At 35.5% G+C, this 72089-nt stretch overlaps 1 protein-coding gene across 1 annotated transcript; it reads left to right on the top strand.

Annotated features, from left to right (window-relative positions):
- The first annotated feature begins 14399 nt into the window (after positions 1-14399).
- LOC126807725 (von Willebrand factor A domain-containing protein 8) lies at positions 14400-52108 on the top strand. Its single transcript, XM_050532501.2, has 15 exons — positions 14400-14419; positions 16195-16259; positions 16767-16918; positions 17883-18084; positions 18797-18878; positions 19994-20198; positions 20704-20818; positions 32351-32460; positions 33154-33200; positions 37138-37246; positions 38664-38789; positions 39164-39322; positions 42398-42496; positions 42909-43147; positions 43917-52108. Exons 3-15 carry the CDS (start codon positions 16793-16795, stop codon positions 44020-44022), a joined length of 1725 nt encoding a protein of 574 aa, XP_050388458.1. The 5' UTR covers positions 14400-14419; positions 16195-16259; positions 16767-16792; the 3' UTR covers positions 44023-52108.
- The last annotated feature ends 19981 nt before the right edge of the window (positions 52109-72089 follow it).

Here is a 72089-nt window from a genome sequence, read left to right as displayed (position 1 = left end):
AGATTTATTACTACATCGGTACGTTACATTAAATACAGGAATGAACGTTACATCAGGTTTACATTATTCGTTAATAATAACACACACACGTTATACGTTAAAAATAACACACAGGTTACACGTTAAGCTTAATCAATACACCTTCCAAAACTAAGTGAAAGTAAACAGTCCAACAAACGAACATGGTTTCAACAAATGAACGAGGTTTCACTGAAATTATAAAAATAACAGTGAATTACAATACTATTACAATGAACAATGTAAATCAAAGCTTTTGGCCTAATGAAATATGAAATTACATTATCCTAACATTATCAAAACCCTGCGTCTGCCTCATTTGGCAAGTTGCCAAATCTTACAGAAAACCATGTGGGGAAATAGACCTGACTTTAAATGACTAAAACATCATATATTTATGTTATCAATAGATGAATTTGACACAAAAATGATCTACAACTTCTTATAACATATTCACAACAATGTAAAATCCAATTACAATTTGTGAGGGGACTTAGGGACGTTAATTCAACGTTGCGCTTTCTTTTTCTGCTCTAGCGGCAGCCATTATGCATTGGTACATGGTTACACATAGTACAAATTATGCACTAGGATTCTGCAGCATCTAATTTGTGGAAACAGATCAAATATTTAAGCAAATATGGACTTCTGCCGTAACAATAACAACCTTTATGGACTGCTCAGAGGACATTGTTGCTATGAGTGAAAGTTTTGTTGTCTGGCAACCTTTTTTTCCATACCAAAAATTTTAATGTTTATGAACGTTGACATAAACAGATTGTCTATATATCTACTTCTATGAATAATTTATGATATCCAAATATGCCATAGATTAAAAAAAGATATGTCAGGGCCTTTGGGAATTTTGGTAGATTTTTATCAATTTTAGTGTTTAAAACACAATTAGAAAGATGGTTTTTTTTTCACCTATTAGACCAGTGGATTAAAGAGTTTAATGTCGACTAGGTAGGATACCCTGCTTCGATCAGGGCCCAAACTGAATCGAATCATGATCTAAAACATTCACTGGATCATGTTGATACCATATATGTGGGAGTGGATCACTGTGGCAAAGCATGATGGGCAAACATACACATCTATGATTTTTATACGCCCACATTGAAAAGTGGACGTATATTGCTGTCGGTCTGTCTGTCCGTCCGTCCATCGTCCACAATTTCTTGTGAACGCTCTAACGCCAAAAGTTATCATCCAATTGTTTTAAAATTGATATATGTTGTTTACATTAGTGAGATGAAGAAGCCTATTTAATTTCAATAATTACCGTTTATTACGTCTTAGAGTTATGGCCCTTGTTTCACTTTGTTGAACCTTGTGAACGCTCTAATGCCAAAAGTTAACATCTGATCTTTGTGAAATTTATATGCAATATTTAAGTTAGTGAAACGAAAAAGCCTATTGAATTTCAACAATTTCTGTTTATTACGTCTAGAGTTATGGCCCTTGTTTCACTTTATTGAACCTTGTGAACGCTCTAACTCCAAAAGTTATCATCTGATCTTTCTAATATTTATATGCATTATTTAAACTGGTGAAATGAAGAAGCCTATTGAATTTTAGCAATTTCAGTTGACTACATCTAGAGTTATGGCCCTTGTTTCACTTTACTGCAAAAGTTATCACCCAATCTTTCTGAAATTTATATGCATTATTTAGATCACTGAAACGAAGAAGCCTATTGAATTTCAGCAATTTCCGTTTATGACGTCAGAGTTATGGCCCTTGTTTCACTTTATTGATCCTTGTGAACGCTCTATTGCCAAAAGTTATCACCCGATCTTTGTGAAATTTATATGCACGATTTAAATTAGTGAAACGAAAAAGCCTTTTGAATTTCAGCAATTTACAATAATTACTTCTAGAGTTATTGCCCTTGTTTCACTTTGTTAAACCTTGTTAATGCTCGATTTATGAAAGTTATCATCCGATATGTATTAAATTTATATGCATCATTTAAATTTGTGAAACAGGCCTATTGGATTTCAGCAATTTAGTCAATAATTTCTAGAGTTCTGGCGATTGTGAACGTTTAGATGACAAAAGTGATCATGTGATCTGTATGAAATTTATATGCATTATTTAAATTAGTAAAACGAAAAAGCCTGTCAAATTTCAACAATTTCTGTAGATGACTTCCAGAGTTGAGACCCTTGTTTCAGTTTGTAGGACCTTGTAAACCCTCAAACGACAAAATTGATAATCTGATCTGCATGGAATTGTCTTGTAAAGGCCCCCAATTACCTACAAAGGAATAAATATGCGACAACCCTTGTCGACCGCTCGGACGATTTAGCTGCAGTGGGCGTATGTTTTGTTGCCTGGCAACCTATCTTATACAGATCACAGTGCTCTTATTTCAACATTTTGCCACTCATTATTTAGATATATTAACATAATCAACTCTTTGAAGCATCTGATGGCTTAGATGTTGAATGGATTAGAACAACCTCGCTATTTGATAATTTAATGATAAATTGGCTGATTTATTTTTCCGTTCACATTTCTACTTTTAAAGTTTATGAACATGATACTTGGCATGTTTGATTATTGAACTAAAGGAAGAATATCTTGGCAGCTTTCATAAAAATTGACCTAACAGGTCTTAAAGCCCACTCAATGGTCATCCATTATCATTTATTTTATGCTTGATTTATAAATGGAATGTATATATCTATGGTATGACATTGTCTACACATACATACTTGCCGCTCAACCCAAAATCAGACTCGATAACATTATATATATTTATACGATGCACAATTTGCTATCATGTTGGATGAGATGTGACAGGATAAAGTTTTGATAAACAAAGATTTATTAGGAGTAGGTTTATAACTTGAAGCAACATTTCCATTTGTAATCAATGACGCAGAGATACTCAGAAGTACAGACTAAGTATTTTAATCCTATAATGCATAGGTTCATTATAATATATTTTGAATATTAATAAGAAAGAAGCAGAATAGAGATATTTTTTGAAGTTAATGGGTTGTTCAACTGTATTTCAGGGTCCAGTTCAGATGTATTTAGAAACGAAGAATTTAGACAGAATGGAAACCAGATCTACGATGTTTACAGAGCAAGAAGCTTTTTGGAGAATACCTATGGAAGAAGTTAACATGATTTGTGATGTAGCTGTTTCAAAAGGTCAGGTTTTATTTTAAACAATTGATTTTGAATTCGGAATGCATGTATTAAAGCACCGTACATACATGTATTTGATCATCACTGGCTCGAAAATTACCAGATTTCTTAGCCAGACATCTGGAACGACTATGAAAATGACACCAAAATAGATCTATAACTTGTGTCCCTTTAACAAGGCACATGCAAGACTTACATAAATATAAATCAGACATTTTCCTATACAGATCTATTCAAGTTCTATATGGAGGTTTATTTGTAGGCTACATGTAGGGCTGGATTTCTAATGGACAAATCCATTATAAGTGTAATAATTATGAAATTAATTTGACTAAAAAAGTTAACAAAGTGTGGGTGTATGTTAGGGGGGGTTGAGCATCAGAAAGACATGGGGAGTCACCAAAAATACAGTGAATATAATTGAGAAAAATGAGATTGGACGTCTTCTTCGGAACCCGACTTCTATTTTTTTCAAACAAAGGCCCTGATCGAGAATATGTGGTCTCCTCTGATGACACAATATCCTTTGCAGTTAATGGTTCGGTAAACTGACATTTGAGTTATATTTAGTGTCATGTTAAGAAGTCATTATATCCTGTTAATTTTAAATCTCACTCTCTATGTACAGTGCACTCTGTCACATACGACATCATACGGGATCGTTACAATATGTCGGATTACACAGAGTGTCGGAATACCCAGTTTTCTCAAAACTGGAAATATTGTATTGAAAACCGGAAGTATTATTATAATGTAGCTTCGAACATAGAACTTCGAATCACCAGAATGTTATTCCCTTTAAAAATGATAAACCTTTCTGTACATTCAAAATTTTATTACATTAATATTTATTTCATTTAACATGCGTAGGCATTTTGAATAGGTCAAGTCTGTCATTAATTTATCTTCTTCGCCGTCTTGAGTTGACCGCACTTTCGTCTTTGCTATCACGTGTTCATTGATTGAACATTCCAGAATAGAATTCTCTCAATCCCAAAAATAGTGACAATCGAGTGAAAATGGGTACTTCGGGCTACAACGCATGCGTCGACTGGATATATAAATATCTCATCCAACCATGCAGCCGAAATCTGTTTGTCGTGTTTAATTATGTCACAATTCTACTCACACCACTTCCGTTGTCCGGCGTCGGGACTGACAGAACTGTGACAGGACTGAATTTGCGTCACTCGATTGCAATTCTGTCAATTCGGGACATTCCGGCCTGCGAATCGAGCATCCCCAGGTCATTGTCACATGGTTCGGAGAGATCCGTAGGGTGACCAAACTTATAGGTTATTCAGGTTCAGTTGGCATGCACAACGAATGTTTCCAACAGGTGCTAGAAATATTTTTACGACTGTGAATTCGGGGGAAAATTTGTGGATATTCTTGAGTATTTGTCACAACTGTCATACAAGAGATTAAAATTATCAAAGTAATCAACAAAGACCCACGGTAGCGAGTTTAAATCTCACAGATAATTGATTAGTGATTGCTTGTTAATCTTTTGGGGATTCACACCCATCCAGTTTTAATCTCACGGATAATTGATCGGCAAGTGTTTGCTTCACACCCACCGATTGAAGGCCGGATTATACGGTGTCGATTAAATGGAAATCGTATGACGGGACGGCTGATTGATGTCGTAATCCGGAACGTACAGAGGTCAAATTACCTAGATATTTTTTGGCTGAAGTAATAAGGAAATAAATCGGGACATGAAAATGGTGTCAAATGTAACATAGTGCCTGAGTGATCAGAGGTCGGATGTGACAGAGTGCACTGTAGTTCAAAAAAAGTTTTGATGTCATAAAATCTTTAAAATTTATGTTGTTACATACTACATGCTTTCAATTTTATTGAGGTCATATTTTGTTATCAACCTGTTTGTCTGTCTGTCTGTCTGTCCAACTATGAGTCTAGATCTATGATTCACATTTCTTGGCAACATCATATAGTCTAAAAATACAATAATATAGATCTTTTTAAAATTTTAATTAAAATAGTTTTCTGTCTAAAGTAGGGGGTGGTGTTAAATATGTATTTTTCGGGGCCCCCTCCAAAAGTTGTAGTTACACAACCCATGTACGAACATTTTTTTTTTTTTTTTCTGACCCCCCTGTACACACCCCCTGGAGATAGTGGGGGTTAAACTGAGGGCAATAATTTAGATTTCATTAAAAATCTTCATTATTTTTCCCCTGTATAAACCTCATCTTGACTCTATATTAGGTTTTTTTGGGTCGCTGAGTTCTTTGGTGATGTTAAATTTAAGATTTGAAAATCCAAAATAGCGTAAATCCAAGATGGCTTCAATATTTCAACAAATTTCATACAAGTTGATATTTTTTCAGTTGTTAGCAACCTGTCTAACACTTACCGTTACATTTTCTTGTCTATAAATCATTTTATGTGTACATATCTACATACTCATATTTGTCTCTATACTCACCTGGGTTTGTCTATATTCACACATATTTGTGCTTATTGTGTGCTTGCAAAGTAAAGTAATACCGTAATGACCTCGCCAAAACCTAAAGAAACCATCTCTTTGGTGTGAAAACAGTTACCGGAGGAATTGTATATAGAAACAGTTAGATTTGCTAGTGGACTCTTACCTTTCGAAAAAGATATCATAACTAATATGATGTATAAATAAAATAAAACCAAGTACGAACAATTCAAACCATTAGACAAAATTTGAAGTCCTAAAAAACGGTATAGGCAAAATAGTGTAATAAGGCAAAATAGGGTAATCAGCATATGGACTGTTCACGGTGTACAAAATACACGACAAACAGTGGTAACAGGTGTCCAGAAGAGTAAGCTTACCCTGCCTGGTGCCACACCCGCCATAGCTGCATCGAAACTATTAGATCTGATGAGACCAACTAGGGCTGGTCAAAGTGGACGTTCTAAAAATAATGCAGCTCTAGTTTTGACATATGTGCTTTCAGAACACTGAGTTTTTTTCTAAGCGCTTTCTAACCTCTGCATCGTCACAATAGACATCAAACAGTTGAGAATATTCAGTGTTAAATAGTTTAACATCCTCTTTATATTTTTCATTTTACCTTGCCTGGCGCGTTTGGATGAGATTTTGGAATCTTGTGTAGAGAGTTAGTAAATTCGTTTTGATATGTTTGGTAGTGATAGTACATCTATATGATGCAAAATAACCAGTGATCTGAAAGCACATATACCAAAACTAGAGCTGCATTATTTTTAGAACGTCCACTTTGACCAGCCCTAGTTGGTCTCATCAGATACATCATATTAGTTATGATATCTTTTTTGAAAGGTACGAGTCCACTGGCAAATCCAGTTGTTTCTATATACAATTCCTCCCCTAACTGTTTTCGCACCAAAGAGCGAGTTGCTTTAGGTTTTGGCGAGGTCATTACGGTATTACTTTAGTCTGCAAGCACACAATAAGCACAAACATAGCTGAGTATATAGAAAAATATAGATAAGTATACATAAAAAGTTTTATAGACAAGAAAATGTAACAGTAAAATGTTAGACAGGTCCTTAAACACTGAGAAAATATCAACACATATGGAATTTGTGGAAATATTACTGCCATCTTGGATTTCCGCCATTTTGGATTTTCAAATCTTAAATTTAACATCACCAATGGACTCAGCGACCATGAAAACCCTAATATAGAGTCAAGATGAGGTTTATACAGGGAAAAATAATGAAGATTTTTACTGAAATCTAAATTGTCACCCTCAGTTTAACCCCTACTATCTTCAGGGGGTGTGTACAGGGGGGTTAGGGGGTCAGAAAGAAATAAAAAAAGATATGTTCATACATGGGTAGGGTAACTACAACTTTTTAAGGAGGCCCCGAATTTGAACATCAACATTTGTAAAATAACACCACCCCCTATCTAAAGCATTGAAATGAAAATTCCTATTATAAGCAAGCTTACTTTGTGGGTGTATTTGTTAAGATTTTATTTTTGCAGACTTGTTTTCATCGTTCAGCTACTCGAAAGTAGGACAATCATGGTGCATCGATTTTATGTGGAGTTATTTCCCCCCCCCCCCCCCCCCACCCCCGGCAATAAAACCTTGTACAGGCCCGATTGTTTTTTGTTTTATTTAAAAATTACTGGGATTATTCAACTAGTCCTGAGGAATCATACTGATTTGCAGATTTCCATTGAATTTCAGAGTCACCCATCAATTTTATGCTTAGCTATTGCCACAAGCACTGAAAAATTAAAAACCATCATTCAAAATGCTGTTTTCCGGCGTGGTTTCCCCTTGTCAGTGATGCAGGACCGAGGTCACGTGTACATATTGGCATGCAGGTAAAAGATCTCTGGCAGTTGGAATTCGATATAAGAGTAGGCCGTAGCGCCGCTGCCCGGGCAAAATTTCCCTCATAGCACACTGTATGGCGTATGCCCGTCTTCATTAGCCCAGTTTAGGAGCAGAACAGTAGGACGTTAAACCCCATTTCATTTCATTTCATTTCAAAATGCTGTTGGTGTGTATAGGCTATATTCATTGCCTGGCAACTCTATTTTTTGGTTTTTACAGCTGTCCTCAGAAGTCCAGGGAGAAATAAAACTGATGTAATATATGCTGCCTCTGCTAATCCCATCACAGTGTATTCAATGAATATTAAAACTGGTGCTTTAAATAGCTTAGATCTATATGATGTTTTTCCATCAACTGTTGGAACATATAAACCTAAAGTGAAATTAGCAACTTTATCAGCTCCTTTAGATGATTGTCTTATATTACATGAAGAAGTAGTAAGCATAACTTAATGTAAAACAATATTTATTTTATTGATTGGTCTCAAACCTTCTGACAATTAGCTCAAATACCCCATTTTGGTTGTTTCTGTTATTAGGAGAAGAAAGAGAGAGAGGGGGGGAGGGAGAGTTTAACATCAACTCAATACAAACTACATGTAGTTCATTTCAAGACTAAGTTGTAGTTAGTGATGTATGTTACACATGGTTGACATTCAGAATTCCCACTAAAGTTATAGCTATATAAAGTTGACATTAATTGGTATCTGACAAAAATATAGTTATTTTACATCTGCTGTCTTTTTAATTTCAATTAGCCCATTTTTCATGAAAGTATTTCAATTTCATAAGAACAATAGTCTTTACATTTGAATAGTTCTTATTTGTGACTTATAAAATACCAGCAGCTGCCAGGCAGAATACGCCCACATTTTGCAAGAGATGGATAGAGAACAAGCTAAAAACAAAAGCAATTTTTCATACAATTTTTTCAAACAATCAGGGGCCATAATCCAGAAAGTTATCGTCTTAAATGCGTAAATATCAAAAGAGACTGAGATCTTTAGGATATAAAGATATAGTTTAAGTTTCATCAAAATCGGATAAAAATTGTGACCGCTAGAGGGTCCACAACCTTCGTATTACATACTTTTACACAATTTGCATACAAAGAGCGGCCATTTTGTCGTGCAGTTTCCTTTCGATTTTCCCGAAATATGAAGTCAACCTTCATTATGGTGGAATGGTGATATATTTAAACGGTTTTTAAAATGGGATAAAAAAAACTGTGACCTCTAGAGAATCCACAAGCTAAAAATACGATTTTTCGTACAATCGGGGGCCATAATTCAGAAGGTTACGATCCGATATGTGTGAATATCGAAAGAAACCAGGTTCCATCAAAATTGAATCAAAATTTTGACCTCTAGAGTGTCAACCTTGATATACCAGATGTTTACACTATTAGCGTCCGATAGTTTTGGTCAGATTTTCACGAAATTCAAACTCAACTAACATTATGGTGTAACAGTGATATATTCAAATGTTTTTTTTAAATCGGATAATAAGTGTGACGTCTAGAGGGACCACAAGCTAAAAACTTGATTTTTCGTACAATGAGGGGCCATAATTCAGACAGTTACGATTCGATATGCGCAAATATTGAAAGGAACCAAGATCTTTGGGTTATAAACATGCATTTCAAGCTTCATCAAAATCGGTTCAAAATTGTGACCTCTAGAGGGTTCACAAGCTAAAAATTTGATTTTTTGTACAATTAATTGCTATAATCCATGCAGTTTCGATCCGATACACGCCAATATCTAAAGCAATCGAGAGCATTTGGAGATAAACCTATATTTCAAGTTTCGTCAAAATCAGATAAGAATTGTGACCCGTAGAGTGTCCACAAACAATTGTGGACAGACGTCCGGATGGACGGTGCGACATGTACATGTCCACATGAAAATGTGGGCGTATAATAATGGGATCAATCTTGTTGTTTCTTATGCCTTTTAACAAAGCTTACACTAACCCAGGTATCATTTAATCTTGGATATTATAGTGTATTTTAGACGATTTTATATATAAATGAATTAGGGCTAAATGATACCTGAGTTATAGTGTTATGTTAGAAAATAATTTTAAGGCTTGTTATCTATATGTATATTGTGGTATAATTGTCAAAATATTTGGTAATATTTATTTATGGTAGGGCACCCTATCATTGTGTTAAATGGCAACATATAGTTGCCCACAATTTAATATGAGCATTTAGTAACTTTCATCTTGAAAAATAATAAACATAAACCAAATTATTATATGTTGTATATGTGTATATTATTTGCAGACAAATGTTGTTTTAAATGTGAATATGGAAGTTGGACAGATAACAAGACTAATATGTTCAGGTTTACCAGAAACACCAATAGAAAAGCGATGTTTCCCTACTTCATCTCCTAAACCCAGTGTTAGTATATCATTTTACATCATGGTAGCCATTTTATTTACAATAAATTTAATGGTGCTAATTATTTTGTATTTGATGCAGTATTTAATGATGAAAATGACACTTAATGATGATTTTTTTATTAATTAAGAATGTTAAAAAAAATGGAGATAAAATGTAACAGTGCAGTGCAGGGCAACAGCTAGATATAGTCATTAACATTTTGTTCTTTTAGAATAGATTTAAGATGTGCTGCAAGCCTAGTACAGATATGTATGGTAATATTGTATTTTATAAAGAAGATGGGTAAGATATTACTCTATATACAGTAATTTTGCATTAAAATTGTGCAATTTATTATGAGTCTTGAGTATCAAGAAGGACTGTGATATCTGCTACAAATTAGACCAAAATAACTACTTTATTAGTGGTAAAACTGGCAAGAAATATTTTTGCCGCACGGGCTATAATTGTTTAAGTAGAAATATAGACTACCTATTAACATGCTCCTCCAAAAAACGATACGTAGCCTACGTAGGAGAAAGCAAACGTGTCTTTTCAAAACGAATAAAAGAACACTATGTAGATATTAGACACAACAGGCCAAAGCCGGTCGCACTACACTTCAACTTAGATAGACATATGAGTAGAAATGTTATGATTAAAATTATAGAGCTTTTTAAGACTGACCCAGATAACGGCAAAAACGATGCCGTAAGGAAAGCCAATGAATTCAAATGGATTCACACTTTAAGAACATTTGCACCGGATGGCATTAACGATAAGATGTAGTCCCGAGGGGTCCCCCACTTTATTGTTTACTCTTTAAGAATATTGCCAAATTTAATAGTCCTAATTTTATATATGTTTATTACAGATCCTGTATAGAGATATTGAATGTTTTAGAAGGTATATCTCACACAATCTCTACACCTATAAATATAGCCACCATGTTATCAGTATCAGATAGTCAGTGGATGTTGACAGAAACTAAATCTACACGGTAGGTTTAAATATAGTCACCATGTTGTCAGTGTGAGATAGTCAGTGGTTGTTGACAGTATGAGATAGTCAGTGGTTGTGGACAGTGTCAGATAGTCCATGGGTGTTGGCAGATAATAATTCTTCATTGTGGGTATAAAAATACACTAGAGCTTGGGTATCGTGTAGTTGTGCTTCAAGGACTGCCTGAAGAGTTTTAAGCTGAAAAGAAAAGATCGGTTGGGTTGAAGCAAACTTTTGCCACAAACAAGTACAATCATTGAATAAATCATAGTGTAACAGGACGGGTTGTACCCGATTTACACTTGAGTGTCGGGAGTGACCGGCTCTTATGCAAACCGGAAGTTCGGGTTCGTACACAGGATGTCAGGTTTCCCACATGAACTGAAGTAAAAGAGAACACATTTATAGAGTTTCAAAATTCTTTATTTGTACGCACTAATTTATCGATTGGTACTGCTATCTATGATTTGACAGTTGTGTTCAACCTTTATTTCCAACTTATTCCCAAGTTCGAAACGTCCCCTACCTGAGTCCGAAATGTCACCTGCCCAAGTCCGAAACGTCAAGGCCATATTTTTTTTTAGTTCGAAATGTCATAATTCCGAAATGCGGTGAGACTGAAATGACATGTAATCTTTTATTTTACCTTTCGTTAGTTCCTGTTAGTCATAATATTGTGTTTACGTTTGCATAAAATTTTCACCGGCAACGGATTTGCTGAATTTCTACATCTATAAACAATATGTAGACAGATGTTTGTATGTAAAAAGGTCATTACCTTCTTCTCTAAACTTTAAATTATGGTATCACTTCTTTTATGTGAAATAAATAGTAATTTGTCCCTCCTATTCAACATTTTCGGCTTTTCCCCCGCCATTTTGACATTCCATAATTCCGTAAGCTACATTCTATGAAGCCGAGTTAAGCTGATGACTGTACAGCTATGGATGATGTCCTTCTTTTTCCACAGTAAAGACGTGGGCTGCAGAATTTAAGTGTGGCAGAGAAAGCTTTGACCATTCAAGAAAATGTTACCCGGGTGCATGACATGGTGATGGCTGATCAACGATTGACCACTCAACATATTGCCAACGAGTTAGGAACGACAAAAGTTTCTGCAAGATGGATGCCAAAGCTCCTGACCGCGGATCCGAAACGTGTCAGATTCCTGATATCCTGTGACAATCTGCGTCATTTTAAAGCAGATCCTGATAATTTTTGGGTCAGATTTGGCCCCGTCAGACTTCCACCTGTTTCCAAAACTGATGAAACTATCTGGTCATGATTTTCCTAGTAATGATGATGTCATGCCAGCTGTGAACGACTTATTTAGAGTGGTTGAAGAAACATGCTTCCTGACCAGCTTCCAGGCCTTGCAACATCGTTGGCAAAAGTGTGTACACTTCGAAGCAGACTATGTAAAAAAATAAATGGAAACCATCGACTTTCTACAGGTTTTTCACAGATAGGCTTGGAACTTTTTAGTCAGCCCTCGTAGTAATGACATAATTATTTTGATGTGTTAGATATTCCTCAAAATCGTCCTTACAGTAACTTTGACATTTTGGATTCTGTACATGCCTCTACCCCTCGCCAAATCCAAGTTGTATATCCATACTACTCGCTTACGCTGTGGAACTGATACCATTCACTTATAGACTGATACAATTCACTTACAAATTGAGGCCTTTTACTTTTGAGTATTTTGGCCATTAAACTATTAGAGGTCTGCAAGTTTGATGTTAAGTATGTATAGAAAGTGGTTAGAAATCATCATTATACAGTAATCATTAATTACCAGGTGTACTTGTAACAAGCTGTAAAACATTACACTACTAGAGTTAAAACATGACCCATTAACATTGAATACACAAAACCAACCAGTTGTGGTTGAATATCAGCCAGCCCTCGTATTTTAGTTGGAGTTGCCGCTATATTTAATGTTTATGTCTAAAAATGTAAATAAGTACCACATAATAATGTAATTGTCGGCGATATCACTTCAGTGGAAGGGAATGTTAAATAAAGCTATTTCACACACACCATTAATTGACCTTTCCGTCAGAGACCTGTAGCTCCTCCCACTTTTTATAATGACGTCACCTTAGACAACATTGACGCGCCTTAGACATAAACAAGCATGGCAATGGCTGAATGACGTTCAATCTTGTGCCAATCTTTTGGACCTTCCCGCTACGTTTTTGGTAATTTTTGAAAGAGAAGTGTATTGTTAGTTTGAAGTAAAGAAGCATTGCAGTGCTCCAGGTACTATAATGAAGGATATTTTCCTAACGTGAACCTGTTTTAGGCAATTGGCAGATCAACCATCAATGTGTCACTGAAGTCCGAACAGGCAAGAGATATATATGACGAGAAACCATATTTATTTCCTTTAAAGAAAGTAACAAGGCTACCATTGTTGCTGCCAGACTAGGTAAGCAAATTCTACTTGTTTACTATCACTTATGTCGATATATGTAAGCATGGTTGAGTTAATAAAAGTTAGCGAAACGTAATGAGGGATTTTACATACAATTACAAGTATCGTAGTTCATATGTATAATATATAACGTATGACATTCTGTCGTCTGGCAATTTTTAAATTAATAAGGATCATCATAGTTGTTTAGCATAGTCTGGTCTGGATTTGATATAAATTTAGAGAAAACCAAGGTTGGCTATAGGTACTTCTGTAGATTGCAAGGCCTATAAGATAAGGCCTAGTACTAGTAGGCCATCCTAAACACAAAGTTACATTACTGTCGTGACTTGTAATAATACTATTACTTATACTATAGTGAAATACCAAAACTTTAGGCAGTGAATATATACACGTTTTATAACTGATGCAGTATGTCTATAATAGGCCCAGGCCACCCCATATTATGTTCCTTTCAACTTGTTAAATAGAGAAAACATGCCAAGATTTTCTTTTTATCATGATGATTTAATTTGCAGGATGTGTGGCTACTGCTCCCTTGCTGTCGGGCTTGTGATTGCACTCCCAACACTGTCAAATGACGGGATTCAGTTTTTTCCCCCCATGTACATCACTAACACAACAATGAAGAAAAGCCTAAGACTAAGTGGTGACAAGATTGATCCTTTTGCAGTAATCTGCATCCACATTATCAACACAATATCATTTCGATATTTCGTGAAAGAATACACTTCAAGGTTGTAGATACCGGTAAGTAATAGTCAAAAGTATTAATTTATAAAATATTATTTATTTAAAAATACATGTACAGTGTTTAGGCTACATCTAAATGACTAGATGTAAACAGTTTTATAATGTATGTTCTGAATCAAAAGGAAACAGACTTTGCAGAGAGTGAAATTGTGAAATCACATGTTAAATTTCTTTGTAAAGTAAGAGTTTGAAGAATTAGCATATATGTGGTTTGGTAGATTATTTACATTAAGCAAAATACCAGTACATTTTTTGTTTATTCTTGGTATTTTTTTTTCTTCTTCAGGAATAGTAGCTGTAAAAGAATAAAGAAGTAATTATAGACTGATTATAAAATAGGCCTAAAGGGAACTTTACATATTTTTGAAATAATATACAAGATGTTTAAGCTTATCCATTGAAATTGCAGTATGATTCCACATAATTGACACCAGCATCAAAAATCAAAACATGCTATTTTATATCAGAGTTTTTCAAAGAAACCCAACAAATTTGTGTCACGAAATTAAATGATGAATATTTACTTTTAAATTTCACATTGATATGACTAGCAAGACAAAACAACAAATTTTCAGTGGAAAAATTTATTTGGAAAGAATAGGCCTAGTAACAAGAAAAATGGGAATAATCAGTAATGCTTTTCTATCTTTGTATGATCTGTATTAATGTCCCTTGTGAACCCTTGATTTGATAATAAAATTATTTAGAGTAGTTAACAAGCTGGCATATTTACCTCTATCAACAATTTGTCTTTTCATTGCTGCAGCTCTTGTTAATTTTGGTTTAATGTTATACTTCCACTATGATCAGCTGAATATGGTTCTGGATTATTTTCTATTGGTCCAGACAGCTTCAGAAAGTGCTGAAAATCAGTTGATTTAACATGTCATTTGAGATACAAAGTACTCAAGCAAGAGACATTTAAGACTACTAGTGTACTAGTTCAACAAACCCAATAATAATGCCTATGAAGGCACAACTTGTCTAGCCTAAATTGCCTATCTTGACAAACCATCTTAGAATTAGGCCTAGGCCTCTAGTGTAGCCATCATTTGATTGTGGTAATAGGCCTATAGAGTATAAGAGCGTACTGACCGTCCGGTTAGGTTGTCTAGGCTTAGCCAACCGTGGGCTTTGAAGCTGGAAGGGGTGGGCATAGAAATTTCTACTTTGTGGGCGAATTCTGCAATATGGAATGGGAACTGAGAAGTGTATGAACTGAATGAATGTTATGGAATAATGTGAGATAACTCGTAAAAATACCATAAAACAAGATGGGGCAGTGTCAGTAACATACACTACAGTACACAGGTTGCTCCGTAATCTAAAGGTGTAGATTACATAACATTTTATTGTTATTTGGCTAAATGACAACATATTTATTACCCTTGGAATAGTTTACATAAAATTAAATGTTTTTTGGCCTCAAAAAAAATAATTTACTTACCTTGGAATACACTTGACCTGTTAGAATTGACGTTTGTTTAGGCCTACATTTAACTGGGAGTGACTTCTACAACAGTCTTGACTCTTGACTCTTATCCATTATATAACTGTTTCGGGAAGGGAATGCACACTACACCATCCTTTAACCTGCCTGGATAGCAGCTATCGCTGTTACGATGTCCTTGTGACCAATGTTTAGCCATGATTGACGACATTTCAACGCACGACAAAATGTCAAAATTCATACGTAGTTTTCTAAGGTGATGAAGCATGGTAACGCGACGTCATTTCGTGGGAAACTGTAATTGGAGCTGATTGGTCAAAGCCTTATTGTGAGCGGAGTCGGATAGGTCAATTGTAGGCAAATTGTTCAAATTTGGTGAGAATCATTGAAAAGTATTGTGTTCCTACAGTTGCATTGTTTAAAATTGTCCATCTAGATTAGATAATGAGTGTTGGCTTTACAACTGTTTACTTGCACTAACAGTGTTGAGTAATTAATTAGTCTGTTAATTACCAAAAATATGTCGATAAGACTTTAATTCGCGCACAGTTAAACTCACTGTTTACCTGACATAACTTTAGAACATCAGAACGAAATACATTATAATAATACTGATATTACATTTTGTATAATTACAGGAAATATCTTCTAGATCGAATTAGTATTGATGAATTTACACTACGTCCAATTACAGAAGAAATTGGCAAGTTGCTTTCATTTCAATTTAACATTAAAAGTGTGGTGGCTGAGTGTAGGACATTTGATTCACAACCTGAATTTCTCGGGTTTGAATCTCAGCATAGTTCGAAATGAAATGAAATGATATTGCCTACCCTTATATTGAATTCCAACTGCCAATGTACACGCTAATGTGTACACAGGACCTTGGATTTTCATCCCATCCTAACGACTATATGTTGTCCCTTGCCAGGCCCTTGGTCCCGTACCACTGACAAGGAGGAACCACAGCAGAAAATCCAAATGAACTTACTCGGTCAACGCAGATCTCAAACACAGAACCTCCGGGTTAGAGAGCCAATGTCTTACTCACTGAGCCACTGTGGCTCCCAGCATCGGTTGAGAAGAACCTTCAGGATTTGACAAGTTTTGTGCATAATATATTGTCATTGGAAGTTATTTTTCTTCCCAAGAAATAGTTAATGTTATTCAAGAAACTATGTTTGTATATAAGTTATGTTTTATATTTTAGATGAAGTAGAATCTAAGTTTAGTTTAATGTCGACCATACCATTATCAGATAGTGTGTTAAGTAAAGCCCTTGGTGAACAGATCAGTAGTCCTAATAGAGTTTATTCTACACCATTTTCTTATGCTTCAGTCTTAGTTGGCTTCCCTGATTTGGTACGTAAAATATCTTTTGTGTGTCAGGAACAGTCTGAATTGAAAGAGTTGTCTTCACTTGATATGGAATTAAGTTTCGTCACATATGGATTGTGACCATCTTCTTTATAAGACACAAGCCACTGGCTCCATGTTGTATAGAGCACAAATCATAATAAGTTTTTTCTGTGACTGGTTTTGAGTTTCCAGCATATTTATTTTTAAAACTGTCTTGGTTAATAACTTATCAGAAATGCACAATGCTGTTTTTGGTTTCTACAGAGTCTTGCTTGCCTTTTCCTGTAATTTCCTCATGGCTTTTTCAGTAAACAATTGTTATGGTGGTATACCAACTGCAAAGATATGTTTGATATGTTCCCAACCATTTTTAGAAATATATGTGCGTATGTCACATTATTTTTATCAGTTTAGAGGCCTTTGAACATAGAAGTTCAATTTATGCATAGCTCTATTTAGATTTTGTTCACCCAAGTATCGCCTATGCTGGTCACATATTTGTTTCAGTTGCAAGAATCGGTAGAGATACATGTTTATTCATTTAGAATGGGCATATTTATTCGTTGATGTTTGAAGTACTCTTGTGTTTACTCAAAAGTTATGGTTTGTGAGATTCATTTCCGAAACCATCTGTTGAGGAATAAGAAATTCAGCTTACCAACATATAAACTTGCTATCTCTTGTGTTTACTAACCTATGTTGTATGTCAAGTACAAATTTTAGCATAGAACATTGAATGACAGTTATTTTTGTTTGTTTTTTTCAACTGAAATAGCTTTATTTTTAGTCAATTTACCTGATTTTTCTTGTGAAACAAAGCTGTAATTATGTCTGTAAAATCTGTGGACAAATAAAATCTTTGGCAGGGAAACATTTATTCCAATAGCACTTCTTGAGTATGTCTATCAACATCCAATCATCTTTGCTCTGCAAATCCTCAAAATGCAATCGCATCAAAATTTTGCAGACATCTTGTGAAGTTCACACCAGTTCACGAGAACCTCTACCAGAAACAAGCACTACACCCTCTATCAAAGATCCCTTCTTTAAAATATTGGCGAAACCACCTGCACCAGATCCAAGATCGGGAGTTGCCTATTTACCAGAATCAGGGCAGATAATCCAAGCTCTTCCTGTCTGGAAAGTACCAAAACATGTCTTTGGTGATGGTATGTATTATGTTGACTGTTCGTTTCTTGTATATTTTAAATAATCAAGACAAATAGATGCACCTCGGTATTTTCTACATTCAATTCACATACCAGCTTTAAGTTCATGTTAATAATATTCCTCAATAATTACCTAACTTCGTTTATACGGTAGAAAATGTAAGCAAAACGTCCATGATAAGAATACAGGTAGTTCATGATGTCTAAACATTGTTCATCTATGTTATAAAAGAGTATTTTAAAATTCACCGATAGCTCTATCTCTCGTCCATAGGCTGGGCAGTTGTCTTCCATGTATTATTATCAGGTCTTCTTTGGAAAATTATTAAAATAGCGTGATGGCAACCACGTATGTGACCGATTCTTACAAAGGAAAAGGAGTACAGATTAAAGTATTGTGTGATCACGATTGACATCGGTACAGAGCTAATTAATGGGAAGTCAGTAAGAAGTAAACTTGAATAACAACCGCCGAGGTTGAACAATACATTTTTGGCAATTTCTGACATTTTTTGTGGAAATAAAAATATGCATTTGGGGAGAGCAATTACGGAAGGTTGAGTAGAGCAATAAAATATGCACCTAGATTGGGATTTAGGTGACCATTGCAATGGTGTGCTTCCTAGTTTATGGTAAGAATTTTAAATGATGTAAAATCAGATACCTTTATATTTTGTGAATGATTGATAGAATTGTTGTATTAATATTACAGAGAATAAAGTGAAGGATTTAGGTGGTTATTTAGAAGTTTGTGATTTAGCCAGCCATAAATTACGATATGTTCCTATTCCTGGGTAAGTTTCACATTGTGATCTAAAGAAGAAACCTACCGGTATTGAATTTCCAAATTTTCCAATCATAAATTTCTTTTTGCTGATTCCAGTTATATTACAGGAGTAATTATAAATTATAAAGGAAGAACCTTGTTGAATTTTTATGAATGTGACATAGGACAAAGTTCCTGGTGGAATTTTATAAAAACTTTATGGGATTATCTATTGGGGCTTAAAGGAAGTGCTCTATTGAATTTTATGACTGTTATGACATGTTGACTGTTTAACTCAATAAAAAACACTAGTTTTCTATTGCAAATAATGTACTTATGGCTGCTATATCTTGCCCAGACTATGGCGGCAATTTGGGCTGGAATGATTAGGACTAGAACATGCATCAAGCACCAAACTATTCTTTATGATTAAACTGGGGTGTGGTGAAAAACCAGGGAAAATATGAAAATATTTCAGTAGCTAAGTCTCTTAACTCAATATCATCCAAAATCTTCGACATTGAAAACACGATTTATTTGTCGGTTTAAATCAACATTGATGTTGTGATCTTATCAGGAAAAGGTGGCCTTCTGATATCCAATATTTAAGACAAAATAAACATTTTACAATTGGTACACGAATCGTGTACCATGATGCGTTTCAGCGCTATTTTTAATACAGGACTCGAAAAACGAGGCTAGGCATATTCCACATGTCATGTCAAACGGTGACGCTATATACTTATCTGGAGAGCATGCCCAATAAATACTATCGGCGTAGACTGGAATAACTAGACGCTAGAGATTGGAATTCGATTGAGAATACTGGCGTATTTTGCCAAACCTGATTAGAAATTACAGTAAAAACAGAAACGATTGAATGTAAATCAATTTATATACATTCATATTACATTATTGTATGCGTTGCGATTAATAGACACAGGAGTGAAAAAAAAAGCTTGTTAAAAGACATCTGGTGCTAAGTGTCATTTAGTTGAGGAAGCAGTTATCTTTTTTCCATGAGAAATAGGAAAAAAAATATTAATTGGTGTTCCTGATAATCAAAAATTCAATTTGGTGTAGCTTTACTAAATAATGCACATATTTGGCAATAAATAATGGGTGAACAAATGTTTATTGTAGGGCTGTAAGAATATCACCATATGCATCCTGGTTGTTTGATACATCTGATGTTAATGTTTTCATGGCGCCAATGAGCAATGATGGTCTGGTTACTGTGGATATCGGTGGAAGTGTCCGTCTATGGGAAACTTCTGTCAGCCATCTTGAAAGATCTCTAAATGAATGGAGAAATATGATTGGTCATGAAGATACACGTCCATTACAGGTAAAGAAAGACATTTATGTGAATAAGATCATTTGACCTCCATCATCATAGTGTCAAAAATGAAAAAGTAGTCAGCAATGTTTCCGCCTTCTCTTTATAAAATTGGAAGCAAATTTGAAAAATCCTACGTTGAGAGTCTAGTGTCCTTATGCCATTGACTTCCGTAGTGCTCTTTGTTTCTGAAGGACATTGTGATACTTTTCCGCACTCAAGTCTTATTACCTCATATTTGTTTTCTCAAGTAAAATGAACATTTTAGAAAGTTATCATATGTACATGTGATAAAGTAATTTGGGCAAATTTTGCTGGGAATTAGTATTAAGATTCAGGTTTGTTTTTAAAATGTATACATGTGTTTATTTTTGAGTCTGTGTAAATGATGGGAAAACAGACATATACTTTGTTAGCTCATGCAAAGTATGCTTTTTTCTTTTAAATGCCCAATATTCACATTTAAGGAGTAATCAGTTTAATTTGATCTTATCCATAAGTTTGCATTTTACAGTTAAATGTAGAACGTGAAAGTGGGCGGGACCACAAAGATATTGAACCTAAACACGGTAAAGAAGATCCAATGAATGAACCCCATGTTGGAGGTGGTCAGTGGGCTGGTGGTGTAGGTATGTTGTTGTAATTGTAACAGTCTCAGTCACTCCAGCGTAAATTATTCATAGTGATCAAGAAAATTCTTATGTTTGTTTGTTTATTCAAGCACATTATAAAATGAACTAGAACTGCGATGTAGTAATGATGGGTTTCGCCGGTGCCACGTTACCGTTGAACTTATGTCACTTCCGTTGCCACATTACCGTTGAACTTACGTCACTTCCAGTACCAATGAAACCGTTAAACAGATTTCCACATAAGCATTGCACATGTGTTATAAAATGGACAGAGACCCAGCAATATCAATTCCATTTATATATTTGTTACCATGTGTTACTAACTTACCGCTAAGTTAGCTGACTTTCTTATGGAAATTAAAATGCGGAAAAAATCTTGAAAAGGATCCTGACAAAATTGGTTATTTCTCGACAAGGGAATATGCTAGAAGAAAACTTTGGACATCTATATGATCGTATTGATCCAATCTACATGTTCATTGGAATTAAATATCATAATGTTAAACGGATAATAACTATAACTCACCTCAAAGAAAATATTTGTTTTGAAGGCTAAAATTACAGTTTTTGCCAAAATGACATTACTTCCGGTGATAATGAACATGTTAAACTAGTTCTATGAAATCATAAATGGCATAAGGCATCACATGGTGAAAATTTTATGAAAATCGAATAATAATTGACAATTTAAGGCATCAATTAAGTAAATTTGCTCATGATAACCCCCCTGTGGGTATTTGGTAATTGTGATATATTCCCATCTTATTCTGCTCGTAATATTGGCACAATCTTTGTTAGTTTTATGCTTATGGGTTCTCAAGTAAATAATATTTGTAAATTGTGCTATTTTAATATCAGAAATATCGGTAAAATACGTAAATTTGTAACTGTACAGGCCACTAGGTAACTTGTTAATTCTCTGGTCACTTCTCGTTTAGATAACTTTTATTCACTTTTAGTTGGTTTACCTTTAAAGCTTATAGATGAATTACAAAAAGTACAGAATACTGTATATTCCTGAAGCAATGGCCCGAGAAATCTCTCTCTGGCCATTGCTGCATCGGCCTCTGATACCTGAGCTTTTGAGCGAGTGTGTCTATTCTTCCTGTTCAGTCATATCTATCCCAAGTGCAGCAACATGACAGCCCTTCGTTTAATCTAGGGTTTTCCCTAAAACGATGATTTAAGGTATTAGAAACGATGAAAGTCTTGTTCGTTTCCATACAATATTGTTTACATTGTGTCCGTGTTGATAGTCTCTTTTGTCATGCTATTTGTTTTTCTGCAATATTCTGCTATGCACTGGTTAATTGGGCATAATAAAATAGTGAGACATGACGTAACGTTATGTAAACATATTTGGTTCAATTGGGAGCTCTGTTTAAAGCGTAATGACATTGTTACGCAGTTAGATATTGGTTGTTAATCGGACTATTGACCAGTCATAATTTGGAACAGAAATTTGCTTCCATTAAAGCAGTGTTTAGTGGGATTAGCTTTAATTAAACTAAACACTGTGGGGAGTATGAGAATACTGCAACTAGACTTGTTAATTTAACTAAGAAATGCGACCACATAACTCCTGTTTTATATAATTTACGCTGGTTACCTGTTAAATATCAAATTGATTTTAAGATTTTATTACTTTCTTTTAAATGTTTAAATAATTTATCTACTGTTTACCTCTCAGATCTTTTAGACCTTTATTACATCTGGCCGAACATTACGTACATCAGATAAACTACTTTTTAAGCCCAAAACTGTTCAACTAGTCTCTTATGGTCAGCGCTCTTTTAGTTATCAAGCACCTTCTTTATGGAATAATGTAACATTTAGTTTAAGATGTTGTACATCTCTATATTCTTTTAAAAAAACAACTTAAAACACATTTATTTAATCAGGCTTTTAACTGACTCTGTATACAATTGTTAACATGTCCATAATCTTGTTGTTTATTTACGATTACATTGTCACTGTGTAAAGTTAACCTGAACATGTTAGTCGGTTGCAAAATCAGTGCAGTCGGTTGCAAAATAAGAGCAGTCGGTATCAAAATAAGTGCTCACTGCATACGTCACGCTACTCAAGCAAAACTTTAATATAAAATAACCTTGTCAACTTATCATGTTTGAAAAAATGTGTTTCACTCTTATTCTGTTGTGAGTATGTTGGTCTAAGAACAAAATTTCCCCCAGGGAGAAAAATAGTCGGTCTCAAAATAGGTGCAGTCACTGCAGTCGGTCTCAAAATTAAGATACGTCACACAAAACTTTAGTATAAAATAATCATGTCTGCTTGTCATGTTTGAAAAAATGTTTTGCACTCTTATTCTGTTGTATGTTGTTCTAAGAAATGTTTTCCCAATGGTAAAAAAATAGTCGGTCTCAAAAAAAGTGCTCACCGCAGTCGGTCTCAGACTAAATGAATAAATGAGGTAAACAAACAATGCCAAAATAGAAGGGAATAATTTTGTGTGAATCTGTGCACCTAAATTGCAACAGTATAGTATAAGATAACCTAGTCAGCTTGTCATGTTTGAAAAAAAAAATCCCTGTTATGGGTATGTTGGAACTTGAAATGTAGCTTTATAACCCATGATTGTACTAAAAATCAACGTTTTTAGCTTGTGGACCCAATAGAGGTCATAATTTTTATCCGATTTAAAAAAAACATTTGAATATATCACCGTTACACCCTAAGGGTAGTTGAGTTCGAATTTCGTAAAAAGCGGACCAAAACTTACAGACAAAATGACCGCCCCTCGTACTCAAATAGTGTAAAAATATGGTATACCAAGGTTGTGGACCCAATAGAGGTCATAATTTTTATCCGATTTAAAAAAACATTTGAATATATCACCGTTACACCCTAAGGGTAGTTGAGTTTGAATTTCGTAAAAATCGGACCAAAACTTACAGACAAAATGAGCGCCCCTTGTACTCAAATAGTGTAAAAATATGGTATACCAAGGTTGTGGACCCTCTAGAGGTCACAATTTTCTTCTGATTTTGATAAAACTTGAAATATAAGTTTATAACTCAAAGATCTTGGTTCCTGTTGATATTCGCATATCGGATCATAACTTCCTGAATTATGGCCCCTGATTTGACGAAAAATCGCATTTTTAGGTCCCTCGAGAGCTCACAATTATTATCCGATTTAAAAAAACGTTCAAATATGTCAACGTTACACCATAATTTTGGTTAAGTTCAAATTTCGTGAAAATTGGACGAAAAATGGCGGACAAAATGGCGGCTCCTCATACGCAAATAGTGTATAACATCTGGTATATCAAGGTTGTGGACCCTCTAGAGGTCACAATTTTGATCCGATTTTGATGACGATTTCAAAAAACGTTGAAATATATCACCATTCCACCATAATTAAGGTAGAATTCGAATTTCGAGAAAATCGAAATGAAACTGCCTGAACAAATGGCCGCTCTTTGTACGCAAATTGTGTAAAAGTATGCAATATGAAGGCTGTGGAACCTCTAGAGGTCACAATTTTTATTCGATTTTGATGAAACTTAAAACGTATCTTTATATCCCAAAGATCTCAGTCCCATTTGATATTTGCGCTTTCAGACCATAACTTTCTGGATTATTGCCCCTGTTTGTACAAAAAATCCTGTTTGTTTTTAGCTTTTTCTCTATCCATCTCTTGCAAAATGTGGACGTATCCTGCCTGGCAGCCGCTGGTTTACCTTATATTCGAAATAGCCCAAAAACGAAATTCAAAAACTGATCTCGATGTTTTGTGCGACTTTAAAGGGCACACCTTTTCAGTTTTAAAATATGAAGATGCTGAATAGGTTGTAAATAGCTTAATTTTACAACTTTTTCCACCTTATTGTCGAAATAGCCCCAAAACGAAATCGAAATTAAAAAAAACTGATCTAGATGTTTTGTGCAACTTTAAAGGGTCATTGAGGAGATGACCACTGTCAAGATTGGTCGCATTATTTCTGTTACGTCTTTTTTGTATTCCTGATTGTTTTCAAATTTGAGTGAAGTCTGTGTCACTACAGGCCCAGGACTGCACAGCGCAGTGGACGCTTACGACTGACCCCTAGATCCATTGACTCGATTTGATATTTGTTTATCTTGTAGATTTTGGTTTACGTCCTCCTGCACTTACTATTAGAGTAGAGTTTTAACCCTTCGTACTGCAGAATGTTCTTGTTGTCAGGTTTTGCTCCAATTTTCTCACTACACTTAATATTTTAGCGTTTTCCGAGATTCTATCCGGATTATCGCCCTTATTGTTAAAATTGTTTGACGTTCTAACTCATGACGTTAACTGGCATACTATCGCCATTGAGGAGACGACCACGGTCAAGATTGGTCGCATTATTTCTGTTACATCTTTTTTGTATTCCTGATTGTTTTCAAATTTGAGTGAAGTCTGTGTCACTACAGGCCCGGGACTGTACAGCGCAGTGGACGCTTACGGCTGGTCCCCAGATCCATTCACTGAGCTCACACTTTTTTGTGCCTTTAAAGGGCACACTCTTTTAGTTATATCAGTTTTTATACGCCCACATTTTCATGTGGACTTATATTGTCGTCGCCCCCGTCCGTCCGTCCACAATTGTTTGTGAACAGTCTACAGGTCACAATTTTTATCCGATTTCAATGAAACTTGAAATATAGGTTTATCACCCTAAGATCTTGGTTCCTTTCGATATTGGCATGTATGGGACCGTAACTTCATGGATTATGGCCCCTGATTGCACGAAAAATCACGTTTTAGCTTGTGAAAACTGTAGAGGTTACAATTTTTATGCGATTTGGTTTAAACTTGAAATGTGTGCTTATAACCCAAAGATCTCGGTTCCTTTCGATATTCGTGCATATTGGAACGTAACTTTCTGAATTATGGCCCCTGATTTTATATTATTATATCACCGTTACACCCTAAGGATGACTGAGTTCGAAATTCGTGAAAATCGGCCCAAAACTGACAGACAAAATGGCCGCCATTCGTTCTCAAATAGCGTAAAAATATGGTATATCAAGGTTGTGGACCCTACAGAGGTCTCAATTTTTATCCGATTTTGTTGAAACTTGAAATTTAAGTTTATAACCCAAAGATCTCGGTTCCTTTTGATATTCGCGCATATTGGACCGTAACTTCCTGAATTATGGCTCCTGATTGTACAAAAAATCGCGTTTTTAGCTTGTGGACCCTATAGAGGTCATAATTTTTATCCGATTTAAAAAAACGTATTATTATATCACCGTTACACCCTGTGGACGACCGAGTTCAAATTTTGTGAAAATCGGCCCAAAACTGACAGACAAAATGGCCGCTGTTCATTTTCAAATAGCGTAAAAATATGGTATATCAAGGTTGTGGACCCTATAGAGGTCACAATTTTTATCCGATTTTGTTGAAACTTGAAATGTAAGTTTATAATCCAAAGATCTCGGTTCCTTTCGATATTCGCGCATATCGGAACGTAACTTCCTGAATTATGGCCCCTGATTGTACGAAAAATTGCGTTTTTAGCTTGTGGACCCTATAGAGGTCATAATTTTTATCCTATTTAAAAAACATTTTATTATATCACCGTTACACCCTAAGGACGACTGAGTTCGAATTTCGTGAAAATCGGCCAAAAACTGACAGACTAAATGGCTGCCCTTCGTTCTCAAATAGTGTAAAAATATGGTATATCAAGGTTGTGGACCCTATAGAGGTCACAATTTCTATCCGATTTTGTTGAAACTTGAAATGTAAGTTTATAACCCAAAGATCTCGGTTACTTTCGATATTCGCGCATATCGAGCTGTAACTTCCTGAATTATGGCCCCTGATTGTTCGAAAAATTGCGTTTTTAGCTTGTGGACCCTATAGAGGTCATAATTTTTATCCGATTTAAAAAAACGTATTATTATATCACCGTTACACCCTAAGGACGTCTGAGTTCGAATTTTGTGAAAATCGGCCCAAAACTGACAGACAAAATGGCCACCCTCGTTCTCAAATTGCGTAAAAAATATGGTATATCAAGGTTGTGGACTCTATAGAGGTCACAATTTTTATCCGATTTTGTTGAAACTTGAAATGTAAGTTTATAACCCAAAGATCTCGGTTCCTTTCGATATTTGCGCATATCGAATTGTAATTTCCTGAATTATGGCCCTTGATTGTTGGAAAAATCACTTTCGTTTAAGCTTGTTTTCTATCCATCTCTCTAAATGTGGGCGTATCCTGCCTGGCAGCCGCTGGTTAAAAAAATAATATTTGCTTTCGAAAAATGGTACCTAACTGTCAAAATTGTAGTTTTTGGTAAAATTATGCCACTTCCGGTGCCGACAGATAACCCTACCGGTAACAAAAAAATGACGATTGAGACAACAGAGCATATGAACTTTGGTTTATACAAATCAAACAATAAATAATTAATCTAGGACTGAAAAACTGAATTATCATATGGCGGCCAAGGAAAATCACTGAGACAAAAAAATTTCACATTTTTGCTCAAGTCAGATGGCTCTTTAATTCTGTGTAAAACACGACTAAAAAATATTCATAAATAAAAAAGTTTTTTGTAAAAATTTAAATTTTCTAAATTTGGCGCCTAATATCTGCGAAGATTTGCCGAAAATCAAAAATCAAAAGTAGCGTAGCTATGTGCCCTGTCTCCGGCTATGCCAAAATGTATCGAAAGTTAAAATGAAATGATTATTGTTAAAATTACAGCAATTTTTCTAAAAACGATAGCTTCGGTGATTTCGGACATTTTGCATTGTCGCAGAACGTTCAAAATAGCTTTATCCTCTAAGTCACACCCACTTTCCCACTATAACCGCAGAAATCGTAATGATGCGACAAGCAGTTGCTGAGATCTAATCAAAATGGAATTGGAATAATAATAATAATAAGAAGTAGAACTAGACTTGCTCGCAAGACTGAAGGCTTTCACCGTAATCAAGGCGTCACATCGTCGCCAGATGCATGACAAAAGACTATTCCCACCACTCTCGCACCCCCCAAATAAAAACACAAATATGCATAACTCAGATATTGACACGTTCTTTGAATGCACATTACGATAGAGAAGGGAATTGAAAAATAGAGTTGAACAATTCACATGATGATAATCCTAGATCGGTAGAATCGAACAGACGCCGGCAATACAAATATATAATCGAAAACTCAAAATTCCAAGAAATAACAATTTTAGTAAATTTTCAAATTTTGAAGAAAAAATGAGAACGACATGGTATCTCAATTCGGCCGTTATCGTATCCGCAATATCCCCAGCTGTGCAAAAATATAACTTTTTTGAAGATCGGTTGGGAATTGACATAATTAGGGCCGGTTTTCAATTTTCGTGCACGTTATCTACACAAATTGTAAATGGAATTAAAAAAAAAACAGTTTTCCTAATGGGACAAAAACAGTCTTTTAAGTCTCAGATAACAACTAAAACCCTAAATCATAATTATCAACATCAACTTTTCTTTATAAATACAGAGGGGCGACTTCCTTATAAATGGCTGCAGCAGGGAGCTTTATAAAAATGGTATAAAGAGATGACGTCATGTACACAAAAAAACTGGGATATTAATTTCAGGAGCGACTGTTATTTACTAATATGAAATATTTTCACTCTACAAGCACCAGTGCCAGATATTGGTTAAATGTAGAACACCCTTAGTTCAAATATTGCCACTTTGAAAAATAGCTCTCTGTATTATACGTGTGCAAAACGTTCCGATTATGACCATTTCGGACTTTTGTGAATATACAGTGCCATTTGTTTGGCCAATCTTGATACTTTTGACCGTTGTACGGTGGTTTCATACGGGGGGGGGGGGGCACGTGCGCTGTATCATACGGTCTGTCATTGAGTCAACTGCCGAGGTTTCGATTCCCCGGTTGTACGTGACAAGGAGTAGGGTCGCCTGTCCAACCTCGTGGGTTTTCTCCGGTTTCCTCCCACTGCTAAAGACCCCTACGCGCAAGCGAATTATTGAAATAAAAACAATTAAACCATATGTTAGTCCCCAAATGACCTAGTTTGTGTCGAGTGGACGTTAAACCCTATTTTTCTCTCTGTCTTTTCATACACAGATATATCAATTAGGCTCTCTATAGAAGGAGTTCCCCAAAAAATATTAGATTGTCTTTTTGAGAAAAAGACCTCTAAACATGCTAGTCTACTTTTATATAGAATTCCAAGTGCCAAGGGATCTTTTACGGTCACACCAATGTGTACACAGGACTTCGGAATCACGCTCATGTCAGCTACTCAAATATGTAACTGGTTCAAAAATTGATTGAATATTCAATGAAATATCGCCAATTTTATGGTTTTGTGCACGTTAAAGATTTGACGTTACTAACATATTAATATTTAATATTAATTACAGATAGATTCTAGCTCAAACAACGTCGTGCCTTTTATCACAGGTGCAATATTCGATACTTCTGTACGATACTACTGCAACCGCTTAACAAATTGGACTTTCTTATAAACAGCAATCAACTATTTCTGTCACAGAGTCACTAAACCCATATTTTGGATAGAAGAAAACACTCATAGTTGAAATAATTTCAGTTCAAATATCATCACTGATAAAAGCACTCTTGAATAGGCTCTATACGTTGACAAAACGTACAGATTGTATCCCCCCCCTTATGTTTCGCTTAACAATGAAAGGTGCCGTGTGCAATTTTCGATCCCTTTGTTCTCCTACTCCTGAAATTTGGTACTGTTGTACAATGGTTTTATATATAACACTGGTGATAGGCCTCTCGCAAGATCACAATTTTTTTACGTTTTTATTTCTCAAAATATCGGAAATTTTTTCGACTACTTCCGGTTTTTGGATCATTGTCGGTAAAGCTTTAACAAGTTGTTTGGTTACCTTACCTTCTGTACAAGAAGTTTCAGAATAATCCATTCAGCTCTTTTCCAAAGAAAGATAATTAGAAGATCATTTTCAGTAATTTAAGGATTTTTCAACTTTTTTCCAAGATTGAGGCTCTTTTTGGACAACTTATGTTATTTCAATGCTTTTATTTTTGGACTCACGCCATAGTCCACCCATAGGAATCTGAGAAAAAAAAGTTTAAGAAAAAACGTAGTTGTTGTGTTTGAGAAAAAGCCTCTCAAAATGCTCCAAAACGGAAAATACTAGATTTTCGGCGTACCATAATTTATTTTCTCGCCATCAATATCGTATCATTCAGATGTCCTATGATAGTTCATTAATGGGGCTATCCAGCGACACTTTAGTTCTTTTGGTCCGCTAAGATCTGATGGAGAAATCAAGTTTTTCGCAAGAGCGCTAATTTTTTTTAACTTTTTTCTTCATTTTTTTGAATATGTCCGGTATGGAGATTATTGTCGGGATAGTTTTAATAACCAATTTGGCAATTAGATAGCCACAGGGCTCTGTAATGATAAAGGCGTCCAAAAACACTCCAAATCAGAAAATACTTGATTTTCAGCTTGTCATATTTTGCTGCTTGGTCATAGTATCCGTATAAATTGGGCATCATACGACAGTCCATTCCTCGGGCCACTCAATGAAAGCTTAATTCGTTTAATCCATTGATATTGGACGGAGAAATCGAGTTTTTCCCCAAAACACCCAGTTTTTGCGGGGTTTTTTCGAAATATCGGACATTATTTCGACTACTTCCGGTACACAAATTGTTGTTGAAATTGCTTTATCCAATGGTATGACATTATAGCTTTATGTTCGAGGACTTTCAGAAACATCGATTGATCCTTTCAAAAAAAATATAAGGGTTATCAAATGGGTAGAAATTTCGAAAAATAAAGAGCGATAACTCTGAATGAAACTTATATGGCTGGAATCGGATGGACATCAGGTATCCAAAAATGTAGATCAAATTTGAAAATTTTGAAAAATAACAAAATTGTCTCTTAAACACCATTTTTCGATCGCAAGAAGTCAACGACGAAGTTTAGAAATTTAGAAATTTTCAACTGCTATCGTCCCAGAAAAGACTCCAGGTTTCCGAAAATGTCATTTGTTTGAAAATAGGAAAAGAATTGACAAAATAACGGCTGTTTTTTAACTTTTTGGCACCATACCAAATTCAGCCACTTCCAGTCTGTGCAGAAGTTTTAAAAAAAGTTTATGGAGTAGCCACCACACGGTTTCCCGATAGAAACTTAGATCCCAGATCGGTATCTCTTATGGGACTGAGAAATAAGGGTCCGCGGTAAATAATAATAATAATAACTAGATCTGCTAAGCAGATATGAAAGCTTTCATATTCACAATCCCTTCCTGTTACATGTCAAGGGTCATATAAAGAATCTCAAAGATAAAAAAAAACAATTAAAATCGGTCAAAAACTTGCGAAGTTAATGTGATTTTTCACTCGTAAACAACTCTGTCGGCACGAAAAACGACGAAGACAAAATTCGAAATTGTGACATTTTCAAATACCATAAATTGGACCCTGATCCCGGCTATCCAGAAATGTATTCATTTTCGAAATAGGAGAAGTATTCTCCCAACTACGGCCTCTTGTTTTCGTTTTCATCTCTGTTATCGTCGATTTTTCACTTTTTCTCATATTCAGTTCAAAATGGTTTCCATCAATTGACGTAGATCAAAATTCTAATCCGATAGATTTTTAGACATTCCTTCAAGGATTCAGAAAATGTAACTCCCATGTCTGTAAGTAAAATATTGCAAAAGCCTTATGGATTTTTCACGTTTTAATATGGTGGCACTTCCAGTTCAATCGGCAGACTTCATATTTTGTGTACACATCAGTACTGTCTTAGCTAGTACAGAAAAAAAATTTCAAGGCAATCTGACCTATATTTCGTCGATTTTTTTTAAAACTTTGATCCTTAATTTCATCAAGGGGAGATAATTTAGAAAATTTCTAATGACATCTTTCAAGTCGCATCGGTAAGATCTACTTACATACTAAATTTCATGAAAATCGTGCAACTATTAAAGAAATTGTTAAGTTGGTTTCAACTTCTGTTCGAAATCACAGCGACGAATTTTCGAAATTCAAAAATCCGAAATTGCAGATTTTAAGTAAATGTTTCAATGTACTCAAAGAAAAAAAAAAATAGTAAAATAGGTCAAATAGTCACAAAGTTACAGCAATATATATGAAAGCTTAATAATTTTAGTAATCTCAATAGTGTTTCACACAAGCTACGCAGTGTGAAACCCTAATAATAATCTTAATAAAAACAATAGTGTTTCACACAAGCTACGCAATGTGAAACTCTAATAATAATCCGAACAAAAACAATGGTGTTTCACACAAGCTACCATTTTAAATACAACTATCTACCATTAGATAATCATACGCCTTGTGACATACAAGAATAACATCAATGTAACATGGTAATTATATATTATGATTAATTTTTTCTTGATACACCACAAAAAAAGGACAGATACCTGGGAAAATGAAATATCATTATGATAATGTAAATCCTGATAATCTACTTACAGTTTATCATATTCATGACATGTAAAAGGTTTGGTCTTTGAATTGTAGGTGGAAGTGGTACTGCTGGTTTAGGAGGATTTGGAGGTCCGTACAGACTGGATGCTGGTCATGAAGTTTACCAGGTACCACAGTGGGAAAAAGATGCGGTGCCAGAATCAGTAAATATACTTCATTTATATAATATGTACATAACATAAACACTTTTATTTCATTTTTCACTGTCCTGCTGTGCACACTTACTTTTTCAGGTAAATGATACTAATATCCTTAATGTAAATTACACCTGCATTAAACATATTACATGTTATGTGGCTTGGAGATAGGGGCGCCTTCTCAACCTTGTGTGTTTACTCCGGACACTCCGGTTTCATCCCACAGGAAAGATCCCTGCGCGTTCGCTAAGATAATGAAAATAAAAAAAAAGACAACTTGTCTGCGATATCACCTTTGGTTGAAGTGGACGTTAAACACTAAGAAGAAGAAGAACAACAACAACACAATCCTTTCACGCAGAATACTTCTAATGAGGGATTTCATCGAAATTACACACTTTATTGTCGGTATCATTGAATAGTATTAAAATACTCATGAAGTGATAGTTTTTGAGAAGTTTTTTAACATCACAACACACTATGAAATTTTTGTCTAATTTGGGAAATGATGCTGATGTGCTTCCTTTTGTTGCCTGGCAACCCTGTGTTTTATTTAGATTTTAAACATCTATGGTAACATGTATGACATGTAATAATAGTTAAATTGCCCAGTTAAGTCTGACTAAATCAATCTTTATTTTATTAGTCCTATTAATGTTTAGCATGTTTTATTATTTATTTGCAATGTATTTATTAAAGGTACAACAAGCTGCTAGAGAAATGGCTCAAAAAGCTTTCAAAGAAAGGCAAGTGTACAAAATTACAATGCTACAGAATTATCTTCCAGCACAAATGGATGTATTGTCAGTTAAATTTAATAACTATGACATTCAAATACGAAGTTCATGCCACACCGATTTCCAGTCACAGACATTTTGACAAAGATTGTATATCATTCACAAGAATTCTGTCTTCATCATGGTTATGATGATAAGTGTTCACCCATACAAGAGTGGCATCCATCAAACACTTTTAAAAAAACCATTTGAATTATCAGTGATAGATTATCTGCCAGTAGCAGATGAAATATTGGGGACAATCAAGTGATGGAAAATCACATGCAAATAATAATTGATATGTGCAGGCCTACTAATTTTAAGAATCAAATAAAGTTTATAATTAGAGCAAATGTACACTGTGGTTTTACTGTAACCCAGATGTTATGGTTACCATATCACAGCATGATTCTTATATAGGCCTGCAGCCAAAATTTCTGGCGTGAAGTTCCGCTACATAGTCCTCCCAAATAAACAAACTATACATTTTTGGAAAGCTTATAACACCAGGAACACAAATCCAGCAAAAAGTTTGCACTAACTCAATTTAGGGCCAGATGAAAATTGCGATAATTGTCAAGTAAATGTTATATTTATACTAACAATTGTGAAGTTGACATAGAATTAAATATTGGTGAAAACACCTGATGCCTTCATCCTGTGCAAAGAATATGCTATTGGTTAAATTTTGATTTAAAGCTAAATGCAGAAACCATAAAGGACAGGGGAACATACAGTATTTCGGAAATCCATTTTATGGTAAGAGGAGTTATCTCCCTTTATGGAAAATATCAATAATCATTGATAACAGTATTTTGTTTAAAGAATTTATTTGATAAACATAGGATTTAACTACAGACTAGGGCCTACTATCACTGTAACCCAGGTATTATTAATCTTGTGTATCTAGCACTAATTTCTTTCACATTTGTTTAATATCAAATCTTTGTTTAAAAATTTGTAAAAATCGTTTAAAATCAACAAAAATCATCTAATTTGTACATGTGTCCAGTTTAAAGCTGACTGATTAATTTTGATAATGAGTGTCCAATTTACAAGTGTTTAATTTCCTGATCACTTTTTCAAAAATTAATCATTATACATCATTAATCAATTGGGTTGTTTATTTTTTAACAATGATTGAGAAATTAAACACTTGTAAATTGGACACTCATTATCAAAATTGAATGGTCAGCTTTAAACTGGACAGAAGTACAAATTAAACAAATATTTAACCTGAAACATAGCATTTACAGATATTTAGTTTTCTCACTAAAATAGATATGGCCAAAACTAAATAATACTGCAATATTGTAATGAAGAGAAAAAAAATCAAATGGAGTTTAATGTCTTACTGTTCTGCACCAACCCGTATAATGAAAATGAGTGTACGTCATACATGATAGTTAGGGGGCATTGTACGTGTACAGCTAGTATGTAAATGTCATCATCAGTGTGCAAGGGAGCCGCGGTGACTCAGTAAAGGGCTGGCTCACTTATTGGGTGGCCCAGGGTTTGATCCTAGTCTAGCGTGGTCCGGGGTTTGATCACCATGTTGACCTAGACAGTTCCCCAAACTTTTCAGCGTTGTTTCACTTTGTCAGTGGTGCAGGAAGTGGGGGGGGGGGGGGCTGTGATGGGCAGCGTCTAGTTATTTGGATGGAATATAAAACAGAGGTCCCTTGCATACGTTGGCATACACGTAAAAAGACTTTAAATTCGAAATAAAGTATAGACCATAACGTTGGTGTTTGGACAAAATTCCCCCTATAGCATAATGTATGGCAGGCGTATACGTACATCTTCATTATCCCGGTTGATACTGAACAGTTAGGCATAAACTCCATTTGATTTTTTTTTCTCTTCATTACAATTGACACTCCCATACAGTATTATTTAGGATTTGCCATATATCTATTTTAGTGAGAAAATTACATATAGATGCTTTGTTTCAATTTAAATATTTAGCCCCAAATCATATCTGAACTAAAAGTTTACAGATATATTAGTAGAAATACTGTTTTGGGAGAACTTCTATCCCACCCCCCCACCCCCCTACCTCCCAGATTCCTTGAACCGTCCATTTTTCGGGCAATGTATTTCAGTTTTTCGGGCACAAGCATCAGCGAATGGAGAATGCGACCATTTCTCACGGAAATATAATTGTATAATTGTGTAATTAATTGTAAATAAACAACCATCACAGCTTTGTGGAAAATTCATTTTAGTTAATGATTGTGTCATTCAGAAAATTTGGGTGACAAAGAAATTTTTCGGGCAACTTTACAATTGTTACTATAAATATAGCATTTTCTTGAAAATTATCACAATTTTCATCTGGCCCTAAATCGAGTTAGTGCAAACATTTTGCTTGAAACTCTCTGGATTTGTGTTCCTGGTTATAAGCTTTCCAAAAATGTATAGTTTGTTTATTTGGGAGGACCATGTAGTGGAATTGTGTTTCTAAGCAAGCTAGAAATTTCGGCTGCAGACTTAATCGATCATCTTGAAAACTTTTTTATACTTATTCCTTATACCCTAAGGCTGACCTCTATTATTTTTGGTGCATGCCCGACCCCCTGGGACAGAGCCACACCCAATGTTTGTGTTTCTTTTGTGTCGCCTACAGGCTGCAATTCTTAACAGATCATTTTGAAACTTTGCTTACCTATACCTTATACCCTAAGGATGCCCCCTATTGTTTTTTGGTGATTGCCCAACCCCAGGGGCAGAGCCATACCTATTTTTTCTTATGTGTCTCTGTGTGTTGCCTACAGGCCATGATTCTTAATGGATTGTCTTTGAACTTGGGATATGTATTCCTTATAGCCTAAGGACAACAACTGCATGTCCCAACCCCAAGGGGCAGAGCCACACCCAATTTTTGTGTTTATCGTTTACAGGCTGCAATTCTGAATGGATCAACTTGCTACTTGGCATATGTATTCCTTATAGCCCCCAGGGGCAGAGCCATGCCCATTTTTGCCTTTAGCGCATGAAGGCCACAATTCTGGGATATGTATCCCTTATAGCCTAAGGACAACAACTGCATGTCCCAACCCCAAGGGGCAGGGCCACACCCAATTTTTGTGTTTATCGTTTACAGGCTGCAATTCTGAATGGATCAACTTGGTACTTGGCATATGTATTCCTTATAGCCCCCAGGGGCAGAGCCATGCCCAATTTTTGCCTTTAGCACATGAAGGCCACAATTCTGAAGGGATTATTTTGGAACTTGGTCTACTTATTCCTTATACTCTAAGGACGGCAACTATTGGTGTTGTCATTTCAATAACAGGGTGGTACCTGTTCCATATTGTTCCATATCTAACCCCTAGGGGCAGAGCCACACCCAATTTTTATATTTATCGTCTACAGGCTTCAATTCTGAATGGATCATCCTGAAACTTTGCATATTTATACCTTATACCGTTAAGACAGCGACTATTTATTTTGGTGCTTGCCCCGGCCTCCCGGGGCAGTGTCACACCCACTTTTTTGTTAATATTTTGTCTGTAAATTTGGCAAAACAAACCCAACGCCTACTTTTCTGTGCCTCTTGTCATATTACAGCCATTTCATATTTCATTCTCTTCTTTTTAAAAAGTACCATATCAATCAAAGCTGGATTGTTGACGTATATTGCAGCGTTAGCAATGCTCTCGTTCTTAAACCATGTTATGGTGAGGTTGGACTTGGAGTATAACAACTGTTATGTCTGAGGTTGGACTTGGAGTATAACAACTGTTATGTCCATATTTCTGGCCAGGTTCATCTTTTCTGCCCTTATAAAAACATAAATACTGGTTCCACACTTGTATTGGTCATTATATAATTTTATGAGCATCCACTGAACCCGAAACAAGAATTTAAAATGTAAAATATGTTTTTAACTTTTATTCAACAGACTAAAGGAGATCGAGATGAGTGAATTTGATGCTGAAACATATGATAAATTTTCTAGCAGTGTTCGTAGACAAGTTCAATCATTAAAGGTTATTCTGGATAGTTTACAGGTATAAACAATCTGGTGTTTTATTCAGGTCTTTTAATAAATAGTGTACAGTAATCCAAAAAGTTTAATGATGAATTGTGCACACTAATCCAAAAAGTTTATAGAAGAATTGTGTACACTAATCCAAAAGGTTTTTTGATGAATTGCATAACATAACAGGATTTAACCTACAAAACGACAGCACATGCTTTTTATACCCCCACATTGAAATGTGGTTGTATATTGTCGTCGCCCCCGTCCGTCCGTCCGGCATCCACAATTGCTTGTGGACGCTCTAGAGGCTAAAGTTAATATCCGATTGACTTTAAATTTATACACATTGTTTAAGGTCATGAGACGAAGAAGCCTATTGATTTTTGATAATTACTGCCAGAGTTATGGCCCTTGATCACTTTAAAAAATCTTGTGGACGCTCTAGAGGTCAAAGTTAGTATCCGATTGACTTTAAATTTATACACAGTGTTTAAGGTCATGAGACAAAGAAGCCTATTGATTTTCAGCGATTTCCGATAATTACTGCCAGAGTTATGGCCCTTGATCACTTCAAAAAATCTTGTGGACGCTCTAGAGGTCAAAGTTAATATCTGATTGATTTTAAATTGATACACAGTGTTTAAGGTCATGAGACGAAGACGTCTATTCATTTTCAGCGATTTTCAATAATTACTTCCAGAGTTATGGCCCTTGATCACTTCAAAAATCTTGTGGACGCTCTAGAGGCAAAGTTAATATTTGATTGACTTTAAATTTATACACAGTGTTTACGGTCATAAGACGAAGAAGCGTTTTGATATTCAGCAATTTTCGATAATTACTGCCCTTGATCACTTCAAAAAATCTTGTGGATGCTCTTGAGGCTAAAGTTAATATCCAATTGACTTTAAATTTATACACGGTGTTTGAGGTCATTAGACAAAGAATCCTATTGATTTTCAACGATTTCCGATAATTACTGCTAAACTTATGGCCCTTGATCACTTTGAAAAAACTTGTGACGCTCTAGAGGCTAAAGTTATCATCCGATTGACTTCAGGTTGATAATTACTTCATGAGTTGTTACTCTTAATCAGATTTTAGTGTATTATAAATGTTTCATTACCAAAAAAAGTAAAAAATATGTGACAACACTTGTTGACTGCCTGGACGATTTAGCTGCTGTGGGCGTATGTTTCGTTGCCTGGCAACCTATCTTTTTATTTTACGGTAACATAAATATGTGTAGAATAGTTAATGTTCTGTAAAAATGTATTTATTACATGATCATGATTATGTGATAAATATAATATACCAGTATACCAAATCGTAATGTAAATTTTACTTTTTAAGGTTCTTTGGGCATGCCTTCTATGAGTTAAGATATTAAACTATCCAGATCATGAGAGTAATATTATTCTTATACTTTTTTTAATATATTAAAGGCTAAAGGTAAAGAGAGACAATGGTTAAAGAATCAAGCGTATGGTGATCTAGATGATGCCAGATTAATCGAAGGTTTAACAGGAGAAAAATCTATTTATAAAAGACGAGGGGAAAAAGAACCAGAGGTAAAATTTAGATCTACGATTACAAGAAATAACTAGATTCAGAATCATTGGCATATAAATTGATGAATTTACAGCTACAAGTTAACAATGGAATGGGGGCTCAGTAAGTCGAGAGTTCAACATTTAAAAATACATATAAAAATTAGTGTATTGTAATTCTAAGTATTGTCGTTTTTTAGAAAATTTATCTTGCTAATCTGAAAAAATTGATCCACCCACGAAATTTTGATGTTATTAGCCATTGTTGACAGTCATTTGGAATTTAAAGAATTTAGAAGACCAGGCAGAATAACTGTTTTATGAATCTGGACTTAAGAGAAGCAAATATTAAGATGGTATTTTTTACTCTATATGTACAAATTTATTTTGTGTAGATGGGTTCACCACAAGAATTACCTAAACGCTTACGTTTTGTTGTTGATGTATCGGGTAGTATGTATAGATTTAACGGCCATGATGGACGCCTAGAGAGAGAAATGGAAGCAGCTTTAATGGTGATGGAAGCTCTAGAGAACTATGATGAAAAAATAAAAGTTGGTTTATTTAATCTAGTCATTTACATTATAGTTAGATTAATTGGAGAAAGCTTCAGACTATTAAAATGGGTTCTTACATCAATCTGTCTGTCACACCTTTTGGAACACATGTAATAACTGCTTCTAACTGGGTGAAAGTGGTTAAACTTGGTGTACAGTTTCAGTACATTAATATCTTAACTAGGCTCAATGATGGATATTATCTACTTAGGCAAGCAATTTGATTTGTCATGACACAATGTTAGATGAATCTCTTGACTCAGAAAGGCCGAGATAAACAAGTTTACTTGTTCCTGCTTTTAAACATGTTAACTGTGAATAGTTACGCTAATAGAGCATTTTGATTGCTTGATGCTTTATAAAATGTAAATGTGGAAGCAATTAATGAGTGTCATCTATTTATTTTTGGATTGAGGATCAGGACAATTAGTCTCACTTGGGAGAAATGGTTGCTCATGGGGTATGGTTCTTGCTTGCTAATCAGGATGTTTGCTTGGGATTTTCTGACTTTGCATTCCCCTTGTCAGTGGTGCAGGGCCATTGGCCTAGCAAGGACAGTGTCTAGTCATTCACATGGGCAAACTCCCAAACAGAGTTGTCTTCGCTTGCAGTTCACACTAACCTTTGCTAAGTACGGCTTCTTGGTTTCGATAGACAATGATAAACAATACGATGAAAAGTAAATAAATGATAATATAATTATTTCTACTACTATAATAAAATAGAAATGAGGTCAAATTATTGTAAAATAATAAAAGTTTACAAATATATATTGAACTCTTTTTGCGAAAGAATACGGGATTAAAGTGTCATAAATACGAACTGCGCATGTCACCGTGCTAATTTTAGATACATGTGGTTCTGTATACCTTTATAAAGCAATCATCAGACCTAATACGTTTATTTGGTTTTAAACACACGAAACGGACAAATTTATGCTGGTCTTTTTTCTGATGGTAATAATTGATGACATTTTCCCCCCCCAAAACTGACTAAAACTCATTAAGTGTTTAGAACTAGGGTGACCACCTTTGCTTGATCATGATCATATCGCGGGACATTTGAGAAAAATATATGTTGCTATAAAACCCTCTTATTTTCTGCGGAGCTGTGGGTGGCAGAGCTGCTCACCCTAAATGGCGTAAGTGTGAGACCGGGATGGCGGGAAGGTGTAGGGGGCCTTCCCTGAAAATTTTTGAAAACTAGAAGCCCGGAAACGCCATTCCCAGCAATCTGAGACAAGAAATATGGTACTGAAATACTCTGATTTTGTAGTGATAACTTGTGATTTTCTCCTGAATTCATAACAACTCCAGAATGATTTATAAAGACAACAGACATTGAAAGATATGCAACTAAAACTTCAAGATTTAAAAGGGTACTTAATTTTGTTCGACTTCACGGCTTCTAATAATCTTCGATTTCTTAATATATACTTGTGAAACTCCTGAAACGAATATTTAAAGTTATATTAAATTTGAATTTCATATATCTAATAAGGTTTACTGATGGCTGGTTTCTGTCATCTCTCCAATAATTTTTCATCAGTGAAAATATGTGCTTAACATAAGCATTGCAAACTGGCATGGAAAGAACAAAGGAAACTATAATTTTATTAAATTTGCTGGTGTAGCGCACACATTAATTGAAGAATTAATCACTTTCATCATGAACATTATATATATTATAAAGTCCATGTTTTCATCCATTTCTCGCCCACGTTTAAGAGATCAGAAGCCATGTCATTCGTAAATCAAGTCAGATTCTCCAAATTACACGTAAGTTTACATGTAAACATTTTATACGCGTAAAACTTACGAGTGCTATGACACATACGTAAACTTGCGAATCGTGTTGTGTGTGCAAAATGTTTGAGAAACAAAATTTTAAGTTGTAGATTAAGTTTAGGTGTAAAAATACTTGTACGAATCTTTGAAAAAAGTGAATGTAATACTCAAATAGACTATCATCGCGAGACTAGATACACACATATTACTGTATAGATGCGGGACATTTTGGCTGGTTTTCAGGACGTGGGACTTGGAAGCATTTTGCGGGACTGTCCCGCATGGTGGTCAACCTAGTTTATAACGGCAGGAACTTTTCTAACGCCATTTTCATCTTGTAGTTAATCATGTGACCTATAACCTCTGGGTCAACCGATGTAGTGCAGAGTCGAATGTGTATAGCAAGATTTGTGTGGAGATTGTCACATGGGATGAAAAACTAAGGTCACATTTACATGTTAGCATGTACATAAAAGAACCCTTGGGCAAAATATCCCTCATACCACACTGCATGGTTACATGAAACTTGTTTATTTTAGTATGGAATCTTGGGTCATTCAGATAAGAACATTTAGCATCTGCTTAGATGAAATATTTTATAGGCCCACATTTTCATATTGTTGTCGCCCCTGTCCATCCCGACGTCTGTCTGTCTGTCCACAATTGTTTGTGGACACTACAGGTCACAATTCTTATCCGATTTTGACGAAACTTGAAATATAGGTTTATCTCCAAAGGTTCTTGGTTGCCTTCGATATTGGCATGTATCAGATCGAAAATTCATGAATTATGGCCCCTGATTTTACGAAAATTGAAATGCATGTTTATAACCCAAAGATCTTAGTTGCTTTCGATATTCGCGCATATCGGATCATAACTTCCAGAATTATATCCCCTGATTGTACTAATAATCGAGTTTTTAGCTTGTGGTCCCTCTAGAGGTCACAATTATTATCTGATTTACAAAAACGTTCAAATATATCACCGTTACACCGTAAGGTTGGTTGAGTTTGAATTTCGTGAAAATCGGACATAAACTGTTGGACAATATGGCCGCCCCTCGTACGCAAATAGTGTAAACATCTGGTATATCAAGGTTCTGGACCCTCTAGAGGTCACAATTTTGATCCAATTTTGATGAAACTTGAAATACATGTTTATAACCCACAACTCTTTCAATATTCGCGTATATCGGACCATATCTTCCTGATTGTACAAAAAATCACATTATTTTTTTAGCTCGTTCTATGCTCGTATCTTGCATGGCAACCGCTTGTTATTTCAGTATGAAATCTGGGGGCATTCAGGTGAAGATTATAAGGTACCATTTGTTAAAGCTGATAAGCCACCCAAAAATGAAAGAGAAAGACTAGTTGTTTTAAAGGTTTGTTTCGCACTGATTCTATTAATAATACTAGTGTGTTTCTGACTAAACAAGATTATTTTATTGTTAGTGAGGTACATACATTGAATATTTAGTTTCTCACATTTCTTTTCAGATCTTTTCTGAGCAGATGAATGCCATGCATGAAAAAAAAATAAGTCTCTATGTTAAATCTATAGCCTGGGCCCTGGATACCAAAAGCTTTCTGATGATTTCTTGCAGGGTTAAGGTCCTTGATAAAACTGAAAAATGTTATGGACGTTCTAGTGGCTAAAATTAACATCTGATAGACTTAACATGTATACACAGTTCTGAAGTCCATACAATGAATTGCTTACAGTGTTATTACCTTTGATCACTTTGAAAAATATTGCTGTGGCTGTATGTTTACTATCTTTACTTTCATTTACAGATGATGCATGCCCATTCCCAGTTTTGTCTCAGTGGAGATAATACTCTGGAAGCTACAAAGCATGCCATAGAATCTGTTGTAAAGGAAGAAGCTGATGAACATTTTGTAATTGTGCTCAGTGATGCTAATTTTGATCGTTATGGTATTCGACCTCATCGATTTGCTGAAATACTGACGGAAGATGAAAATGTAAATTCTTATGCCATTTTTATTGGCTCCCTTGGTGATCAAGCTATAAGGTGAAGTCATATTTTGTTTAGTAATGTTTGATTTATGTAAAGTAACATGCTTTTGTGCTCTTGAAATATATTTGTTGAGTAGTAAAGATATATATGGTATTAAAGAAGCCATCCAAGATTCATTTTGGTGAATAAAAGTGGTTGACCCTGGGTGAAAGATCATTTAAAAACTTTATCCTATGGTTAAGTTAGTCGCTCCATATGTCTGGTAGGAAGAGGAGGTGGGAGTGGCTCCCCATTAAATATGCCACAAATTGTTTTTTTTATCATATTTATCATGTAACATGAGTTTATGATAATGTATTTACCCGTAGTTGGTAGTCAAAATGTTTTTAGTGAAAAGGGGATCACGTGGCTAAGTGGGTAAGACGCTGGCTCGCTAGCCTGGAGGTCGGGTGTTCAATCCCTGCATTGGCCGAGAAAGTTCATCCAGATTTTCCGGCGTGGTTCTCCCTTGTCAGTGATGCAGGACGGAGGGGCTGACAAGGAAAGCTGTCTAGTCGTTCGGATGTGACAAAAAACCGAGGTCCCATGTACACATTGGCATGCACATAAAAGATCCCTTGGCAGTTGGAATTCGATATAAGAGTAGGCCGTAGTGCTGCTGTCCGGGCAAAATTTCCCTCATAGCACACTGTATGGCTTAGGCCCGTCTTCATTACTCCAGTTCGGAGTAAAACAGTAGGACGTTAAACCCCATTTTATTTCATTTCATTTTCATTTTTAGTGAAAAGAGAATTTATATTGGTTATCTCTGACTTTATTTCAGATTGTCTAAACAGTTACCTATGGGTCATTCATTTGTTTGTATGGACACAAAAAATCTACCCCAGATTTTACAACAGATTTTTACATCCACCATGTTGTCTTCTTGATGTTACTGACATAGACAATATATTGAAGGACCATGATTAGAGAGAGAAATACATTTTACAGCTTTATTTATTATTAATTGATAGAATGTAGTTTTCTTAAACTGCTAAATTAAAGATTTAGTATCAAAACTACTAGATTTGTCAAAGTTCTGGTCCCAGTAATGACAGTGCTTCACGTTTGACGCGAGCGATCGCTCTCGCTCTTCTCGGCTCGCGCAAAAGTCAAAATAGAAGAGCTTTTTATCGCTCTCCTCCGAGGATAAAATCGCTCTCGTCATATTTTACATGTCAAAAAACGAACCCCAAACTGCAAAGAAAGCCCATGTAACCAATCCTCGAATAATTGTCCAATGGGAATTGTGGTTTTGGTCCACAGGAAAATATCGCTAAATTTGATTCTGGGTGCTGGAAATTAGTGGAAACATATGATGCGTCAAGTAAATATTTTTGTTAACGTGAAAATATTCCTTATTTTTATTGTATATATTGGCAAACTCAGTAGCACACTAATAAAAGGTAATACATGTTGGTCGTTGAGGTTACCGTTCCAGCCATTATACTATAAAGCATGCAATATGCAAATAAGATTGTTTGATTCGTGCATGCATGCTGTCAGCCAATAGTAACAGTAAATTTTCCCGCGGTTAGACCCCTCTAACCAATGAAAAAAATAGTTGTGTAGGGAACATTCAGCCATTGTTTTGAAATTTCCTCTTGGTTGAATATGGCCAACAAGACAATGATTATGTCGAATCAGAAAATAATTATTGAACCTTAAAATAAATACGTACAAAAAAGAAAGAAAATAGATACAGTCAGAACAGTTTTCCAAATGTTCAATTGATCACGCACGCAGTTGCATCGACGATTCAAGCTTCTCACGTGAATTTCTATAATTTTCAAAAAAGAAAATTTACATAAATAGAAATAAATATAGAGTTTAATCAGACAGGCCTCGAAATGTCGCTTTAGTAACTGACCTGTCATTTATAATAATTTTCCACGTCACTCATTATCCATGCACACAAACACGATTAAATGGTTTTGATTCTTATTTTGATCCATGTGAATATCGTAATTAATTTCTTCGACATCGGCAGGACTAAAAATTCGCGTGAATCGCCGCACTAGCTGTATAAAATGGAATAACAAACACGTCGTTGCACCTGACACTAACTATTATTAATCTCACATTCCGACTTATTTACGCTAAAAATTATATACAATATACATGTATGTATAAAATACTCTTTGGACCAAATTGTTTAATTTTCTCAAATTGTCCTGTAAATTATTGTGGATGCTCTAGAGGCCAAAGTTAATATCCGATTGACTTTAAATTTATTTACAGTGTTTAAGGTCATGAGACGAAGAAGCCTATTGATTTTCAGCGATTTCCGATAATTACTGCCAGAGTTATGGCCCTTGATCACTTCAAAAAATCTTGTGGACGCTCTAGAGGCCAAAGTTAATATCCGATTGACTGTAAATTTATACACAGTGTTTAAGGCCATAAGACGAAGAAGCCTATTGATTTTCAGCGATTTCCGATAATTACTGCCAAAGTTATGGCCCTTGATCACTTCAAAAAATCTTGTGGACGCTCTAGAGGCCAAAGTTAATATCCGATTGACTTTAAATTTATACACAGTGTTTAAGGTCATGAGACGAAGAAGCTTATTGATTTTCAATGATTTCCGATAATTACTGCCAGAGTTATGGCCCTTGATCACTTTGAAAAATCTTGTGGACCCTCTAGAGGTCAAAGTTAATATCCGATTGACTTTAAATTTATACACAGTGTTTAAGGTCATGAGACGAAGAATCCTATTGATTTTCAGCGATTTCCAATAATTTTTGCCAAAGTTATGGCCCTTGATCACTTTGAAAAATCTTGTGGACGCTCTAGAGGTCAAAGTTAATATCCGATTGACTTTAAATTTATACACGGTGTTTAAGATCATGAGATGAAGAATCTTATGATTTTCAATGATTTCCGATAATTTTTGCCAGAGTTATTGCCCTTGATCACTTTGAAAAATCTTGTGGATGCTCTAGAGGCTAAAGTTAATATCCCATTGACTTTAAATTAATACACAGTGTTTGAGGCCATGAGATGAAGAATCATATTGATTTTCAACAATTTCGGATAATTACTGCCAAAGTTATGGCCCTTGATCACTTTGAAAAATCTTGTGACGCTCTAGAGACTAAAGTTATTATCTGATTGACTTCAGATTGATACACAGAGTTCAAGGTCTTGAGACAAACAAGTATATTGATTTTCAATGAATCTTTATGACTTGAACAGCTAAATGCATGATGTTAAAAGTTTCATACACCAAACGTTAGCATGGGGCAGAACTTTATAAAAACCAAACAAATTCTAATGGTTTTCTGATAATTACTTAATGAGTTGTTACTCTTAATCAGATTTTAATTTATTATAAATGTTTCATTACCGAAAAAAGTAAAAATATGCGACAACTCTTGTTGACTGCCCGGACGATATAGCTGCTGTAGGCTTATGTTTCGTTGCCTGGCAACCTATCTTTTTAAATAATTAAAAGTTTGGATTTAAGGAAAATTCCATTATATAATATTAATTTCCCCCCGCCTTTCGAAGAAGGCAGGAGACTATTAAAGTGGGTTCGTCTATCTGTCTGTTAGTCACACTTTTTGGGACACAATAACTCTCCTTCTAATTGAGCTAGAATGTTCAAACTTGGTGTAGGTGTTTATTAGGTCAATGCACATTTTCTGCTTAGAGTAAGCAGAGATAAACAATTTGATTGGTTGATGCTTTGGGACACGATAACTTTAGTTCTAATTAAGTGAGAGTGAGGACACTTGGTGTATAGTTTTATCACATCAATACCTTGACTAAGTTCGATAATGAGCATTTTCTGCTCAGGGTAAGCAGAGTGATAAGCAATTTGATTGGTCGAGACTTTGGAACACAAAAACTCTCCTTCTAATTGAGGTAGAATGTTCAAACTTGGTGTAGGCGTTCATTAGGTGAATGCCTTGATAGAGTTCAATGATAAACACTGTCTGTTAGTAAGCAGAGATAAGCAGTCCGATCGGTTTATGCTTTGGGGCATGATAACTTTGATTTTAATTAAGTGAGAGTGATGAAACTCTGAGTATAGATTCATTATATCATTAACTTGACAAAGTTTGATGATGAGAATTTTCTGCTTAGGCTAAGGAGCGATAAGCAATTTGATTGGTCAAGACTTTGGAACATAACAACTCTGCTTTTAATTGGGTTAGAATGGTTAAACTTGATGTAGATGTTCATTAGGTGAATGTCTTGACTGAATTCAATGATTAACATTTCGAGCTAAAGCTAAGCAGAGCTAAGCAAATTCATTGGATGATGCTTTGGGATAGAGTGATGAAACTTAGTGTATAGTTGATAATCAGTTTGATTGCTTGATACTTTTGAAAAAAAATAAATATGCTATTAATTAATATGTGTCATCTATTTATTTTGGGATTTCAGTGGGGGAAATCAGCCTCACTGTTGGCTTGTTGATCTAATTATACTTTTACATAGTAACACATTACCTCAAATTAATGTAAATACATTGATATTGTAAAATAAAGTTGGATATTAATTTAATTTCTAATCTATGAAATAGTATTTTATTAAAATCTTACAAATTGTTTATAGAGTTAAAGATACATTCCCATGAAAGTATTTATAGGGTAGTTATAGGCGTCACATGCTGGCAGTTTGTTTGCTTGAATTACATAGGTAGAGCTTGATTTTGATGATTGAATGGCTTGTGGTTGTGATAACAGTGAGCAACTTAAACGTACTGCAGATCTTGTGCTTAGATGGCCGAAAAATAAGTTGGCTGAGGATAATCAAAGAATTTGTTTAAGCTTATATATTTACAACACAGGTTAAAACACAGATCCTATTTAGTTTCGTTTTTTATAGTTTAGAACTTCATTTTATTTGTCTCTACTACACTAGGATCTGGAAGAGTTGTTATATTATCAGCATTTTGGTTGAAGTGAGGGATAAGCCAATGAAACAGGCTGTTACTGTGACTTCTTGCCGTGCCATGCATGGAACTATGGGTAGACTTCTAGAAACGTCAGTGCTGATTGATTAATCAATCTGTGACACCATAGGGTCAAAAGTCGTTCGTACAACCTCTGACGCTACCTTTTACTACAACCAGTCAGATCTACATGTAGTGTAGGCCATCGAAAGTCTAAAAAAACGAAACGAAATATAGATCTATATTTGAATCAGTTTGATATATTTATGGTAAACTTTAGCTTTCATAGACTTAGGGTAGGTCTAATCTATTGCATCAGCATATATTAAATAATACCCAAATATTTGTATGGCTCGTAACAGATGTGTCTTAGATTTTGCATTATGATCTAATTTGAACACTTGGGATGTAACTGTATTGTCAAAGCACTGCAAATAGAAAAACACATTTCAATACACTTCTTTGATAGCTGATCAAAAATTATGGATCAAAAGTTTTAGAAAAATTGCTTAAAATGTAACCCATTTATAAATCAAAAGTTTGGGGTTTTTTTATTTTGTTTTTTCAAATCTTAGTAAACAGGCCTGAGAGCAGTTAACTTATTAACTGGTTAACTTATTAATGAGATTAAGGCGTTAATAGAAACGAATTAACTTGTTAACACTCTGTAACAACATATGCATATTCGCCCGGAAAATCATTTATAGACCCATGAAGGTACCTAATTCATGCTAAATTTCATCCAGAGACCACAGTGTCACTGTCGCTTCAGTTACGTCTGCCAGATCACACGTCTCTGGTCGAAATACCTTCGTATCCAGTCTCCGAATCGGAATCAAGTGTCAGGGTCGCAGGTACCAAATTTGATTTGTTTTTGAACATTTTCCGTCAAAATGCCACCTATATACGTCTAGGATTAAATATTAAGGCCAATTGCAAATTTCGTCAAGGTCGCGAGATCTAATTAGGGTTAGGGCACATGATTGTTGGCGAGATTGTAGGTTAGGACTAGGTCTAGAGTTAGGGTTAGAGCAAGCCTCATTCACATCTCGTGACCTTTGACTAAATCTGCAGTTGACCTTAATATTTAGACCTAACCGCCTAGATCCTTGATATGGAACTACTTCACGAAGTGCGATGCTGGTAAGGTTCGGTGTGATCGTTGTGCAAAGGCACATGTGTCTCTTCTGACGGATATATCTGATGCAATTGTAGCCTATTCATGCATGGAAATGATGGTTCCTGTTAAAATCCAGAATAAAAATAATATTCAAAAATAAGGTTTTTCATACGCCCACATTTTTTATGTGGACATATATTGTCGTCGCCCCAGTCCGTCTGTTTGTCTGTCCTTCCACAATTTGATTGTGGATACTCTACAGGTCACAATTTTTATCCGATTTTGATGAAACTTGAAATATAGGTCTATATTTCGGTTCCTTTAGATATTGACATGTATCGGACCATAACTTTATGGATTATGGACCCTGATTGTACTAAAAATCACGTTTTTAGCTTGTGGACACACAAGAGGTCACAATTTTCATCTGATTTTGTCGAAACTTGAAATGCATGTATATAACCCAAAGATCTTTGCATATTGGACTGTAACTTCCTGAATTTTGGCCCCTGATAGTACGAAAAAACACGTTTTTAGCTTGTGGTCCCTCTAGAGGTCACAATTATTATCAGATTTAAAAAAACGTTTGAATATACCACTGTTACATGGTAAAGTTGGTTGAGCTTGAATTTCTTGAAATCTGACCAAAACTACCGGTTTTGATGAAACTTGAAATGCATGTTTATAACCCAATTTGATATTCGCGCATATCAGATCGTAACTTCCTGAATTATGACCCTTGATTGTAAGAAAAACCGTGTTTTAGCGTGTGGTTTTTCTATAGAGGTCACAATTGTTATTTGATTTAAAAAAAGGTTTGAATAGATCACCGTTACACCCTAATGATGGTTGAGTTTGAATTTCGTGAAAATCGAACCCAAACTGCCAAACAAAATGGCTACCCCTCGTACGCAAATAGTGTAGTAAATATACGGGTAGACTAATCTCCGGAATTCACCTGAATTCACTTCAAAAATCCACAATTCCTCCCACAAAACTATTTTAAATGTATAATACATTATAATATAACGAATAACTAGAAATCACAATTTTGATCCGATTTTGATGAAACTTGAAATACATGTCTGTCGATATTTGCACATATCTGATCGTAACTTCCTGAATTATGGCCCTTGATTGTACAAAATTTAGAGGTCACAATTTTTATCCGATTAAACACATGTGAATATATCACTGTTACACACTAAGATCTTGGTTCCTTTTGATAATATATCTTTATAACCCAAAGAACTTGGTTCTTTTCTATATTCGTACATATCGGATCGTAGAAATGGTTCCACTACTGATGTCTTCTGCCTTACTCCAGCCACAGTAGTGCAGGCGCGGATCCAGAGGGGTTGTTTTTGTAAAACCTTTTTATGAGCAAAGTGTCATAATTGTGCTTTATCCTTTATCGTCAGATGGTGCGACAGGATGGACACTGAAAGCGCGAGATAATGAATGATATGCGATATCACAATTAATGCTTTGCATCAATGAAACTGAATCTCAGTGTCATCGTATTAATTCATAATAAAAATTGACGTCAAACAGGATGTTGGATTTCTCTGTTTAAAAAGATCAATGTGTATTATGTATATATATGCCAAAATGACGATAGAGACCATGTATTTCTCAAAAAATTTCAAGCCGAGGGGGAAGTGGTGGTTACATTTTCTCAGGAACCTGGCAAACCCCCTCCTGCAAAAATTCCTGGATCCGCCCCTGTAGTGGTTTGTCCTATGGAGTTCCTTTGCGCAAGTTTTTTAGTCAAATGACTACAAAAAGGTTACTGGCCAATAGCTCCCTTAATTTACACATAAACTGCCCCAAAACTGTACTGCACATAGCTTAATATATAATAAACCAATTCCCATTGAAATAAAGGTGAAGCCTCTTTCATAATTATATGATTTGATGGAACCCAACTGCTACACGAAATTTCTCGCCTACTGAACTTAAAATGTCTGCCCAGTCAGAAACAGCATGCATACTTCATCTCATGTCAAACATTGCTTTGAAAATGTAGAACGTATTACTACAAAACCACAAAGAAAAACTGTTCGGTAACTATTTTAGTGGTCCTGACTATTTGTGATAGAATTACTTATTTCAATACAAGCTGTAATGATATGTGTTGACAATTGTGCGTTTGAACCTATTTGAACTTACGTAAGGAGTCTTACACAGTTTAACGATACATTTAATTGTAGCTAATTGGATCGTAACTTCCTGAATTATGGCCCTTGATTGTACAGAAAATCACTTTTTGTTTAGTTTGTTCTCTATCCATCTCTTGCAAAATGTGGGCGTATCTTGCCTGGCAGCCGCTGGTTACTCTCTGAAATAGGTTGGGTACAAAAATGGGCATATTTTAGGAGCTTCTATAATTAACTCATATAAACTTGTTAACGTTAAAACGTGTTAACCAGTTAAAGGATATTTTAACTTGCTCTCAGCCCTGTTAGTTGCACATTTATACCGGTAAGTGTTTTAAAACACAGTTACCATTCTAAGAATTTATTCATTTTCTTGTCCTGATCATACAATGCTAATAAATTGATTGTGCCCTGTCTGTCCGTCAATGTCATCGGCCCGTCACACTTTTTGGGACACAATAATTCTGCTTGTAACATGGATTGGAAATCTTCCTTTGTTCTTTTCGTTGAATAAGCAGATTGTTTTCCCTTTAGTAGATTGGGTGGAGCTTAACCGTGCAATAACTAGACATGTTCAATGTTATTGCACACTTTTTGCTGGTTTACACTAGTTTTAGTAGAAATCATATAGAGAAGTAGAGTGGGGTTTCTGTGCAATAACAATAAGCATGTTGAACAGTTGTCAATGTTACCAGTCATTTATAGCACGCTTCATTTGTTAACAGGGTTAACCCCTCGGCCTTTGGCCTCTGGTTATATAACTTATAATAAAAGAATGTTCAAACTTGGTGTAGGTGTTTATTAGGTGAATGTTTTGATGAAGTTTGAAGATGAGCATTTTCTGCTCTTGCTAAACAGAGATAAGCAATTTGATTGGTTGATGCTTTGGGACAAGATAACTTTGGTTCTAATTAAGCGGGGGTGGGGGTGTGGCCATGTTGGATTTTAAGGTCTGTCATTGAGTCAAGTGGTGTGGTTTCGATTCCTGACTTGTACGTATACTATCAAGGAGTAGGGTCACCTGTTCAACCTGGTGGGTTTTCACCAGGTCCTCCGGTTTCCTCTTGCTATAAAGAGCCCTAAGTAAGTGCAGGTGAATAATAGAAAAACATTGAACCATGCTTTGCATCCCATGAAATTGAATCACAGTGTCATTTTATTAATTCATAATAAAAACTGACGTCAAACGAGGCGTTGAATTTCTCTGTTTAAAAAGCTCAATGTGTATGTATATACGCCAAAATGACGATAGAGACCATGCGGGAGGGGGGGGGGGATACATATTGTCTCAGGAACCTGGCAAACCCCCTCCTGCAAAAATTCCTGTAGTTTGATTATAACAATACCTTGACTATAATGTTCTATGAGCATTTAATACCTTGACTATAAGGTCTATAATGAGCTTTTTCTGCTCAGGGTATATCAATACCTTTGCTATGTTCGATAACAAACATTTTCTGCACAGGGTAATCAATTTGATTGGCCAAGACTTTGGAGCTCGATAACTCTACTTCTAATCGAGTGAGAGGGGTGAAACTCTGAATATATTCATTACACCAATACCTACAATATGAGCCACCATTTTAAAAAAAAAAAGAAATCTTAGGCAAAAATTAGAATGTGAACTAAATATTTCTTTTACTTTCATCATACTGAATCATAGCGTTGAAAAATGCCGTGAATTTGAGTATTTCCCACCCCAACTATTTTAGCGATTACGCGACCACTTAATAAAATCTCGGTGCTTTTTGTGCTGACATAAATTAATTACGCATGGGTGCATTGGGAGCGAACATCAATACTTGCATCGATAAATTTGACCGTCGCTGAATCTTGCGCCGAACGAAAATTCTTTACTCAAATCTCGAACATAACTTCTGTAAACTTGTCATTTTGTAGCAACCTTCGATACTACTGGCTACCATTGTAATGCATTCGATAATATTTATCCATTTTTGTGAAGAAAATCGACGAATTATTTTTATTTTATCAAAAAAAGCACATGAACAAAAAAACATCGCTGATTTTATCACTGATTTACAGGGGATGTAACTCTGTATGTAATATTATAGGGGGCGCTAAAACGTCTGTTTAATAAAAAAAAAAATGGCAATGGAAAAGAGATACTAGATGATCGTGACAAAACTCGGTATTTTCATTTTATTCAATCAGTATCAAATAATGTGTCGTTACGCGTGAAAACAATGACCAGGTCAGTCGTTTAATAAAACAAAAGATTAATAAACAGATAATCCCGGGTTGATTGTTATTTTTACATTTCTTTTTACCTGATCAGTGGGGGTCCAGTTAATTAACTACTACTCACGGGATTAGCGGGAGTGTTAAAAAGAAAGAACGACAAGATGCTATCATTCAACAATGGCCGTTGAATGGGCGATGTTTTGTTGAATTTATTAGTAAAATAGTGACCGCTGACCGCGTTAGAAGAGTGCCCGTTCAAACAGTAGAATTTTTAAGGGGGGAATTAATCGTGATGCCCGTTGCACGCGTTGAACAGGTGCGTGTTTAGTAGAGGTTAAATTACTTAAAAATCCCTCGGGGGGGGGGGGGGATTTTTTGGTGCTCGTTGAAGCAAGTGTTCGCTGATTAGGAGTGCACGCCGGAGCAAGTTCTATTGTAATTAATGCAGTCCTGGGACAAGAGGGACCAATGCTGGGAAATCCCGATGAACTTTCTCAGTCAACACGTACAGTGATAGAATGCGGTATCTCCAGGTTAGCGAGCCAACATCATACAAAATACAAAAAAAAAAAAAAAGAATTTAAAAAAAAAAAAATATATTATCTCATTAAAACATGGTTCCTCCTGAATTATCATTTTTATATCATTTGTAGGCGCTCTATAGAGGCTAAAGTTAATATCCGATTGACTTTAAATTTATACACAGTGTTTAAGGTCACGAGACGAAGAAGCCTATTGATTTTCAGCGATTTCCGATAATTTTTGCCAAAGTTATGGCCCTTGATCACTTTGAAAAATCTTGTGGACGCTCTAGCGATTTCCGATAATTACTACCAGAGTTATGGCCCTTGATCACTTCAAAAAATCTTGTGGACGCTCTAGAGGTCAAAGTTACTATCCGATTGACTTTAAATTGATACACAGTGTTTAAGGTCATGAGACGATGAAGCCTATTGATTTTCAGCGATTCCCGATAATTACTGCCAGAGTTATGGCCCTTGATCACTTTGAAAAATCTTGTAGACGCTCTAGAGGCTAAAGTTAATATCCGATTGACTTTAAATTTATAGTGTTTAAGGTCATGAGACGAAGAAGTCTATTCATTTTCAGCGATTTTCAATACTGTCAGTTATGGCCCTTGATCACATCAAAAAATCTTTTAAATGCTCTAGAGGCTAAAGTTATCATCCGATTGACTTCAGATTTATACACAAGAGTTTAAGGTCTTGAGACGAACAAGTATATCGATTTTCAATGAATTTTTATGACGTGAACAGCTAAATCCATGATGTTAAAAGTTTCGTATACTAAACTTTAGCATGGGGAAGAACTTTATAAAAACCAAACAAATTCTAATGGTTTTCTGATAATTAGTTAATGAGTTGTTATTTATTATACGAGGGGTGATTGATAAGTAGTGAGTCTAACACAGAAAGAAACAAGGAATTCAAATCAAATGCATTTATTTTTCAACATAGTCCCCCTTCACTGTAATACACTTCTGCAGAGCCTTTATTCCAGTTCTGTAGAAGTCTTTGTCTTGGGTGTGTAGAAAATCATCCACAGCGGCAATGACGTCGTCGTCAGACGGGAAATGCCTACCGGAAAGACATTTCTTCAGAACAGGAAACAGGTAGAAGTCTGAGGGAGCTAAATCGGGAGAGTAGAGTGGATGCTGAAGAAGTTGAAAACCACAGTCATGGCAACAGCTGATTTGTGCACTGGCGCATTGTCCTGGTGGAAAATCACACCTTTGGTCAGCTTTCCTCGTCTTTTGGTCTTAATTTCTTGCCTCAACTGCCTTATAAGTGCTGCATAGTATCTACCGTTAATTGATTGACCCTTTTGGAGGTAATCCACCATGAGAACACCCCCAGAATCGCATAATACTGAGGCCATCACCTTTCCTGCCGATGAAACAGTCTTTGCCTTCTTTGGGGTCGGCAACGTCACATGTTTCCACTGTTTTGACTGCTCTTTTGTTTCTGGCTGAAAGTGGTGGACCCAAGTTTCATCCATAGTAACAATTTGTTTTAGGAAGCGGTCAGGATCGGTTTCAAATAAGGCTAGATTCTCTTTTGACATGATGTGCCTTGAACACTTTTGATCAGGCGTCAAAAGTTTTGGCACCCATCGTGCTGAAACCTTTGTCGTTTCCAAAGTGTGAGTGATAATAGAATGAACTCTCTCCTGGTTAATACCAACTACCCCAGCTATGAATCGTTCAGTAACTCGCCGGTCATTCATTATCAGATCATGGATTTTTTGCACCATTTCAGGTGTTGACACAGTTTTTGGTCGACCAGGGCGTGGTTCGTCTTCAATGTTGTCTCGGCCACGCTTGAATTCAGTTGGCCACCTTTTAATTGTGGCATTTGAAGGAGCATCATCTCCTAAATGTCTCAACCATATGATCATGTATGGCAATATTGGTGCCAGTCGTTATCACATATGTGATAGAACTGGTTAAACACGTTCCAAATATTATTTTATCACAGAGATCATTGGTACGATAGATGAATAATCAGTGTTTCAACAATAGGAAGTGACGAACGCAAAAGGAAAACACGAGTTATCCTTCTATATAACTTGCTGAAGTGACGGGTGATAACAGATACATGGGCGAATTTCTGCTCACTAAAAATTCCTTCAAAGACCAAAAGTTGTTCCAAGCACATTTCCACTAAATTATTAATTGACACATATTAAAAGCTTATCCAACATATAAATAAAGTGCTATACTTTGACTTTCGATACAATTAATACCTCATTCCCCATTAAATTATGAAATATACATCTGTCTTTCCTTCCCTGCTTAACTCGCGCCAGAAAATCTCTCGTGTTGACACTACTGATACTATACAATATTTGGAATGGACATTTTACAAAAATAATTAGCGAATAATTTGAAACGAAATAATAAAATTGAAAGCATAGAAAAATGACGTTCATCACAAAGATCATACATCATTAAGATCGGAAATAATCTTAAAGTGCGACGTAATCAAAGAATGACGCGGAAGATAAAACAACCTTCAAATTGTGATGAAATCATCTACAAACCTAACTCCAGAAGCAAATGGTACAACTGATATTCAACGTAAATCAAGCCTAATTAATAAAATCCGAGGGAGTAAAACTAACCGATAGCAAAGCAACTACTGGCCAGTGAGTGCATGTCTGTGACTAAACACTCCACTCCAATAAGTACACTTACTCCCCGCGATATTTTTCGTACAATGCAAAATGTGTGTATATAATATGCGCAATTTCCATAATAATTAAATATACATTAATTTGGAAGTTCGCTAAACGCACGGACCTTGTAATTATTACATAATAAAAGTATCAGTACTAATAATATAGACCCGCCCGGTTTCCGGCCTCAAACTTCCAGTGTTCGACGTCTTCTCGCCGTGTTTATAATTATTAAATTATTTTACACAATTATCATGATTATACTATATCTATTAGATCACTATTTCACTTATAATATATCTTACCTACTTATGAAATGATAATCCACTCCCTTTCTGACATTGAATTAACCAAAACAACAACTCTCCGGCATGTTGATATATGCCAACGTAGGCTAAATCTTCCCGGTTGTAAAATGGCTACCGACCTCCATAGTCGGCACGCGATCACGTGACCACCATACACTCTAGTCAATATATACACCACAGAGTAAACATTTTTACTCTGTGATATACACCTCCATGGCTCCAAGTTTTCTATCTTGGCGTGGTCGGTGGCGGTGTCGACCCGACTTGACCTCCTTTTGCTCTGGTCATTCCCAAGACTCGTTTAAGCGCGGTATATGTTTATTTACATGTAACTACTAATTTATATTGTTATTATTATGTCAAATCTGTAATTTAATTATTTCCTTTAAATAGGCCTATTCATATAAGTTATACTTATTTTCACCTAGGCTGTGAAATTCGGTATCCCCTCCCTTCGATAGAAATGTCTGACAGAATGAATCCATAAATATTGTTAATTGTATCTTTTCAGTTTTTTTACGGTGATATAATATAGAACTATTTAGAAACTCTACCCACTGATAAGAAAGTATTCATAAAGAGACCCGCCCAGAACAAACTTGGATATTTCAGACATTTATTAAATACGGATCCTGTAGTGTGCAGATCTGGTATCCACACAGTGTCACCCGTGTAGGCTAAAGATCTTCACTATCAGATGCTCTATGTCTTCTATCATAATTAGATTTCATCTTAGTTCGATACTCCATTTCTCTTCTTTTGACTAGATTTATATCAGGAGTAAATGGAATAAGTTCATCTTTAGGGCAAGGAAGACGTGATCGTAAATGTCGACCGATGCTTAGTTGAGCTGGCGAAAACCCATTTTGTAATGGTGTGTTTCGATACTGTAGTAGTGCTAAGTATTCATCGTCACACTTTTTAAAGATACTTTTCATGGTCTGAACAGCACGCTCGGCTTCACCATCTGCTTGGGGATATCTTGGTGATGTTGTTACATGTTCAAAACACCATTGGTCAGCAAATCGTTTGAATTCCTCATCACTGTGGGCCATTATCCGTAAAAAGTATGTCTGGAACCCCATGTCGACTAAATATTTTCTTCAACAAGTTGATTGTTGAAATCGATGTGACATGTTTAGGAGTTATGCATATTTCAACATCTCGGGAGTAATAATCTACAGCTAACAGATATTGATGATCTTTATATTGAAAAAAATCTGCGCCTACACGTGACCATGGTCGGCTAGGAAATTTTGTTCCTTTCATAGGTTCAGCATGATCTCTTCTGTACTTTGCGCACTGAGAGCAATATTTCACTAATTGCTCTATGTCTTTTGTGATGCCAGGCCACCATACAGATGAAGAAGCGTTAAGACATGTTTTTGTAACTCCCTGATGACCATCATGAAGATAGAACAAAATATCATGTTGTAGTGTGGCTGGTATGACTAAACGTTGACCTCTCATGAGCAGACCATCATGAACAGACCGATTAACCCGTTCATTCCAGTATTTCTTCAGACAGGTTGAAAGTTTGTTGAGTTCTGGCCAGCCTGTTTGAGGATATTGAAAGACTAAATTTAGAGTTTTGTCTTTCCTGGTTTCAGATCTTATCTTATCCAATCTACGATCTGTTGCCGGCAAGTTAACCATTACGACGTTGATTTCCAAATCATTAGGCGCTAGGGATTTGCTATCAGTAGGAACTCTTGATAAAGTATCCACTGTACAGAGATTTTTTATCAGGAACATGCTTGATGGAAAAACTAAAACGCAGAAGTCACATTCGGAAACGTTGAAGGCGAATAGGTAATTCATCAATGAGCTTCATTGAAAATAAAGGTAAAGGTTTATGGTCTGTTTGGACATGAAAGTGCAAACCAGTTAGGAGATTTGACCAGTGTTCAAGGGCCCACGTCATGGCAAGAACTCCCTTCTCTATTTGTGCGTACCTCTTTTCAGTTGTGGTCATAGCTCTACTTGCATAAGCAACAGGTTTCAGGATTCCTGAAGACTGACGCTGGAGTAAGACAGCTCCAAAGCCATAACTGCTAGCATCAGCTGAGACGATAGTTTCTTTTTTAACATCACATAAAGCTAAGATGGTAACTGATTGTAAGTCTGCTTTTAATTGAGTAAAAGTTGTGTCGTGACTGAAGACCATAGCCATGCTGTGTTTTTGATCACTAAATCTCTTAAAGGTACAGTATTCTCAGTGAGATGAGGGTAAAACTTAGTTTGCTGGTCCACCATACCCAAGAATCGTCGTAATTCTGAAATGTTGGTAGGTGAAGGCATATCAATGATTCCCTGGACCCTGGAAGGATCTTTGTGAATTTCAAATTCATCGATGAGTTGTCCTAAAGATGTTATCTTGCCGTGGGAATTTGGGATCCAACATTAATTAAGACACAGTGAACATTTTAAAACCAAAACACGAGTCGTGTAGGCCAACCATGTGGTTTCGGGTGCCATTAAATTTTGTAACGGCAAAGAAAAACATCTCCTATAAGATAATGCGAATTAATTATTAATGACTGATTCACAAACGACAAAATGATCATTAAAAACGAAACGTGTAGAATTAAGCAGGTATAAATGAATGCCGTTCAATTTGGACTGTTCACATATTTCACCAAACATAAATGATTTTAAATTACCAAATTAATTTTTATAAATATTAAATATAAATCACTTCATACACATTCACATTACACGTACATTAATACGTTCTTTTAGACTCATTTTCACCTATATTAAGGTTCCAAAGAATAGAGTCACAAGCCTTTTAAATATAATAATATAGTGTTTTATCCATCACTAATCGATTTAACGCATCAGATCAATCCTGGCCAGCGCTGTATTTGGACTTAAATCAAAGTTACTATTACTGAAGATTTACGCCCGTCTTTTGTAGCACCATGGGTCGTTTGTCAGACGTGGAGAGCGGTCGACGCTAAACCCGGTCGCCACATCCGGCGTATAACCCATGCATTGTTTCTTACTACATGTACATATTTTGGAACAGCCCTTGATCGTCTAGGGGTTGGTTGGCTCTGGACTGGCTACTGTTGTATCTTTCTTCTCAAGGACTTCACCATTGTGTTTTCTTACGATACCGACTCAAATAAGTAACAGGAACAATGATAGTGCTTTTGCTAAAGGTTTTTATGTCAAAACAGTTACACGGTTGTCTACATTACAATATTTAAAATTAACATCTCTTTCTCTCAACCCCACTCCTGTAAAAGTCTAATCAGCGTGGCTAGACTCCGGAAACCACTACATCGTGAAATGATCGTCTAAAGAACCCAATGCGAGTCTGTCTATTTTAGCCCGCCGCTCTCTTATTTATATCACACTGTATGGCGTATACCCGTCTTCATTAGCCCAGTAAAGGAGCAGAACAGTAGGACGTTAAACCCCATTTCATTTCATTTCTCTTATTTATAGGGGCCTAATGGAGTAGACTAATTAGTAATTTTCCACTCACGTGTATTTCAAACAATAACAATTTATCCTTGAAAAATGCAAATGATCAAAATGTTTACTAAACTATAGCTGCGTTAACGCATCTAAACAACCAGCATACTTTCTATATTGTTGGTTATGAACTTTGAACAATAATTTGTAAAGATAACGATATGGTTTCAGCCACAATATTTCTCTATTCCTAATCTTTAGCCCCCATGTCACAATATTTCATGAACAATTTAATTTGCGTTTCAAAGAAACTTATAACATAGCTAATATTTTTGCAATGGATAATAATTAACCAAAACCATAATATTATTTTACATAGATGTTCTTTAGCACAACTCCCTGCCCTCCATATTACTACATTACCTCCCGTGCTTTAGGATTTGTGCTACTTATTAGTTAGGAGACTTCTTGAAAACTTTCAATTTTTCTTATTCAACATCCATATAATTATATAATTATGCATGCAACATGCAAATATATACGATTATTATACTCTTACCATCCAATAAAATCATAAAACTAGGCTTATCAAAACAAACCCACAAATAATCAAAATCAAAAATCGCATGCAAATGCTCTCCAAAAGTTCATCACTGCACCTCAATGTCCTATGATAATTCTCTTTAACTTGAATACATAACATAACTTTTAAGTGTCCGTGCCTTGACTTCTCCTCCAGTCTTAATTTCAAAATACTATAATACTGCACTTAATATTTTTAAATGTTCAGTTTCACTTTACTTCCGTCTCAGGAAATCTCAACTTGGTAAATTGATAAACCATTTCTTCTTCTTGGATTGTTTCATCTTCCATATTCTCAACATGAAAACTTTTTTTTCTTCTAAGTATGATTGGTTGGGTAGACACATACAATTTATCCTCAAATCAAACATGTCATTGTCATCAGACCAAGATTTAATTATTCTTAATTTAAAACTTTATTTTAATATTATTCTAATATTATTATTCTTAAATCTTATTATTTACTCCTACTGTTAACTAAAAGTAAACCTTCATTTAATTATTAATAAACTCTGATGTGTCTCTTTAATCATCGGAATTCTAAATAATAAATCAACAAACTAAGTTTGACCTCTTGACCGTAACTCAGTAATCTACAATTTTATAATTGCGGTTTCGTTTTATAATTCCGCCAAAACAATTTCAATGTTATTTTAACATTTCAACATCAGGATTACGTTATCCTAATTTGTATAAACATTATCCATGTTACACAAACATCTACTACCAGTATTCTAACCTTTTTGACCTAATCTCATTAATTTTTATACGCCCACATGGAAATGTGGTCGTATATTGCCGTCGCCCCCATCCGTCCGTCTGTCGGTCCGTCCGTCGTCCACAATTTCTTGTGAACACTCTACAGACTACATTTATCATCTGATTGTTTTGAAATTGATATATTTTGTTTGCATTAGTGAGATGAAGAAGCCTATTTAATTTCAACAACTTCCGTTAATTTCGTCTGGAGTTATGGCCCTTGTTTCACTTTGTTGCACCTTGTGAACGCTCTAACGACAAAAGTTATCAACAAAAGTTATCAACCGATCTGTATGAAATTTACATGCATCATTTAAATTAGTAAAACAAAGAAGCCTATTGAATTTCAGCAATTCCGTTAATTACATCTAGAGTTATGGCCCTTGTTTCACTTTGTTGAATCTTGTAAACGCTCTAATGACAACAGTTATCATCCGATCTGTTTGAAATTAATATGCATCATTTAAATTAGTGAAAAGAAGAATCCTATTGAATTTGAGCAATTTCAGTTAATTACGCCGTGAGTTATGGCCCTTGTTTCACTTTGTTGTACCCTGTGAATGCTCTAACGACAAAAATTATTATCCGATCTGTATGAAATTTATATGCATCATTTAGATTAGTAAAACAAGGAAGCTTATTGAATTTCAGCAATTTCCATTAATTATATCTAGAGTTATGGCCCTTGTTTCACTTTGTTGAATCTTTTGAACGCTCTAATGACAACAGTTATCATCCGATCTGTTTGAAATTGATATGCATCATTTAAATTAGTGCAACGAAGATGTCTATTGAATTTCAACAATTTCCGTTAATTACACCGTGAGTAATGGCCCTTTTTCACTTTGTTGTACCTTGTGATGCTTTACCGACAAAAGTTATTATCCTATCTGTATGAAATTTATAGGTATCGTTTAAATTAGTAAAACAAACAAGCCTATTGAGTTTCAGCAAATTTCCATTAATTACATCTAGAGTTATGGCCCTTGTTTCACATTGTTGAATCTTGTGAACGCTTGAACGACAAAAGTTATCCTCCAATCTGTATGAAATTCATATGCATCATTTAAATTAGTGAAATGAAGAAGCCTATTGAATGTCAGCAATTTCTGCCAATTACTTCTAGAGTTATGGCCCTTGTTTTACTTTGTTGAACCTTGTGAACGTTCGAACGACAAAATTTATCATCCGATCTGTATGAAATTGATATGTATTATTTGAATTAGTAAAACGAAAAAGTCTGTCGAATGTCAACAATTTCTGTAGATTACTTCCAGAGTTACAGCCCTTGTTTTAGTTTTTAGAACCTTGTGAACCCTCAAACGACGAAAATTATAATGTCATCTGTATGAAATTGTCTATTAAATGCCCCCTAATTACCTACAAAAGAACAAATATACGACAACTCTTGTCAACCGCTCGAACGATTTAGTTGCTGTGGGCGTATGTTTAGTTGCCTGGCAACCTATCTTAACTTCTGTTTTACTAGTCAGCCAAAACAACTATACTGCTGTCTTGCACCATTTAATGTCTAAAACAAGCCCGGATCCTTAGCCCATTCCAACATTAATGGTACATAAGCACTATCATGAATGCCAAACAACAATGGCCCGTATATTTGCATGACATTTTATTTTAGAATAAAACTATGGGGGTTTTTTTTTAAAAAAAAACACGTACATGTACCTAGTCTTTACTCATTGATAATTATTCTAGCCAACCAGGAATAAATCTCTGATCTAATTTTCATCACGTGACTTGCACACTATGAAGAGCAGACGACATAATATCGATTTCACATTTTTAATCACCTCGCGTGAACAATTTAAAGGACACAAAATAACATACATAACGCGTGCAGTGATATAGGATTATACATTTTAAAGCAACACTATACGAAATAGTAATATATTAAACCACTGACTCGCTCGATAATCTCGTAAATTTAACGAGTCAATTATCTTAAATACCTACGCACACCCATTGCTATTTTTAAGGCATAATACTTAAAGATACATTATTGGAGATTTTTATAGAGAGTTGGCCATTCTTGCTATAACAGTTCAAAAGTAGATGCGATGAAAGAAGAATATATTGAAAAATTCAGTCAAATTACTTTATTCTGAACATAGTTATCATCGTTGTAATATTTGCCTAGAAATGGTAGCGAATTGTGTCTTCACCTTCGCTGATCGTTTGATTGACAGGCGTTAACTCCACCTACATATCTCGATTATCAAGTAAAGTTTTCAATGGCATACCGAAACGCTTTACAGCGGCCTCGCTAAGTACACTCTATCATTTAGCCTCGATCTAACTGACGTATTTTCATCAGGTTATCCCTTATTTGATTTAATCAATTAGTGAAATCCTATTTAAATCCGAGCTGTAGTCATATAACTCCTTTTTTTTTCATTACTCGGGACGCGATTTATACAAGGGCTCTACATATATGCTGCAATTCTTGCCATAATTTAACCTTATACTCAAAGATTAAAGTACGTTGCGCTTATTTTAGCCTTATATAAGCTTCAACCATGATTTTGGACTTGGACTAGGGCCTCAAAATCATCTTAGCTATAATTAGCCAAATACATATTATAATGATAAAGACAAACACAAATTTTAACGAATCAAAGCAGAAAAACGGCCAACTAAAACATTTTGAGGTAAACACTCACAAATTTTATATTTTAGCTCTGCAGTTCTTGCTAAACTCGAAGACAGCATTAATTCTTTATTTTATTCCCTATTCCGTATTATTGTTATTCCTGAGACACTAAAAATTTAATAACCTACTCTCTATAGGCCCACTTTAAATTAAGATAACTCCAATTTGACATTCCTAAATAAATTATTAACCTACGTGTCACGCTTGATTATGTATCTTATTTCCTATGCTTAAAGTTATAACCCTTATTTAATAATTTAAATTTAAACATGTCTAATTTTTCGGGAAAATGTATTTACCCAATTGAGAATATTTCCACCAATTTGTTCACCAGATTTAGTTTTTCCTCCAGATTTAATTTCCACAGCAGATTTCTTTTGGTTTCTGGATCTATACACTACGAAGGCCCATTAGTGCCAAACAAACAAACAGATTAATCCGTTTGAACGAGTTAGTATCCTGTTTGAACGAATTAGTATCCCGTTTGAACGAATTGGTATCTCATTTGAACGAATTAATTATCTCGTTTGAACGAATTAGTATCTCGTTTGAACGAATTAGTATCTCGTTTGAACGAATTAATTATCTCGTTTGAACGAATTAATCATCTAGTTTGAACGAATTAGTATCTGGTTTGAACGAATTAATTATCTCGTTTGAACGAATTAATCATCTAGTTTGAACGAATTAGTATCTCGTTTGAACGAATTAGTATCTCGTTTGAACGAATTAATTATCTCGTTTGAAAGAATTAATTATCTCGTTTGAACGAATTAATTATCTCGTTTAAACGAGTTGGTATCTCGTTTGAACCAATTAATTATCTCGTTTGAACCAATTAATTATCTCGTTTGAACCAATTAATTATCTCGTTGGGACGAATTAATTATCTCGTTTGAACGAATTAGTATCTCGTTTGAACGAATTAGTATCTCGTTTGAACGAATTAATTATCTCGTTTGAACGAATTAATCATCTTGTTTGAACGAATTAGTATCTCGTTTGAACGAATTAATTATCTCGTTTGAACGAATTAATTATCTCGTTTAAACGAGTTAGTATCTCGTTTAAACGAGTTGGTATCTCGTTTGAACCAATTAATTATCTCGTTTGAACCAATTAATTATCTCGTTTGGACGAATTAATTATCTCGTTTCAACGAATTAAGATTTTGATTGTACAGAAGCGTGGAAGGGACATACAAAAATTGTGATCCTAACAGATGTTTTAAGTAAAGGTAATGTCACTTAATACATAAGTTCTTTACTATATTTAGCGTTACCGCTAGGAACTACATTTATGAGAAGGAGAATTAGTATAGAATGTGTTGGAAGTTATCCACGTTTTAAAAGCCGAATATGTTTAATGTTAGCCTGAATTGGAAACAACATCGTAGTGAAGTCATTGTTTTATGACATGTATATGCTTAAACAGGCATTATGCAAGATCTTTCTTTAGGCTTTAAATGTTATATAAACTATATTCATTAGACATTTATTAACATATACTCAGCCAAATTAAAAACTTGACACTGATGAATTTCAACAAAAAAAAATTTCTGGTAAGTCAAATAAATTTTAAAGTCTTTCTAACGATAGTAAGTAGTAAGAAGCCTTTAATTTCATAAAATTGTAAAGTCACGTGGATCACGTGACTTCTGAGCATATAAAGATGAAAAACACGTGCAAACACAAACTCGTGAGGTCAATCGATGCAAGTTTGCTTAAACTGAAAACGCACACGTAACTTGAAATGGAAAAACAAATTAAAATTGTTATTTTTATCTTTGTTAGAAAATGCCGCGCCTTTCAAATGTAGAACGTCTACTTGCTATAGGTAGGCTCTATGCTGGTCAGTCTGTGGTCACTGTTGCAACAGCCTTTAATTGTTCACGCCAGACAATAATTAATCTTAGAATGAGAGTGCTTCAAACTGGAACTATTGCCGACCGCCCAAGGGGGGAGCGCCACGTGTGACGTCACTACAGGAAGATCAAGCAATACGATTACGTCATCTTAGAAACAGATTTGTCACTGCAACCTCCACAAGTAGAGAGATGTTTGGTGGAAGGGTAACTGCACAAACTGTTCGAAATCGCTTGCAGGCTGCTGGTCTTCGAGCTCGGAGGCCCTATAATGGACCAATATTGACACCTCTTCATCGCTGTAACCGACTTGTGTGGGCCACAAGACACATAAGATTTACTCAAAGACAGTGGAATTCGGTTGTCTTTAGTGACGAATCTCGATTCACTTTGAGATTTGCCGATTCCAGGGTCCGAGTGTACCGCAGACGAGGTGAACGTTACGCTCAAGTATGCGTCAGAGAAGTTGACCGATTTGGTGGCGGCAGCGTCATGGTTTGGGGTTCTTTTTGTGAACTTGGACGTTCTCCTCTTGTTGTTGTCCAGAGACATGGGCCTGGACTAACGTTTCAACAAGACAATGCTCGACCCCATACAGCAATTGCTACCCAGAATTTTTTAAGAAATGCCGGTGTCCAAGTCCTGGATTGGCCGTCGCTTAGCCCCGACCTTAATCCTATTGAACACATCTGGGTCGACGTGTTCGTCAGCAAGTGAATCCACCACTGGCGTTGCAGGACCTTCAACATGCTCTTGCTGAGCAGTGGCGACGAATTCCTCGGGTAGTGTTTACTAATGTTCTGAGATCCATGAGAAGACGTTGTGTGGTAGTACGAGACGCTAGAGGAGGCCACACCCGTTACTAAACACTTTATTCCGATTGTTCTTCAAGTCCGTGAATTTCATTTTGGGGGGTACTGTGACATCACGAACGTTATCAATGTCAAGGACTTTCGGCGAGACGTATTCTTGCTTTCTGTTAATGTCAAGGTCGTCTGTGCACAACATAACACTAAAATAGTTGCCTTAAACCGAATATTAAAAATCTTGTCCCAAAAATCCCGAGTGTCAAGTTTTTAATTTGGCTGAGTATATTTAAGTAGATTAGAACGGTTCGGTCATTTAATGATTTAATTGAAAAATGGTAAAGCGAGGCTAAGCCTCGAACAGCCAGTACGGTGGTTACATTCCATGCACACATCTTTTCAAACCTTCAAAAGCTAATATCGTCGCTCAGTCGAATAAAGTAATTTAATGAAAATTTCAATATATCCATTTCGCATTATCTTTTTTTGAACTATTATTGTAAGAACGAGCAGCTCTTTATCTAAATCTTACATAATGTATCTTTAATATTGTAAAGACGTAGATTTGAAACGCACCCATCTTTTCAAACCTTCAAAAGCTAATATCGTCGCTCAGTCGAATAAAGTAATTTAATGAAAATTTCAATATATCCATTTCGCATTATCTATTTTTGAACTATTATTGTAAGAACGAGCAGCTCTTTATCTAAATCTTACATAATGTATCTTTAATATTGTAAAGACGTAGATTTGAAACGCACCCATCTTTTCAAACCTTCAAAAGCTAATATCGTCGCTCAGTCGAATAAAGTAATTTAATGAAAATTTCAATATATCCATTTCGCATTATCTATTTTTGAACTATTATTGTAAGAACGAGCAGCTCTTTATCTAAATCTTACATAATGTATCTTTAATATTGTAAAGACGTAGATTTGAAACGCACCCAATTATAAAATAATTATGCCTTAGCTGAATTTTCGCTAGCTCAGTGAACAGAACTACGGGTATACGATTGCTTGTCAACGGGGTTTACATATTAATTGAACTTTGCAGTAAAGGATTATCCCAGAGTAAATGTATTCCTAGTGTTGATTGTGAACCTACGCGTCTTAAATCATATTATCTTTACTTGAAACACAATCTGCATGTCCCTTCCACTCTTCTGTACAGTCGAAATATTAATTCGTTCAAACGAGATAATTTATTCGTTTAAACGAGATACTAACTCGTTCAAACCTTATAATTAATTCGTTCTAACGAGATAATTATTTCGTTCAAACGAGATAGTAACTCGTTCAAACGAGATAGTAACTCGTTCAAACAAGATAATTAATTCGTTCAAACGAGATTATCAATTCGTTCAAACGAGATACTAACTCGTTCAAACGAGGTAATTAATTCGTTCAAGCGAGATACTAACTCGTTCACACGAGATACTAACTCGTTCAAACGAGATACTAACTCGTTCAAACGAGATACTAACTCATTCAAACGGATTAATATTTTTTTCTGTTTGGCACTAATGAGACTATGTTTTCATCTAGATTCCCTTGAAGGTCGATTCTACGGAAACCAAATCGAATATGTAGATTCCCTTGAAGATCGAATCCTGTCACGGCTACCAAATCAGATATGTAGCACCATGGGTCGTTTGTCAGACATGGAGAGCGGTCAACGCTAAACCCGGTCGCCACATCCGGCGTATAACCCATGCATCGTTTCTTACTACATATTTTGGACAGCATTTGATCGTCTAGGGGTTGGTTGGCTCTGGACTGGCTACTGTTGTATCTTTCTTCTTAAGGACTTCACCATTGTGTTTTCTTACAATACCGACTCAAATAAGTAACAGGAACAATGATAGTGCTTTTGCTAAACGTTTTTATGTCACAACAGTTACACGATAGTCTACATTACATGATCGTGTAAAGAACCCAGTGTGTGTCTAATCTCTAAAGAATCCAATGCGAGTCTGTCTATTTTAGCCCCCTCTCCCTCTTATTTATAGGGGCCTAATGGCGTATTTCAAACAATAACAATTTATCCTTGAAAAATGCAAATGACCAACATGTTTACTAAACTATAGCTGCGTTAACGTATCTAAACAACCAGCATACTTTCTATATTGTTGGTTATGAACTTATAATCAATAATTTGTAAAGATAACGATATGGTTTCAGCCACCATATTTCTCTATTCCTAATCTTTAGCCCCCATGTAATTGTCACAATATTTCATGAACAATTTAATTTGCGTTTCAAATAAACTTAAACCATAGCTAATATTTTGGCAATGGAGAATAATTAACCAAAACCATAATATTATTTTACATAGACGTTCTTTAGCACAAATCCCTGCCCTCCATATTACTACACTCTACCGCGGTGATATCAGTTTATGAAACTAATCGAAGATTATGGCGCGCGACGGAACAGAGAGAGAGAGAAATAGAGTTTAACGTCTATTTAACAAAAACTAGGTCATTTCGGGACTAACACATGGTTCAATTTTATTTCAATTCACTTGCGCGCAGGGTTCTTTAGGAGTGGAAGGAAGCCGGAGAAAACCCACGAGGATGGACAGGCGACCCTACTCCTTGTCACGTACAACCGGGGAATCGAAACCACCGCAGTTGAATCAATGACAGACCTTATGATACAGCACGCACGCGCTAACCATTCGCCCCCCCCCCACTGCGTGACGGAACAGATAAACCATCATCACAGAGTAAAAATCTGTGCCATTATAATCCTCCAACTTTAACATCTTGTACTTTTCTTCACCAAACAGTATAATGACGACATGTTTAATTATCTCATAAGATGTTATAACGTGTATCAATGGTATACAAAGGATCTTGGTTTAGCCATCCGAAGGACTAGAAGCCCCGCATGTCTCTCGACTATCACTGGGATGGAACATAGTGAGCCACCGGGGCCCCAAATCTGTATGTATCATGCCGCATATTAGTGTAGTTTAGTATGGAGCGGAATTTCCCCCATATTTCTAACTCCTAACCTAGTAATGCGTACGCTAACACGTTTACTTCTATGCATGTACATTCTTACCAACACATGTTAAATTGGCTATTTACACATGTAAAAATGCTAATTTATATGACTTATGTTTTAAATATTGCAGTTAGAATTTGTATTTTGTACTATTTCCATTATTACTTTTAATTTATTGTCCGTGCAAAATCACCTCACATTGCACACTTTATGGCAAGGAACACTGTCTAGTGGTTTTAATGGCGTGCACGTAAAAGAACCCTTGGCAGTTGGAATTTGAAATAAGAGTAGGCCGTATAGCGCCGCTGTCCGTGCAAAATCACCTCACATTGCACACTTTATATGGCGTATTCCCGCCTTGATTAGCACAGTTGGTGCTGAACGACGGGACGTTAAACTCTATTTCATTTAATTTAAAAATACATTATGGGAGAATAAAAGAGCTGACAATTTCATTCAAATTGATCCACTCTAAACCGAGAATTTAGCGATTGAATTTTGGGCCTAGCCTCAATCATCATTACTAAAGTCGGTACGATAAAAAAAATAGTTTCGATTAACCATTTTTTTATTTATTTAATCACGAATGAGCGTTGAGCAGCAGATCGGATCCTAATCCAGTAAATATCACGGGCTAGCGATGACATCGAGAGTTGATTATGGTCTGGATAAGTGAATTAATGTCTAATTAATAATTTAAATAACATTTCAGGCCTAAAGAAAGACCTGCAACAGGCAGATTTAGCTCTTGCATAATGTATGATTAATGTCCAAATCATCGGTTTTGTCTTATGAGGTAAGGGGGGGTTGGGTGGCCGAATGGTTAGCACGTGCGTGCTGTATCATAAAGCCTGTCATTGAGTCAACTGGCGTGGTTTCGAATCCCCGGTTGTACGTGACAAGGAGTAGGGTCGCCTGTCCAACCTCGTGGGTCTTCTCCGGGTCCTCCGGTTTCCTCCCGCTGCTAAAGACCCCTACGCGCAAGCGAATTATTGAAATAAAATCAAACCATATGTTAGTCCCGAAATGACCTAGTTTGTGTCGAGTGGACGTTAAACCCCATTTCTCTCTCTCTCTCTCTCTCTCTCTCTCTCTCTTTTATGAGGTAAAGGGTCTCTTTGGGCATTGGGCGAACGATTCGCCGCTTGTATTTATCTTATTAATCTCGTTGCAAAGTTTGGTGTCATAACTAATTGGATAAAAGCCAAACGAATTTGAAATTGGTACAGTTTTGCATTGTAAAAGTCCCATATACCAATGTTTGTCCTATTTAGAGACACGCAATAGCGCCATACACGTGGGAGGGGTTCATTGTTAAATTTGACACTTCAAGGAAGGGTTGATGAAAACTGCCGCGCGCTGGTTTATCCTCTCCATGTTTGCTTTCCTATCGGTTCTTGCATAAGGTTTATTGTTTAGCGCATCTTTGCTTTAGTGTGTTACGTTTAATTTGATCGGGAGACATGTTCATCAACGTCAACCGACAACACTGCAAGAATTGGCCTTGGCACTGCGAGAGGAGTGGGTCAGATTGCCCCAAATCGTGACTGGGCGGTTTATTAGGAGCATGCCACGACGAATTGCTGAATGTCTGAGGATTGGTGGAGCAATTAATCATTATTAAAACAAAAATCAAAAACTTCCATTTTCACTTTTGACGGCGTATCTTTTTGCGAGTGAAATGGGGCCGTCAGATAAGCCGCCCATATGAACTGTTTATGTCCATGTGTAGGTAATTGGCCTATTATTAACATACACTGGTTACCTCTAATAAAAACAGCAGTGCATTTCCGCAGTTTTGTATTGTTTTTGAATATCCCCTACTTTTTTTGTAGAGTATAATAGAGCGTTGTTTTTATCCGACATATACACCGCCATCGAAGTCCATTCACGCCCCTTTTTTCCATAAAGCAAAAACATCCTTCTTAATTGCCATTTA

The sequence above is a fragment of the Patella vulgata genome, chromosome 1, assembly GCF_932274485.2.
Source record: "Patella vulgata chromosome 1, xgPatVulg1.2, whole genome shotgun sequence".
NCBI classification, from domain to species: Eukaryota; Metazoa; Mollusca; class Gastropoda; family Patellidae; genus Patella; species Patella vulgata.
The sequence above is the reverse complement of the archived record's forward strand: the minus strand, read 5'-3'. Positions and strand labels throughout refer to the sequence as shown.

Bases quoted from the DNA above. Each gene is read 5' to 3' on its own strand.
- LOC126807725 (XM_050532501.2), top strand. From the start codon at position 16,793: ATGTCGACCATACCATTATCAGATAGTGTGTTAAGTAAAGCCCTTGGT. The intron at 18,085-18,796 runs GTATGTATTATG...TTAATATTACAG, and splicing joins AAAACATGTCTTTGGTGATG to AGAATAAAGTGAAGGATTTA. The intron at 18,879-19,993 runs GTAAGTTTCACA...TGTTTATTGTAG, and splicing joins CGATATGTTCCTATTCCTGG to GGCTGTAAGAATATCACCAT.